The 72,089-nt window shown below is 43.3% G+C and overlaps 1 protein-coding gene across 1 annotated transcript; it reads left to right on the top strand.

Moving 5' to 3' along the window:
- Positions 1-42,913: 42,913 nt before the first annotated feature.
- Positions 42,914-44,164, top strand: LOC127338148 (myb-related protein Hv33). The gene is made up of 2 exons (XM_051364386.2): positions 42,914-43,270; positions 43,388-44,164. Exons 1-2 carry the CDS (start codon positions 42,984-42,986, stop codon positions 43,932-43,934), a joined length of 834 nt encoding a protein of 277 aa, XP_051220346.1. The 5' UTR covers positions 42,914-42,983; the 3' UTR covers positions 43,935-44,164.
- Positions 44,165-72,089: the final 27,925 nt, after the last annotated feature.

Here is a 72,089-nt window from a genome sequence, read left to right as displayed (position 1 = left end):
GATGATTAGTTTCATAATCATGAACATTGGATGTTATTAATAACAAGGTTATGTCATTGTATGAATGATATAATGGACACACCCAATTAAGCGTAGCATAAGATCTCGTCATTAAGTTATTTGCTATAAGCTTTCGATACATAGTTACCTAGTCCTTATGACCATGAGATCATGTAAATCACTTATACCGGAAAGGTACTTTGATTACACCAAACACCACTGCGTAAATGGGTGGCTATAAAGGTGGGATTAAGTATCCGGAAAGTATGAGTTGAGGCATATGGATCAACAGTGGGATTTGTCCATCCCGATGACGGATAGATATACTCTGGGCCCTCTCGGTGGAATGTCGTCTAATGTCTTGCAAGCATATGAATGAGTTCATAAGAGACCACATACCACGGTACGAGTAAAGAGTACTTGTCTGGAGACGAGGTTGAACAAGGTATAGAGTGATACCGAAGATCAAACCTCGGACAAGTAAAATATCGCGTGACAAAGGGAATTGGTATCGTATGTGAATGGTTCATTCGATCACTAAAGTCATCGTTGAATATGTGGGAGCCATTATGGATCTCCAGATCCCGCTATTGGTTATTGGTCGGAGTGAGTACTCAACCATGTCCGCATAGTTCACGAACCGTAGGGTGACACACTTAAAGTTGGATGTTGAAATGGTAGAACTTGAATATGGAATGGAGTTGGAATATTTGTTCGGAGTCCGGATGAGATCCCGGACATCACGAGGAGTTAGGAATGGTCCGGAGAATAAGATTCATATATAGGATGTCATTTTATGTGAATTAAAATGTCGCGGAAGGTTCTATGGAAGGTTCTAGAAGGTTCTAGAAAAGTCCGGAAGAAACCACCAAGGAAGGTGGAGTCCACATGGGACTCCACCTCCATGGCCGGCCAACCCTAGTGGGGGAGGAGTCCCAAGTGGACTCCCCCTTAGGGGGCCGGCCAACCCCCCATATGGGAGGTGGAAACCCCACTTTTGGTGGGAGTCCTAGATGGGCTAGGTTTCCCCCTCTTATGGAAGGTTTTTGGTTCGGGTCTTATTCGAAGACTTGGACACCAACCCTTGGGGATCCACCTATATAATGAGGGGCCAAGGGAGGGGGCCGGCCACCCCAAGACCACAAGCTGGCCGCCCCATTGAAGTGGCCGGCCACCCCCTCCCAAACCCTAGCCGCCCCCCTCTCCTCCATATCTCCCGCGTAGCTTAGCGAAGCTCCGCCGGACTTCTTCACCGCCACCGACACCACGCCGTCGTGCTGTCGGATTCAAGAGGAGCTACTACTTCCGCTGCCCGCTGGAACGGGGAGGTGGACGTCGTCTTCATCAACAACCGAACGTGTGACCGAGTACGGAGGTGCTGCCCGTTCGTGGCACCGGAACCGATCGTGATCAAGATCTTCTACGCGCTTTTGCAAGCGGCAAGTGATCATCTACCGCAGCAATAAGAGCCTACTCTTATAGGCTTTGGAATCTCTTCAAGGGTTAGTCTTGATCATCCCCTCGTTGCTCCCATCTTCTAGATTGCATCTTGGCTTGGATTGCGTGTTCGCGGTAGGAAATTTTTTTTATTTTCTATGCAACGTTATCCTACAACTCCGGGGGCAATTCCCCGTCCCGGCAGGGTGCCGGAACAGAGACTTCTGTCCCCCGAATTGGAGTTTCGCGATGGCAGCGGCTCTGGAAGGTTTTCTGGAGTTTCGTCAATCGGTGTCGAAGATTTAGGTCACGACGACTTATATAGGCGAAGAAACAGAGTCGGAAGGGGTCTGGGGGCTCCACACACCAGGGGGGCGCCCCCCCTCTGGCCGCGCCGCCACCACGTGTGGGGGCCCTGGGCCTCCCCTCTGGTCCCTCTTCGGTGTTCTGGAAGCTTCGTGGAAATATCAGATCGTGGGCCTTGATTTCGTCCAATTCCGAGAATATTTCCTTACTAAGATTTCTGAAACCAAAAATAGCAGAAAACAGGAACTGGCACTTCGGCATCTTGTCAATAGGTTAGTTCCAAAAAATGCATAATAATGACATAAAGTGTGTATAAAACATGTGTATATCATCATAAAAGTAGCATGGAACATAAGAAATTATAGATACGTTGGAGACGTATCAGCATCCCCAAGCTTAGTTCCTACTCGTCCTCGAGTAGGTAAACGATAACAAAGATAATTTCTTAAGTGACATGCTATCATAATCTTGATCATACTATTGTAAAGCATATGAGATGAATGAAGTGATTCAAAGCTATGGTAAAGACAATGAGTAAACAACTGAACCATATAGCAAAGACTTTTCATGAATAGTACTTTCAAGACAAGCATCAATAAGACTTGCATAAGAGTTAACTCATAAAGCAATAGATTCTTAGTAGAAAGCTTTGAAGCAACACAAAGGAAGATATAAGTTTCAGCGGTTGCTTTCAACTTCAACATGTTTATCTCATGGATAATTGTCAACACAAAGTAATATGTTGAATGGAAATAAGCAAGTATGTAAGAATCAATGCACAGTTGACACAAGTGTTTGCTTCTAAGATGGAAGGAAATAGGTGAACTGACTCAACATAAAAGTAAAAGAATGGCCCTTTGCAAAGGGAAGCATGGATTGCTATTTTTGTGCTAGAGCTTTTATTTTGAAAACATAGAAACAATTTTGTCAATGATAGTAATAAAGCATATGTGTTATGTATAAGATATCCTATAAGTTGCAAGCCTCATGCATAGATTACCAATAGTGCCCACACCTTGTCCTAATTAGCTTGGATTTACATGGATTATCATTGCATAACATATAACCAAGTATCACAAAGGGGTACCTCTATGCCGCCTGTACAAAGGTCTAAGGAGAAAGCTCGCATTGGATTTCTCGCTTTTGATTATTCTCAACTTAGACATCCATACCGGGACAACATAGACAACAGATAATGGACTCCTCTTTAATGCATAAGTATTCAACAACAGATAATATTCTCATAAGAGATTGAGGATTGTTGTCCAAACTGAAACTTCCACCATGGATCATGGCTTTAGTTAGCGGCCCAATGTTCTTCTCTAACAATATGCATGCTCAAACTATTCAACTCATGATAAATCACCCTTACTTCAGACAAGACGAACATGCATAGCAACTCACATGATATTCAACATAGTGTAATAGTTGATGGCGTCCCCAGAAACATGGTTACCGCTCAACAAGCAACTTATAAGAAATAAGATACATAAGTACATATTCGATACCACAATAGTTTTTAAGCTATTTTTCCCATGAGCTATATATTGCAAAGACAAAGAATGGAACTTTAAAGGTAGCACTCAAGCAATTTACTTTGGAATGGCAAAGAAATACCATGTAGTAGGTAGGTATGGTGGACACAAATGGCATAGTTTTTGTCTCAAGGATTTTGGATGCACGAGAAGTAATCCCTCTCAATACAAGGCTTAGGCTAGCAAGGTTATTTGAAGCAAACTAAAGTATGAACCGGTACAACAAAACTTATATAAAAACATATTGCAAGCATTATAAGACTCTACATTGTCTTCCTTGTTGTTCAAACCCTCACCAGAAAATATCTAGACTCTAGAGAGACCAATCATGCAAACCAAATTTTAACCAGCTCTATGTAGTTCTTCATTAATAGGTGCAAAGTACATGATGCAAGAGCTTAAACATGATCTATATGAGCACAACAATTGCCAAGTATCAAATTATTCAAGACATTATACCAATTACCACATGCAGCATTTTCTGTTTCCAACCATATAACAATGAACGAAGCAGTTTCAACCTTCGCCATGAACATTAAAAGTAAAGCTAAGAACACCAGTGTTCATATGAACGAGCGGAGCGTGTCTCTCTCCCACATAAGCATGAATTTATTCAGAGAATGAAAATAACAAAACGAAAATAAAACACACAGACGCTCCAAGTAAAGTGCATAAGATGTGACGGAATAAAAATATAGTTTCAATAGAAGAAACCTGATAAATTGTTGATGAAGAAAGGGATGCCTTGGGCATCCCCAAGCTTAGACGCTTGAGTCTTCTTGAAATATGCAGGGATGAACCACAGGGGCATCCCCAAGCTTAGACTTTTCACTCTTCTTAATCTTATATCATCCTCCTCTCTTGACCCTTGAAAACTCCCTCCACACCGAACTCAAAACAAACTCATTAGAGGGTTAGTGCATAATCAAAAATTCACATGTTCAGAGGTGACACAATCATTCTTAACACTTCTGGACATTGCCCAAGGCTACTGAAAGTTAATGGAACAAACAAATCCATCCAACAAAGCAAAAGAGGCAATGCGAAATAAAAGGCGGAATCTATCAAAACAGAACAGTCCGTAAAGACGAATTTTTCTGGGGCACTAAACTTGCTCAGATGAGAAAACTCAAAACTAATGAAAGTTGCGTACATATCTGAGGATCACTCACGTAAATTGGCAGATTTTTCTGAGTTACCTACAGAGAACCCTGCCCAAATTCATGACAGCAATAAATCTGTTTCTGCGCAGAAATCTAAATCTAGTATCAACCTTTTATTAGAGACTTCACTTGGCACAACAATGCAATAAAATAAAGATAAGGAGAGGTTGCTACAGTAGTAACAACTTCCAAGACACTACAAAACAGTAGCAAAATAAAAACATGGGTTATCTTCCAAGAAGTGTTTTCTTTATAGCCATTAAGATGGGCTCAGTAATTTTAATGATGCACTCGCAAGAAATAAGAGTTGAAGCAAAAGAGAGCATCAAAAAGCAAATTCAAAACAAAGTTAAGCCTAACCCACTTCCTATGAAAAGGAATCTTGTACACAAATGAATTCATGAAGAACAAAGTGACAAGCATGAGAAGATAAGACACGAGTAACTTCAAGACTCTCAACATAAAGAGGGGAAACTTAATATTATTAAGATGCATATAACCATGTTTCCCTCTCTCATAATAACTTTCAGTAGCATCATTGATGAAATCCACAATAGACCCATCACTTAAAACATTCTTATCATGGTTCATATGCATAAAAGTATCATTAATTTTGGCATAAGAAGAGTTCTTCTCATTAATAGTAATTGGAGCAAGATTATTATCAAGAATTTGAACATGGTAAATAAGTTGCATACTAAGGGAATTGTTTTTGGCAATCCAATCATAACTATGCCAAGTTTCATAATGATAGTTATAACCTATATCATAGCATTCTTTATAATAATCATCAAAGGTCGGAGGCATAGTGTCATCATAAGAAATAGAATAGTTATCTTTCACAGTATGTTCATCTGTGACCATACCATCATTGTTACTAGAAGGAGATGTATCAAACATATAATGACCAGTAGCAAATGGATTTTCAAACACGTCATCCCCAAGCTTAGAGCTTTCTATAACATTATGGGAGGAAGCATGGATAGTACTGATACTATGGCAATTATTAACATCATCATTTTCAGAATTAGTTTCCCAGAGATTTTCAATATGAAAAGTAGTGTGCTCTTTCAAATCATGATCACTAATGTAGGTAAAGGGCATAGGAAGATCATTGTACTCAGATTCATTATCATAATAATCATTAGGAGCAACATATTTACGGTTACCTATCGTTATCTCATACACGCGGGGATATGCCGTTACCTCTTTCTCTTTATTCCCCTTCTTCTTCTTCTTCTTCGTTCCCTTCTTCTTCTTCTTCTTCTCTTCCTTCTCCTCGTTCCCTCCTTTAGGAGGAAGAGGCTTGAAGAGAGGCTTCTCCACATAACCTGATTTATTTCCAGAAACAATAGAAGAAACTTGGGAGGATTCCTCCTTTTCATTAATAAGTTCAAAACACACAGCGGTCCTATCATATTTTGGCAAAGTGTCATCTTCTAAATATTTTGTATGTAAGCATTTGTATGGCAATTATTAATGCAATAAGAAAGACACCCATGCAGGACATAATCAATATCAAGATCACTCATATGTAAAAAAGAGATTTTTCTTGATAACTCTTCACACCACAAAAATAAAGTAAGTTCATCATGCTGATTAGGAGTAATTTCATCATCAAAATACAAATTTGCAGCACTCATGGGGTTCGAATTATCATTGGAGGAGCATTGAAAATTAAAATGACCCACTCTATGGCAAAGTTCACAAATAAAAGGATAGAGGGCACAAACTTTTTTACCAAGATCATCTAGAGCCCTAGACCACTTTCTAGTTTTTTCATTCATATGATGGATACAATATTCGTCTTCGATTTGATTAATTCCACAGGGTCTATGCATTCCACAAAAATTAACATGCTTATAAGAAATAGCATTTTCAGAAGTTTGGGCATGTTTATTGCAATCATTAATAACAATTTCATTTTTCATGCAAGCATCTTTAAAGGGTTCATGATACTTATCAAAATTCTTCCTAGGCAATTCAAAATGAGAGGCAAAAGCTTTATAAAGATTTGCAACAACTTGAGAGTCAAGACCATAAGTAGCACTCATATTTCGAATTTTATCAGTATCCATAAAAGTTTCAATGCATTCATAATCATAATTTATACCTGACTCTTTACCTTTGTCGTTCTCCCAATCTTCAGTATTCTCCTGAATTCTTTCAAGAAGATCTCATCTAGCTTCAACCTCCTTGCTTGTGAAAGATCCCTCCAAACAGGCATCTAGATAGTCCTTGTAATGTCCTGAAAGTCTTGCATAAAAATTATTAATAATAACATTACGGGGGAGCTCATGAATGGGACATTTGAGCATTAGTGACTTCAATCTCCCCCATGCTTGGGAAATAGTCTCTCCATCACGAGGATAAAAGTTATAAATGTAATTCCTATCAATATGCACTTTATGAGGAGGATAAAATTTAGAATAAAAGAGAGATACAATTTCCTCCCAACCAAGAGAATGCCTATTCTTCAGCAATTTATACCAATGCGCCGCTTTACCAGATAGCGAAATAGAGAATAATTTCTTCCTCACTTCATCCATAGAGATACCTGCACACTTGAATAACCCGCATAATTCATGCAAAAACAGTAAATGATTTCCAGGATGGACAGTTCCATCCCTTCATAACGGTTATCCATAACACGTTCAATAATTTTCATGGGTATCTTGAAAGCAGTACTTGCAGTAGGTGGATTTAAAATATCACAAGCATCATTAGAGTTATCGCATATGGGAGATAAAGCATTATTAGAGCAAATTTTCTCCCCTAAAGATGGGAAGCTAAAAAGATCATAAAAACTAGCTTCCCCAAGCTTAGACTTCTCCATAGCATTAGCAGTAATTGCGTTCATACTAATAACATTTCTACTAGCATGCAAATAAGGTTCCATAGGTTTTTTAAATTTTCGTATCAAACAATTCATGTCTTAACTCAGGAAATAGATTAAAAAGCTCACTAAATTTTTTGTTGTTTTCCATTATGCCTAACTAGTGAAAAATAAAAACAAGAAACAAAAAGATGCAATTACAGGATCTAAAGGAAATAGCTTCGAGCACTCACACACCGGCAACAGTGCTAGGAAATGGCTTAGTAGTCGGAGGATGTGAATACCTTTTACCTTACCTCCCCGGCAACGGCGCCAAAAAATAGCTTGATGTCTACGCACGCTTCTTTTCCTGTAGACAGTGTTGGGCCTCCAAGAGCAGAGGTTTGTAGAACAGCAGCAAGTTTTCCTTAAGTGAATCACCCAAGGTTTATCGAACTCAGGGAGGAAGAGGTCAAAGATATCCCTCTCAAGCAACCCTGCAATCATGACACAAGAAGTCTCTTGTGTCCCCAACACACCTAATACACTTGTCAGATGTATAGGTGCACTAGTTCGGCGAAGAGATAGTAAAATACAAGTAATATGGATGGTTATGAGTGGTAATAGCAATCTGAAATAAATATGGCAGCGAGTAAACATGCAACAGAACAGTAAATAAACGGAGATTCGATGTTTAGAAACAAGGCCTAGGGATCCTACTTTCACTAGTGGACACTCTCAACATTGATCACATAACTGAAACTACTCTACACTCTCTTGTTGGATAACAAACACCATTCATTGTGTAGGGCTACAAGAGTACCTCAACGCCGGAGTTAACAAGCTCCACAACATTCGATGTTCATATTTAAGTAACCTTAGAGTGCATGACAGACCATTGCAATTATACCGAGTACTAACATAGCATGCACACCGTCACCGTCAGGCTATGAAAGGGGGAATAGATCGCATCAATACTATCATAGTAATAGTTAACTTCATAATCTACAAGAGATCACAATCATAGCTTATACCAAGTACTACATGATGCACACACTGTCAACATTACATCATGGAGGAGGAATAGACTACTTTAATAACATCACTAGAGTAGCACATACATGATATTCAACTAGATCCCAAAGAGAGAGATGAACCACATAGCTACGGTAGAGCCCTCAGCCTCGGGGGAGAACTAATACTTCCTCATCATGGGAGACAGCGATGGCGGTGGTGAAGATGGCGGTGGTGTCGATGGAGATGACTCCGGGGGCAATTCCCCGTCCCGGCAGGGTGCCGGAACAGAGACTTCTGTCCCCCCCGAATTGGAGTTTCGCGATGGCGGCGGCTCTGGAAGGTTTTCTGGAGTTTCGTCAATCGGTGTCGAAGATTTAGGTCACAGCTTTATAAAGATTTGCAACAACTTGAGAGTCAAGACCATAAGTAGCACTCATATTTCGAATTTTATCAGTATCCATAAAAGTTTCAATGCATTCATAATCATAATTTATACCTGACTCTTTACCTTTGTCGTTCTCCCAATCTTCAGTATTCTCCTGAATTCTTTCAAGAAGATCTCATCTAGCTTCAACCTCCTTGCTTGTGAAAGATCCCTCCAAACAGGCATCTTGATAGTCCTTGTGATGTCCTGAAAGTCTTGCATAAAAATTATTAATAATAACATTACGGGGGAGCTCATGAATGGGACATTTGAGCATTAGTGACTTCAATCTCCCCCATTCTTGGGAAATAGTCTCTCCATCACGAGGATAAAAGTTATAAATGTAATTCCTATCAATATGCACTTTATGAGGAGGATAAAATTTAGAATAAAAGAGAGATACAATGTCCTCCCAACCAAGAGAATGCCTATTCTTCAGCAATTTATACCAATGCGCCGCTTTACCAGATAGCGAAATAGAGAATAATTTCTTCCTCACTTCATCCATAGAGATACCTGCACACTTGAATAACCCGCATAATTCATGCAAAAACAGTAAATGATTTCCAGGATGGACAGTTCCATCCCTTCATAACGGTTATCCATAACACGTTCAATAATTTTCATGGGTATCTTGAAAGCAGTACTTGCAGTAGGTGGATTTAAAATATCACAAGCATCATTAGAGTTATCGCATATGGGAGATAAAGCATTATCAGAGCAAATTTTCTCCCCTAAAGATGGGAAGCTAAAAAGATCATAAAAACTAGCTTCCCCAAGCTTAGACTTCTCCATAGCATTAGCAGTAATTGCGTTCATACTAATAACATTTCTACTAGCATGCAAATAAGGTTGCATAGGTTTTTAAATTTTCGCATCAAACAATTCATGTCTTAACTCAGGAAATAGATTAAAAAGCTCACTAAATTTTTTGTTGTTTTCCATTATGCCTAACTAGTGAAAAATAAAAACAAGAAACAAAAAGATGCAATTACAGGATCTAAAGGAAATAGCTTCGAGCACTCACACACCGGCAACAGTGCTAGGAAATAGCTTAGTAGTCGGAGGATGTGAATACCTTTTACCTTACCTCCCCGGCAACGGCGCCAAAAAATAGCTTGATGTCTACGCACGCTTCTTTTCCTGTAGACAGTGTTGGGCCTCCAAGAGCAGAGGTTTGTAGAACAGCAGCAAGTTTTCCTTAAGTGAATCACCCAAGGTTTATCGAACTCAGGGAGGAAGAGGTCAAAGATATCCCTCTCAAGCAACCCTGCAATCATGACACAAGAAGTCTCTTGTGTCCCCAACACACCTAATACACTTGTCAGATGTATAGGTGCACTAGTTCGGCGAAGAGATAGTAAAATACAAGTAATATGGATGGTTATGAGTGGTAATAGCAATCTGAAATAAATATGGCAGCGAGTAAACATGCAACAGAACAGTTAATAAACGGAGATTCGATGTTTAGAAACAAGGCCTAGGGATCCTACTTTCACTAGTGGACACTCTCAACATTGATCACATAACTGAAACTACTCTACACTCTCTTGTTGGATAACAAACACCATTCATTGTGTAGGGCTACAAGAGTACCTCAACGCCGGAGTTAACAAGCTCCACAACATTCGATGTTCATATTTAAGTAACCTTAGAGTGCATGACAGACCATTGCAATTATACCGAGTACTAACATAGCATGCACACCGTCACCGTCGAGGGCTATGAAAGGGGAATAGATCGCATCAATACTATCATAGTAATAGTTAACTTCATAATCTACAAGAGATCACAATCATAGCTTATACCAAGTACTACATGATGCACACACTGTCAACATTACATCATGGAGGAGGAATAGACTACTTTAATAACATCACTAAAGTAGCACATACATGATATTCAACTAGATCCCAAAGAGAGAGATGAACCACATAGCTACGGTAGAGCCCTCAGCCTCGGGGGAGAACTACTACTTCCTCATCATGGGAGACAGCGATGGCGGTGGTGAAGATGGCGGTGGTGTCGATGGAGATGACTCCGGGGGCAATTCCCCGTCCCGGCAGGGTGCCGGAACAGAGACTTCTGTCCCCCCCCGAATTGGAGTTTCGCGATGGCGGCGGCTCTGGAAGGTTTTCTGGAGTTTCGTCAATCGGTGTCGAAGATTTAGGTCACAGCTTTATAAAGATTTGCAACAACTTGAGAGTCAAGACCATAAGTAGCACTCATATTTCGAATTTTATCAGTATCCATAAAAGTTTCAATGCATTCATAATCATAATTTATACCTGACTCTTTACCTTTGTCGTTCTCCCAATCTTCAGTATTCTCCTGAATTCTTTCAAGAAGATCTCATCTAGCTTCAACCTCCTTGCTTGTGAAAGATCCCTCCAAACAGGCATCTTGATAGTCCTTGTGATGTCCTGAAAGTCTTGCATAAAAATTATTAATAATAAAATTACGGGGGAGCTCATGAATGGGACATTTGAGCATTAGTGACTTCAATCTCCCCCATGCTTGGGAAATAGTCTCTCCATCACGAGGATAAAAGTTATAAATGTAATTCCTATCAATATGCACTTTATGAGGAGGATAAAATTTAGAATAAAAGAGAGATACAATTTCCTCCCAACCAAGAGAATGCCTATTCTTCAGCAATTTATACCAATGCGCCGTTTTACCAGATAGCGAAATAGAGAATAATTTCTTCCTCACTTCATCCATAGAGATACCTGCACACTTGAATAACCCGCATAATTCATGCAAAAACAGTAAATGATTTCCAGGATGGACAGTTCCATCCCTTCATAACGGTTATCCATAACACGTTCAATAATTTTCATGGGTATCTTGAAAGCAGTACTTGCAGTAGGTGGATTTAAAATATCACAAGCATCATTAGAGTTATCGCATATGGGAGATAAAGCATTATCAGAGCAAATTTTCTCCCCTAAAGATGGGAAGCTAAAAAGATCATAAAAACTAGCTTCCCCAAGCTTAGACTTCTCCATAGCATTAGCAGTAATTGCGTTCATACTAATAACATTTCTACTAGCATGCAAATAAGGTTCCATAGGTTTTTAAATTTTTGCATCAAACAATTCATGTCTTAACTCAGGAAATAGATTAAAAAGCTCACTAAATTTTTTGTTGTTTTCCATTATGCCTAACTAGTGAAAAATAAAAACAAGAAACAAAAAGATGCAATTACAGGATCTAAAGGAAATAGCTTCGAGCACTCACACACCGGCAACAGTGCTAGGAAATGGCTTAGTAGTCGGAGGATGTGAATACCTTTTACCTTACCTCCCCGGCAACGGCGCCAAAAAATAGCTTTATGTCTACGCACGCTTCTTTTCCTGTAGACAGTGTTGGGCCTCCAAGAGCAGAGGTTTGTAGAACAGCAGCAAGTTTTCCTTAAGTGAATCACCCAAGGTTTATCGAACTCAGGGAGGAAGAGGTCAAAGATATCCCTCTCAAGCAACCCTGCAATCATGACACAAGAAGTCTCTTGTGTCCCCAACACACCTAATACACTTGTCAGATGTATAGGTGCACTAGTTCGGCGAAGAGATAGTAAAATACAAGTAATATGGATGGTTATGAGTGGTAATAGCAATCTGAAATAAATATGGCAGCGAGTAAACATGCAACAGAACAGTAAATAAACGGAGATTCGATGTTTAGAAACAAGGCCTAGGGATCCTACTTTCACTAGTGGACACTCTCAACATTGATCACATAACTGAAACTACTCTACACTCTCTTGTTGGATAACAAACACCATTCATTGTGTAGGGCTACAAGAGCACCTCAATGCCGGAGTTAACAAGCTCCACAACATTCGATGTTCATATTTAAGTAACCTTAGAGTGCATGACAGACCATTGCAATTATACCGAGTACTAACATAGCATGCACACCGTCACCGTCAAGCTATGAAAGGGGGAATAGATCGCATCAATACTATCATAGTAATAGTTAACTTCATAATCTACAAGAGATCACAATCATAGCTTATACCAAGTACTACATGATGCACACACTGTCAACATTACATCATGGAGGAGGAATAGACTACTTTAATAACATCACTAGAGTAGCACATACATGATATTCAACTAGATCCCAAAGAGAGATATGAACCACATAGCTACGGTAGAGCCCTCAGCCTCGGGGGAGAACTACTCCCTCCTCATCATGGGAGACAGCGATGGCGGTGGTGAAGATGGCGGTGGTGTCGATGGAGATGACTCCGGGGGCAATTCCCCGTCCCGGCAGGGTGCCGGAACAGAGACTTCTGTCCCCCCCGAATTGGAGTTTCGCGATGTCGGCGGCTCTGGAAGGTTTTCTGGAGTTTCGTCAATCGGTGTCGAAGATTTAGGTCACGACGACTTATATAGGCGAAGAAACGGAGTCGGAAGGGGTCTGGGGGCTCCACACACCAGGGGGCGCCCCCCCTCTGGCCGCACCGCCACCACGTGTGGGGGCCCTGGGCCTCCCCTCTGGTCCCTCTTCGGTGTTCTGGAAGCTTCGTGGAAATATAAGATCGTGGGCCTTGATTTCGTCCAATTCCGAGAATATTTCCTTACTAAGATTTCTGAAACCAAAAACAGCAGAAAACAGGAACTGGCACTTCGGCATCTTGTCAATAGGTTAGTTCCGGAAAATGCATAATAATGACATAAAGTGTGTATAAAACATGTGTATATCATCATAAAAGTAGCATGGAACATAAGAAATTATAGATACGTTGGAGACGTATCAAGCCCCATCGGCCTCGACGCACGGGGCTTGTTTGGTCAATTGTGTGGTACGATACCGACAGAATGTTCGACAAAAAGTGCATAGATAAAACATCATGATATATGAATTGCTATAGCTTTCAAAACGCAGTAATATTATTTGGCAATACAGAAGAAAATCTTAATTTCTATAAGAACGGATTTGTCTCTTGGACGATAAAGCTCGTCGAACAACTCAATAATCTCCTTGGAGGTGACCTTCGTAGCAATTTCTTTTCAAGTCTAGCCTTACAAGTTACAAGCATGTTTGGACAATCCAGAATTGGTTAATGGATTTAGATTTTTGTGGTTTCTTCCATTCCGGTGTCATAATTTATCAGAAATCAATCTAATGTTAGGAGATAACTAGATATAAGCTAACGATTACTAAGAACAATCTGAATTACAAAGGCATAAAAATACCTATGCATCAATCGGCGTAAAAATACCTATGCATCAATCGATGTCTCCATTCGAACAAAGAGGAGTAAAAATACCTTTGTTCCTCGTCATCGCATCTTATAATGACCCCAAGGCTGGTCTCTCGATCTCAGCTCGCCCGCTCCTTTCTCAATTTCTAATCAGATCGATTTGAAACTTAAATCAAACTGCCCTGGTATACAGGTCGATGTCTCTCTCTAAGGCCTTCGTCTTCCATGCTTGACTACCTATTAGTAGATTTTCGTCTGTTATTATTACTTCAGATGGGCTGATGGGCTTCGTGCTTCACGTTCTGTTAGACGGTTACAGCCTACAGGGGCGTACTACGGTAGGAACGTCTGAAATTTATCGATTGCTAATTGCTATCACACAAAAACTAGATTGTCAGGGGGCTCTCGCCCCCGCTCGTACCCCATCCCTTTTTCGATAAATGGAATATACTAATATCAGAAAGATACCAACTCAATTTCGTCTCTGCAACAACGCACCGCTCTAATGATAATACGGATGCACACAGCTAAAAAAGAAAAAAGAACTAAGAAAAATGAGTCCCGCCACATCATTCTGGCCCTAGCAACAACAATACAACCACCACCATGACAACACATAAATTTTAGGCTCTTCAAAAGCAATGGCTCCAAGAAGGGAACGGTGCACCAGCGCTGTCATATCCCATCCCTGGACGTCAGAGCTCATGGTTGCAGTGGCCCCCCTAATCCACGAGCACAATGCGAAGCGGATGATTGTGTATAGGGGCTCGATGAAGGACCGCTCGATCAACGTGAACCGCAACTGAGTGTGTGGCCACAATCAGCTATATAAAGGCTACTTTCAACTCACTGATCCACAAGGAAGTCATGTTCCGGCGCCACTTTCAGATGTCAAGGGACATGTTCTTCTTAATTTTACGGGGCGTCAGAGACTACGACCCCTACTTCCAAAGTGGGTCCGATGCCACTGGTAAGCTAGGCTTCACCTCTTACCATAAGTGTTCCACAACTATTCGCATACTTTCGTACGGAGTGTCTGGTGATATCTTTGACGAGTACCTGCGAATGAGTGAGAGCACCTGCCTTAAATCCATGTACATGTTTTTTCAAGCCATGATTGCGTTGTTCGGCAAACTGTACTTTAGAGAGCCAATAGTTGAGGATACAACATGGCTGTTGTCGATCAACAAGTCAAGAAGGTTCCCGATGATCGGTACCATAGACTGCATGCACTAGGAGTGGAAGAACTGTCTATTTGCATGGCAGTGTTAGTATCACCATGACGAGGGATGCACTTACATTCTTGAGGGAGTGGCATCGCATGATTTGTGGATTTGTCACTTTTTTCGCATGGACGGTTCCCACAATGACAATAATGTGCTTCACCACTCTCCAATATTCAATCGGCTTCTAAAAGGCACTGGTCCTGTGGTGAACTATGAGATCAACGGAAATGCATATGATAAGCCATACTATCTTGTTGATGGTATCGATCCTAACTAGGCCACACTTGTGAAGATAGTCCGCAAACCGATACAGAGAAAACAAAGAGATTGCCCAGAGGCAAGAGGCTTGCAAGAAAGATGTGGAGCAGGCATTTGGTGTGCTTCTAGCTTGGTGGGCTATTGTTCGTCACCCAGCTAGAACATGGTCTTTGAAGACCATGCATGATGTGATGACCTGTTGTGTGATCATGCACAACATAATCGTTAAAACATAGCATCCTGATGGCCTCAATGATCAAAAGTGGAATTTCAGGGCGACTTGGTTCATCCACAGCCTAGGGTAGTTACATGGGAGGAGTTTCTGCATATGAACACTGTTTATGCAGAGGGATTTGATTAACCACATATGGCCATTGACAGCCCATGAAGAGAATGAGGAGTATTCAATCTCATCTAATTGTATTTGTTAATTATGAACTGTGCTATTTCATTTTTTTATTTGTTTGGATGTAATGAAGTTTTAAACATCACATTGAAACAAAAAAAATTACATATCTATTTGCCAATTTAGAAAGAGTAGGGTGAGCAAAAAGTTAAAATGCCCAGGCTGGGGGCAAATACGTCGGGCCGATGGGGCTATCCCAGATGCAAATAAAAATCGTTGCCAAGCCGCCAGTTTAGTGTCCATCGCCCGACCCAAACTGACGCATATAGACACTTTTGGTGTTCTTTTGCATGGGGCCGCTGGAGATGCCCTCATATATTGTTCTATTTGGTGGAATTGAGAAAAAAATCAAACCGGCCTGGGCCAACCGAATGCGTCGGGCCACTGGGGCTACCCTCGATCCAAATGGACAAAGGCCAAACAATCGATTTAGTGTTTGTGACCTGACCAAAAACGGACCAAAACGAACATATTTGATGTTTGAAATGGGTCGAGCCGTTGGAGATGCGCTAATGCTGAAATCAGCTCATTAATTTTTTTTCCATTGCTTCCATGATCAAAGGGACATGCAAATGTGTGCATAACAGTAGACTCGTGTGGAACTATATACAAGTTGAAATATACAAGTTGACATAGACAACAAAATGCCGGCGGCAACCCCATGCATGCAATATTTGTGAAGACATTTCTATTCACATGGAGACATGTTAGTCATCATCCTTTCTTTGTGGTGGACATATATTTTCCTTGTTTTACCATTTATTCCCTACATGAATGATTTTGATCATTTATTAAGCTATATGAATATCCATAACTATTTGTTTTACACCAGCATTCCTTTTATTTCTTTCCATGGTAGTATTTAAGTTTTTTCTTTTCATAGTCATTATGGTGAAAATTTTAATGGTTTGATCTTTTGATCATTCACTGTGTACTGCACTACTGCCAAACTTAGCTCTTTAGTTTGACCATTGATTACCTGATCGATCAAACGGCCAGGCACATGTGTATAGAACTATAGGATAGTGGTGGAACTATACACAAGTTGAAATAGACAAGTTAAGTAAGTACCTCATGATCTAGACAACAAGATGGCGGCGACGGCCATGCATGCATGCGTGCATGCATGACCAAAGCGAGCTGGAAATTTGTACACAAGCCAGGGCCGGTCGGCCGATCGGGTCGTCATCGACTGCGAGGGTGTCGCCCGTATGCGTTTGATGGCAACGCGCGCTCTGCCGTGTTTGCACGTGACAATAATGTGCCATGTAGGATTTACCATATACCCCCTCTATTTTTTATTTAACTAGTAAAAGTGCCCTTGCGGGTTGCTACGGTCGATCAAATTTAAACCAATGTAGATAATATATTAGTGTTTTCCAATTTTCACAAAACAAATCAGTTTGTAGAATCCAATATCACCTGAACAGGTAAAATGACGAGGATAAATTCAGCCTTTAGCTTGCTGCAATTTTGAAAGACATAGCAATTTGCCCTAAAAGAAGACACTAAAAAAAAAACTCAAACGTGATTTCAGCCTAGCTGGCCATGTTGCGATCTCGTGATGGATGCACGCCAGGCTCGGGAACTCGAGGACATGGGAGTGCTCGAGGGCGTGTGCAGCAGAGCAACGACACAGCACAAGAGGTGCTCATAGGTACCTCATGTATGTCTATAATATCACCACTTCACAGTCGTATCATTTTGGCCTCTTCGCTGACAGCTGCCAACACCGAGCTGCTCACCGCTCTCGGCATGGCTTGCAACCTCCGCGGCGTCAGCGGCACCGGAAAAGCCGGCCAGCCGTGGCTGATTCTACCTCACTTAAGCCAAATATGAATTTATTTAAGCAACACATGGATTTATCAGTTGGATGCTAATTATGGACGTAATTAAATAATCCATTTTTGAGAATTTTCAGATGATCACGTGAATACAAACTTCTTTGCCTCAATAACATTTATGAACTTATTGCATAATAAATTTAAATCTCACAACGGCAAATAATCTTGTATATATCTCATTTTATTTTCTGTTTTCCTCGTGATTTATCAGATGGCGTATTGAATATAATTAAGGGCATTAAGGTTTAAATGATATTTATAAAGTCTCGTTTCTCCCAATGCAATTGTGTCATCTAACTGATTCAGCTACTCTTGTTAAAGCTGATAGTGAGCGTATTAGTGGTGACCAATATGAATTAGTTGAAGCAACATTCAATCTCTTGCCCTCATGTTGAAGCTGTTCCGATATTTAGTTTTTTCATGCACATAATTTCCTAAGCAGAGATAGAGAGATTTACTTGACGTAGTCCGTACAGACTTGAAGCTGCCAAGGAGCTAAGAGAAAACTGAATATGAAGCTCTGCGTTGGTCCTGGCCAGATTGGACCCTTCAACGGGCATCATTGTCTCATGACCTCCAAGATCACTGAATCCTTAAGTTGAGATGCATTAGCCTTTCAAATAAACCATGACGCCGTGACAACTTCTGCTGTCTGAAAACATCCATAAGACCATAAACTATTCGTTCCTGATGAAGGAGTCTTGCAATGCGGAGGGGCGCCGTGAGCGTGTCTACAGCGACGCCAAGGTCTCATCCCTTGTTGTTTTCATCTCGCTTTACAGGTTCGGGATAGAATTTTTTAAAATGACGGAACGCCTAGCCCGCCGGCGACCTTGCCCTTGCCGCGCCTAGCCCGCCGGCGATGGACGAGCCCTGGCGGACTCCGGCGCGCCTAGCCCGCCGGCGGTCAGGCTCTTCTATCCCTCCGACGGTGTTCCCTGCTCCCTCTCAAGGCCGATTCGATCCGCTCGACGATCTGGATGTGGAGGATGGATGTTCGGTGGCTGAGGAGGTGGCGTGGGCTGGCCTTGAAGATGATCCGGAGGTGCTGCCGATCGACAAGGATCTAGATCGTGAAGCACTCTTGGAGGACTTTTGGGCGAAGATCGGTTTCCCGGCGGCGGCATCCAGGTCCTGGGGGAGGAATGCTTCCACGGTGGCGAAGGCTGTGCCGCGGGCACGCTCGTCGTCTCCTCCGCGTGTTGCTGCAATGCCTCGTCGGGCTATCTCTAGCTCGCCGTCGGGGAGGCGGCTTCCGCGGCAGCCGGTGCGCCTTAAAGGATGGAAAGGCCCACTACCGCCCAAGAGGTTCACGCCGCCGGCGGTTTTCGGCGATTTCCTCGACGCTGCCGCCAAGGGAGCAAGGCGGACGTCCGGCGACGAGCTCCGGCCGGCGAGCGAGGCGGCTTCTCCGCCTTCGGTTCAAACGGAGGCGGCGGGATCTTCGCGCCTTGGGCCGCGGCCGTGTTGGGCCAAGCTGGGCCGCGCGCTGGTGGGCCTGCAGCGTGGGGTTAGACGGGTGGGTGTGACGACGAGCGATCATGCAATCATACGATCGTCCTCATGCCGAAACCACGTCGCCTCCGCCTCGTATCCATCAACGCCGCCGCCCCTTCCACCTGAGCCTCGCCTAAACCTCTCGCCGTCGTCCGCCTCCGTTGGGTGCACTCCGTTTCATCGATCTTTCGCCGACGTCGTGGCATCGGCCGCCTCGGGTCCCATGGCCGGGCCGCCCCGCTCCGTTCCTCCGGGGACGGCGCCCGCTCCTTCGGCGCCGGCTCGTCCGCAGGCGGCGGCAGCTGCGTCGGTCGCCGGAGGGTACCAAGGCCCTCCGGGGTTCCAGGGTTGGCCGCAGGGGGCCCTCATGCCGCCGGCCCCTGTACCGCCGCCCCGGCCTCAGGCGGGTTTTCGCCCGCCGCAGCCGCGCATGCCGGCCGCTCCGTTCGTACCCCCTCAACAGCCGCCGTATCATCCTCAGCAGCAGCCATACCCCCAGTACCCGCCGCAGCAGCAGTATGCTCAGTTTCAAGGTCATTTTTTCCCCGCTGCTAATCCATTGCAGCAGCCGGTGGTGTCACAGGTACCACAGCAGGTTATTCCGCCGGCGCAGCCTGGGCAGCAGAAGAAGAGGAGGAAGAAGAAACCCGTCGCAGCGGTGGGGACAGCGGGAGGTGGTACTGTTGCGCCGCCAGCTATTATGCAGGGTCACATGCAGGATCCGCACCCGGCTTTTAGTCCTACGCCAGTGTTGGAGACGGTTCCTGCACCGCTGATGCCGGTTGTTCCACCGGTGGTTGCTGCGCCTGCGGCGACTGCACCTGTGGTGAAGCCGAAGAAAGCGGGTCGCTGTTGGAAGTGTGCGGTCAACACTCATGCTTCTAAGGACTGTAAGGTTCCTCATTACTGCTTGGTTTGTGACTCAGGGGCTCACCCGACTATTCGTGCCCTGTGCTGAAGACCCCGAGACCTATGAGTTTTTTTGTGGGTTGCGGTAATGACGCCACGCTAGATCTCCAGGTTCCTGACTCAGTTTATAAGCCACAGTTGTTATCCAGCGGAGCACCTACAGCTTTGGTACAGGTGTCAGGGGAGGGGACTGTTGCAGCGGCAGATGTTCAGAATCTCATGGCGCGCATGTGTCCGGGGAATCCCACTTGGAAGTGGGAGGCGCAGCCTCATGGTGATAACGCTTTTCTGATTGGGATCCCCACCGCTGAGGACTTGTCGAGGATTGACGGCATGCAGATGAGCGTGCCGAAGATTAATGCACAGGCCATGGTTTCTTCTTGGACTCAGCAGGATGTTATGCCAGAGTTTGTGATGGAGCCTGTTTGGGTGCATGTCGAGGGTGTTCCGAATGCTCTACGTCACTTCCTCGGTCTTTGGGCTGTTGGTACGTTTATTGGTACTACTGTTGATGTGGATTTGTACACCTTGAGGAGTCAAGGGTTAGTTCGTATTCAGGTGGCCATGAGAGATACTTCTGTTCTGGAGAAAGATAAGGCCAAGCACGGACCACCATGCTTAGAGGTGCTGGCTCGCTTGCAGCTTAATGGATACAGATTCAGATTTCGCCGTGAGCCTTCTGAGTACACGCCGGACCCTAGGTTTCGCCCTTTCTTTTGGAAGGGTGAAGATGAGGATGATGCGGCTCATGGTGACGATGATGGTTCGGATGATGCCGCGGCAGAGGGGGCACCAGGGGCCTCTCTTATGGACGTTGATGGTCATGCATCTTTGCCTACTTCTGGCTCAGCTTCGGTGCCGGTTACTCAGGTCGCCATGACCCCGTTTAACCACTCGCCGACGACTGACAGGGGCAAGGCGATTGTGGCTAGAGCTTTGTCGGTGTCGCCACACTTGGTGGCAACTCCGCCTCCGTCGCGTGTTCGGACTTTCATGCAGGGGAGGACTCGTCCGGTGTCTTCGTCTCCTACTCCTCTCGGTGGTCCTCTAGCTGCTCCCACTCCGTCTTCTACCTCGCCACAGACGGAGAGGGGGCTGCTGCAGGCTTCTTCTTCGACGGTTGGCTCGTCGGACTTGGGGGCGCAGCGACACGCCGCGGTGGTGGTGGAGCAGCAGCAGCCGGCCTTGAGCTCGGCGCCGCTGCAGCTTCCTGCCGCTATTGTGGCGACGCAGCAGCACCCCCCTGGTCCGGCGGGGGTTCAGCAGCTGGCGCAGCACCAGGTCGTTGGAACGGTGGGGCAGCAGCCACCGCCCCCTGCCTCGGTGACACTGCAGCAGCCGGCCATGGGCAGTGAGGGACTGCATGCAGTCCCGGCCACGCCTGGGCAGTAGCCGGCCTCGGGCCAGCGCGCCCCGTCGCCTGGCGGAGGGCCTGGGGTGGCGCCGTACTCGCCCCGTGCGCCTCAGGAGGAGGAGCAGGACTGGTTGGGGAGGCGCCCCGGCCAGTCCCCTATGAGGCGACGCAGCAGATCCCCGGCGCCCTCGCCGCCTATGGGGGTTTCGGCGTCGCGGTCGGGTTCGGTGCAGGGGGCTTCATCGCCATCTACCCCTGCATCGAGATCTTCTTCACCAGCGTCAGGACGGTCTTCTTCACCACGCTCGTCTCCGCCTCCGCCAGCTGCCCCCGTTTTGCATCCTCCCCCCACTATTCCTCCACCAGTGGCGCAGCCGCCGGTGAGGAGGAGTGGGAGGTTTGCTACGACGGAGGGTGGCGTGGAGGCTACGGATGAAGACGTGATGCAGAGGGCTATGCGGCGTAAGGCGGAAAAGAACCTCGACACGGCAGGTACCAGATTTTCATCCAAGTCCTTCACTTCTTTTTCTGATACTAGAATTTCTTCGAATTTGAGTAGTGTAGGTATTTCTTTGGGTAGAGGTTCGGATGAGATTTTAGCTTCAGCTCATGTGTTGAGACAGACGGAGCTTGACCGTTTAACGGTTGCTCCAAATGGATCCACTGAGCTGGCTACTTCCACTGTTGACGAGGATGAAGATGATGGCATCCTAGATGGTCATCTTCTCTCGGCTTTAGTTGGGGGTGTGACAGAAGTTGATTTAGACCACTCAGAGCTTAGTTCAGTTTATGACCTCTCCGCCTCTGAACGTGGTTCTAGATCATCGGCTGGAAAGAAATCTCGTAGATATGGCAAAAAATCTAAATCTAAAATAGTTTCTGAAGGAGATATGCCCTAGAGGCAATAATAAAGTGGTTATTATTTATATCTTTATGTTTATGATAAATGTTTATATATCATGCTAGAATTGTATTAACCGAAACATTAGTACATGTGTGATATGTAGACAAACAAGAAGTCCCTAGTATGCCTCTTAAACTAGCTTGTTGATTAATGGATGATTAGTTTCATAATCATGAACATTGGATGTTATTAATAACAAGGTTATGTCATTGTGTGAATGATATAATGGACACACCCAATTAAGCGTAGCATAAGATCTCGTCATTAAGTTATTTGCTATAAGCTTTCGATACATAGTTACCTAGTCCTTATGACCATGAGATCATGTAAATCACTTATACCGGAAAGGTACTTTGATTACACCAAACACCACTGCGTAAATGGGTGGCTATAAAGGTGGGATTAAGTATCCGGAAAGTATGAGTTGAGGCATATGGATCAACAGTGGGATTTGTCCATCCCGATGACGGATAGATATACTCTGGGCCCTCTCGGTGGAATGTCGTCTAATGTCTTGCAAGCATATGAATGAGTTCATAAGAGACCACATACCACGGTACGAGTAAAGAGTACTTGTCAGGAGACGAGGTTGAACAAGGTATAGAGTGATACCGAAGATCAAACCTCGGACAAGTAAAATATCGCGAGACAAAGGGAATTGGTAATATATGTGTATGGTTCATTCGATCACTAAAGTCATCGTTGAATATGTGGGAGCCATTATGGATCTCCAGATCCCGCTATTGGTTATTGGTCGGAGTGAGTACTCAACCATGTCCGCATAGTTCTCGAACCGTAGGGTGACACACTTAAAGTTGGATGTTGAAATGGTAGCACTTGAATTATGGAATGGAGTTCGAATATTTGTTCGGAGTCCCGGATGAGATCCGGACATCACGAGGAGTTCCGGAAGTGTCCGGAGAATAAGATTCATATATAGGATGTCATTTTATGTGAAATATAATGTCGTGGAAGGTTATAGAAGTTTCTAGAAAAGTCAGGAAGAAACCACCAAGGAAGGTGGAGTCCACAAGGGACTCCACCTCCATGGCAGGCCAGCCCTAGTGGGGGTGGAGTCCCAAGTGGACTCCACCATGGGGGCCGGCCACCCCCACAGGGGAGGTGGGAATCCCAGCTTTGGGTGGGAGTGCTAGTTGGGATAGGTTTGACCTCTCATATGGTAGTTTTTTGTTTCTGGTCTTATTCTAAGACTTGGACAGGATCACTTGGGATGCACCTATATAATGAGGGGCCAAGGAGGGGGCCGGCCACCCCAAGACCATAAGCTGGCCGCCCCCTTGAGTGGCCGGCCACGCCCTCCCAAACCCTAGCTTTGCTCCTCCACTCCATATTGCCCGCGTAGCTTAGCGAAGCTCCGCCGGACTTCTACACCGCCACCGACACCACGCCGTCGTGCTGTCGGATTCAAGAGGAGCTACTACTTCCGCTGCCCGCTGGAACGGGAGGTGGACGTCGTCTTCATCAACAACCGAACGTGTGACCGAGTACGGAGGTGCTGCCCGTTCGTGGCGCCGGAACCGATCGTGATCAAGATCTTCTACGCGCTTTTGCAAGCGGCAAGTGATCGTCTACCGCAGCAACAAGAGCCTCATCTTGTAGGCTTTGGAATCTCTTCAAGGGTGAGACTCGATACCCCCTCGTTGCTACCGTCTTCTAGATTGCATCTTGGCTTGGATTGCGTGTTCGCCGTAGGAAAATTTTTGTTTTCTATGCAACGTTATCCTACAGTGGTATCAGAGCCGTGTCTATGCATAGATGGTTGCACGAGTAGAACACAATGGTTTGTGGGCGTTGATGCTCTTGTTATCTTTAGTTTGAGTACTTTGCATCTTTATGGCATAGTGGGATGAAGCGGCTCGGACTAACTTTACATGACCGCGTTCATGAGACTTGTTCCTCGTTCGACATGCAACTTGTATTGCATAAGAGGCTTTGCGGGTGTCTGTCTCTCCTACTATAGTAAAGATTCAATTTACTCTTCTATTGAAAACATTAGTATCAACGTTGTGGTTCATGTTCGTAGGTAGATTAGATCTCTCTCGAAAACCCTAAACCACGTAAAATATGCAAACCAAATTAGAGACGTCTAACTTGTTTTTGCAGGGTTTGGTGATGTGATATGGCCATAATGTGATGATGAATATGTATGAGATGATCATTATTGTATTGTGGCAACCGGCAGGAGCCTTATGGTTGTCTTTAAATTTCATGTTGAGTAGTATTTCAAAGTAGTTGTAATAGTTGCTACATGGAGGACAATCATGAAGACGGCGCCATTGACCTTGACGCTACGCCGACGATGATGGAGATCATGCCCGAAGATGATGGAGATCATATCCGTGCTTTGGAGATGAAGATCAAAGGCGCAAGAACAAAAGGGCCATATCATATCACATATGAACTGCATGTGATGTTAATCCTTTTTATGCATCCTATTTTGCTTAGATCGTGACGGTAGCATTATAAGATGATCCCTCACTAAAATCTCAAGATAATAAAGTGTTCATCCTTAGTAGCACCGTTGCCAAGTCTTGTCGTTTCGAAGCACCTCGTGATGATCGGGTGTGATAGATTCAATAAGTACATATGACGGGTGCAAGACAGTTTTGCACATGCGGATACTAAGGTGGCCTTGACGAGCCTAGCATGTACAGACATGGTCTCGGAACACGTGATACCGAAAGGTAGAGCATGAATCATATGGTTGATATGATGAACACTTTGAGTGTTCGCCATTGAAATCACACCTTTTCTCGTGATGATCGGGTTTAGGTGCGGTGGATTTGGTTCGTGTGATCACTAAGACAATGCGAGGGATATTGTTTTGAGTGGGAGTTCACTTAGGTTTTTAATTATGTTGAATTAAAATTTGAACTCAATTTGTCATAAACTTAGTCTAAACTATTGCAAATATATGTTGTAGAGATGGCGTCCCCAATCAATTTTAATCAGTTCCTAGAGAAAGAGAAACTTAAGAGCAACGGTAGCAACTTCACCGACTGGTTCCGTCATGTGAGGATCTTCCTCTCTGGCGGAAATCTGCAATTTGTGCTTGATGCACCGCTAGGTGACCCTCCTGCAGAAGATGAATCCGATGAAGTAAAAGCTGTTTACGCGACTCGGAAAACTCGGTACTCTCAAGTTCAGTGTGCCATCCTGTGCAGTCTGGAATCCGATCTTCAAAAACGTTTTGAGCACCATGATCCTCATGAGTTGATGAATGAGCTGAAAGCTATATTCGAGACTCATGCGGCCGTGGAATGCTATGAAGCATCGAAACATTTCTTCAGCTGTATGATGGAAGAAGGCAGCTCCGTTAGTGAGCACATGCTCGCCATGACCGGGCATGCGAAGAAACTCGATGACTTGGGAATAGTGATTCCTAACAATTTTGGGGATTAATCGTGTCCTTCAATCACTTCCACCAAGTTACAAGAACTTTGTGATTAACTACAATATGCAGAACATTAACAAGTAGTTACATGAACTCTTTGGCATGCTAAAAGCTGCTGAGATTGAGATCAAGAAAGAGCACCAAGTGTTGATGGTCAACAAGACCACCAGTTTCAAGAAACAGGGCAAGTCTAAGGGAAAATTCAAGAAGGGTGGCAAGAAAGCTGCCACGCCTCCTATGAAACCTAAGAACGGCCCTAAGCACGATCTTGAGTGCTATTACTGCAAGGAGACGGGACACTGGAAGCGTAATGGCTCCAAGTATATGGCTGATCTGAACAGCGGCCTTGACAAGAAGAAGAAAGAAGGTATATTTGATATACATGTTATAGATGTTCATTTCATCGGTTCTCGTTCTAGTACACGGGTATTTGATCTTTGGTTCGGTTGCTCATATTTGTAACTCGAAACAGGAACTAAAGAATAAACGACAAGCTTGCTGAAAGATGAAGTGACGATGCGCGTTGGAAACGGATCCAAGGTCAATGTGATCATGATCAGCACACTTCCTCTACATATACCTTCGGGATTAGTTTTAAGACTATATAATTGCTATTATGTACCTTCGTTGAGCATGAACATTATATCTGGATCTTGTTTAATGCAAGACGGTTATTCATTCAAGTCTGAGAATAATGGTTGTTCTATTTTTATGAATAATATCTTTTATGGTCGAGCACCACAAAAGAATGGCTTATTTCTGTTAGATCTCGATAGTAGTGATACACATATACATAACATTGATGCTAAGCGAATTAAACTTAATGATAATTCTACTTATATGTGGCACTGTCGTCTTGGTCATATTGGAGTGAAACGCATGAAGAAACTCCATACAGATGGATTACTTGAATCACTTGACTTTGAGTCACTTGATAGATGCGAAGCATGTCTAATGGGAAAAATGACAAAGACTCCATTTTCTGGTATGATGGAGCGAGCTACTGACTTATTGGAAATCATACATACCGATGTGTGTGGACCAATGAGCGTAGCATCGCGCGGTGGTTATCGTTATGTTCTAACCTTCACAGATGATCTGAGTAGATATGGGTATATCTATTTCATGAAACATAAATCCGAAACTTTCGAGAAGTTTAAGGAATTTCAAAGTGAAGTAGAAAATCAACGTAACAAGAAGATCAAATTTCTACGATCTGATCGTGGAGGTGAATATCTGAGTTATGAGTTTGGCATGCATTTAAAGAAATGCGGAATACTTTCACAATTGACACCGCCGGGAACACCTCAACGAAACGGTGTGTCCGAACGTCGTAATCGAACTCTCTTAGATATGGTTCGTAGTATGATGTCTCTTACTGATTTGCCGTTATCATTTTGGAGTTATGCATTAGAGACAGCCGCATTCACTTTAAATAGAGCACCATCAAAATCCGTAGAAACGACACCGTATGAATTATGGTTTAATAAGAAACCTAAGCTGTCGGTCCTGAAAGTTTGGGGTTGCGAAGCCTATGTAAAGAAGTTACAACCGGACAAGCTAGAACCCAAAGCGGAGAAATGCGTCTTCATAGGATACCCTAAGGAAACTATAGGGTACACTTTCTATCACAGATCCGAAGGCAAAATATTTGTTGCTAAGAACAGAACCTTTCTTGAGAAAGAATTTCTCACTAAAGAAGTGACTGGAAGAAAAGTAGAACTCGATGAGATTGATGAATCTATACTCGTTGATCAGAGTAGCGCGATGCGGAAGTTGTACACTGTACCGCCTACACCGGCAACAGAGGAAGCTAATGATAATGATCATGAAACTTCGAACGAGGAAACTACTGAACCTCGCAGATCGACAAGGGAACGTGCCACTCCTGATTGGTATGATCCTTGTCTAAATGTCATGATTGTAGATAACAATGATGATGACACTGAGACGTATGAAGAAGCGATGATGAGCCCAGATTCCATCAAATGGCAAGAAGCCATGTTATCCGAAATGGGATCCATGTATGATAACAAAGTATGGACTTTGGTAGACTTACGATAGCCGAAAGGCTGTCGAGAATAAATGGATCTTCAAGAGAAAAACAGATGCTGATGGTAATATTCTGTCTATAAAGCTCGACTTGTCGCAAAGGGTTTCCGACAAATTCAAGGAGTTGACTACGATGAGACTTTCTCACTGTAGCGAAGCTAAAATCTGTGAGGATTTTGTTAGCAATAGCTGCATTTTTCGATTATGAGATTTGGCAGATGGATGTCAAAACGGCGTTCCTTAATGGAGACATTGAGGAAGAGTTGTATATGGTACAACCCAAAGGTTTTGTCGATCCTAAAAATGCGACAAAGTATGCAAACTTCAGCGTTCAATCTATGGACTGAAGCAAGCATCAAGAAGTTGGAACCGACGCTTTGATAAGGTGATCAAAGACTTCGGGTTTATACGAGTGTCATGGAGAGGCATGTATTTACAAGAAAGTGAGTGGGAGCTACTGTAGCATTCCTGATATTATATGTAGATGACATATTATTGATCGGGAATGATATAGAACTATTAAGCAGTGTTAAGGGTTATTTGAATAATAGTTTTTCAATGAAAGACCTTGGTGAAGCATCGTATATATTAGGCATCAAGATTTATAGAGATAGATCAAGACGCCTAATAGGGCTATCTGAGTACATATCTGGACAAGATTCTAAAGAAGTTTAGAATGGGCAAAGAAAGTAAGAAAGGGTTCTTACCTATGTTACCAGGCAAGGTATTGAGTAAAACTCAAGGACCGGCTACGGCGAGAAGAAAGAGAAAGGATGTGTAACATCCCTATGCTTCAGCGATGGGCTCTATTATGTATGCCATGCTATGTACAAGACCGGATATAGCACATGTGTTAGTTTGACTAGCAGATATCAAAGTGATCCAGGAATGGAACACTGGACAGCGGTCAAGAATATCCTGAAGTACTTGAAAAGAACTAAGGATATGTTTCTTTGTTATGGAGGTGACCAAGAGCTCGTTGTAACAAGTTACACCGATGCAAGTTGGAACACTGATCCTGATGACTCTAAGTCACAATGCAGGTACGTGTTTATATTGAATGGTGCTGCGATGGTGGGCAAGCTCGAAGCGGTGCACGGTGGCGAAGTCTTCAACGAGAATCAGAGTACATAGCGGCTTCAGAGGCTTCATCGGAAGCGGTATGGATGAAGAGGTTCATTGTAGAGCTCGGTGTGGTTCCTAGTGCATTGGACCCATTAATCATTTTACTTGTGATAACATGGGTGCCATCGCCAATGCACAAGAGCCAAGGTCACACAAGAGGCTGAAGCATATCAAGCTGCGTTACCACTCGATTCGCGAGTACATCGAAGATGGAGAAGTAAAGATTTGCAAAGTACACACTGATCTGAATGTAGCAGATCCGTTGACTAAAGCTCTCCCTAGGGCAAAGCATGACCAACACCAGAATGCTATGGGTGTTAGGTATATTACAATGTAATCTAGATTATTGACTCTAGTGCAAGTGGGAGACTGAAGGAGATATGCCCTAGAGGCAATAATAAAGTGGTTATTATTTATATCTTTATGTTTATGATAAATGTTTATATATCATGCTAGAATTGTATTAACCGAAACATTAGTACATGTGTGATATGTAGACAAACAAGAAGTCCCTAGTATGCCTCTTAAACTAGCTTGTTGATTAATGGATGATTAGTTTCATAATCATGAACATTGGATGTTATTAATAACAAGGTTATGTCATTGTGTGAATGATATAATGGACACACCCAATTAAGCGTAGCATAAGATCTCGTCATTAAGTTATTTGCTATAAGCTTTCGATACATAGTTACCTAGTCCTTATGACCATGAGATCATATAAATCACTTATACCGGAAAGGTACTTTGATTACACCAAACACCACTGCGTAAATGGGTGGCTATAAAGGTGGGATTAAGTATCCGGAAAGTATGAGTTGAGGCATATGGATCAACAGTGGGATTTGTCCATCCCGATGACGGATAGATATACTCTGGGCCCTCTCGGTGGAATGTCGTCTAATGTCTTGCAAGCATATGAATGAGTTCATAAGAGACCACATACCACGGTACGAGTAAAGAGTACTTGTCAGGAGACGAGGTTGAACAAGGTATAGAGTGATACCGAAGATCAAACCTCGGACAAGTAAAATATCGCGAGACAAAGGGAATTGGTAATATATGTGTATGGTTCATTCGATCACTAAAGTCATCGTTGAATATGTGGGAGCCATTATGGATCTCCAGATCCCGCTATTGGTTATTGGTCGGAGTGAGTACTCAACCATGTCCGCATAGTTCTCGAACCGTAGGGTGACACACTTAAAGTTGGATGTTGAAATGGTAGCACTTGAATTATGGAATGGAGTTCGAATATTTGTTCGGAGTCCCGGATGAGATCCCGGACATCACGAGGAGTTCCGGAATGGTCCGGAGAATAAGATTCATATATAGGATGTCATTTTATGTGAAATAAAATGTCGTGGAAGGTTCTATGGAAGGTTCTAGAAGGTTCTAGAAAAGTCCGGAAGAAACCACCAAGGAAGGTGGAGTCCACAAGGGACTCCACCTCCATGGCCGGCCAGCCCTAGTGGGGGTGGAGTCCCAAGTGGACTCCACCATAGGGGCCGACCACCCCCACATGGGAGGTGGGAATCCCACCTTTGGGTGGGAGTCCTAGTTGGGCTAGGTTTCCCCCTCCTATGGAAGGTTTTGGTTTCGGGTCTTATTCGAAGACTTGGACACCAACACTTGGGATCCACCTATATAATGAGGGGCCAAGGGAGGGGGCCGGCCACCCCAAGACCATAAGCTGGCCGCCCCCCTTGAGTGGCCGGCCACCCCCTCCCAAACCCTAGCTTTGCTCCTCCACTCCATATTGCCCGCGTAGCTTAGCGAAGCTCCGCCGGACTTCTACACCGCCACCGACACCACGCCGTCGTGCTGTCGGATTCAAGAGGAGCTACTACTTCCGCTGCCCGCTGGAACGGGGAGGTGGACGTCGTCTTCATCAACAACCGAACGTGTGACCGAGTACGGAGGTGCTGCCCGTTCGTGGCGCCGGAACCGATCGTGATCAAGATCTTCTACGCGCTTTTGCAAGCGGCAAGTGATCGTCTACCGCAGCAACAAGAGCCTCATCTTGTAGGCTTTGGAATCTCTTCAAGGGTGAGACTCGATACCCCCTCGTTGCTACCGTCTTCTAGATTGCATCTTGGCTTGGATTGCGTGTTCGCCGTAGGAAAATTTTTGTTTTCTATGCAACGTTATCCTACAGTTTCTCGATGAACGGCATGTTTCGGAATAGCAGAGGTCTTGGTGACTTGGCTAAGCATTCTCACATTGCCGATGGTTGTAGAGATTATGATTTAGATTTCATTGCTATATCGGAGACGGGTAGGCGGAATTTCACACAAAGTTTTCTTGACCGATTGTCAGGCGGAATTAACTTTCAGTGGTTTTCTCGCCCACCCCGTGGTAGATCCGGTGGCATTTTACTTGGCGTCCGTATTGATACCATGACTGTCTTAGCTAGTTCTGATGGCGAGTACCACATTAAACTCGACATTCAGAATAAAGCAGACGGGTTCAAGTGGACTTTGGTCGCTGTGTATGGTGCCGCTCAGGATGCTTTTAAGGCTGACTTTTTACGTGAGTTGGTTAATCTTACAAAAGATAATCCCTACCTGATTTTAATCGGAGGCGATTTTAATTTGTTGAGATTCCCTCACGAGAAAAGCAAAGGCCGCTTTGATGGACATTGGCCTTTTCTATTCAATGCTGTCATTGACAGTCTTGATTTAAGGGAGGTGTTCATGTCTGGTCGACAGTTTACTTGGGCCAACAGCTTGCCTGAACCCACCTACGAGAAACTAGATCGCGTGTTGATGGACACCGAATGGGAAAATAAATACCCTATGGTGTCTGTCCGTGCACTAGAACGTATTGTAAATCTGTCTGACCATGCCCCATCCTTCTAACCACTGGGGAACCCCGCCCTGTGTGTAAGCGGCCGTTCAAATTTGAACTTGGTTGGTTACATAGGGATGGTTTTCATGATATGGTTAAGAAGGTTTGGGAGAGACCGGTCGGTGGCAGCTCTCCAATTCTGAGATGGAACAATAAGATGCGATCATTACGCAAACATCTCGGTGGTTGGGCTGCCCATACGGCTGGTATTCTTAAAAAAGAGAAGGCTCGCTTATCAAAGGTCATTGATGAGCTTGAGGCCTTTGCGGAGGTTAGACCGTTGTCGACGCAGGAGATTGAACTCAAAAATCAATCAAATGCGCAGATGGCGAGTCTTCTTCGTGAGGAGGAACTCAAATGGTACCAGCGATCCAAAGCCCAGTTCATTTTAGAGGGAGATTCAAATACGCGATATTTCCATGCTTTAGCCAATGGAAGACATCGGAAAAAACGTATCCATTCTCTTACTCAAGATGAAGGGGTGATTGAAGGCCATGAGCAGCTCAAATCGTACATTACTAATTATTATAAAGGCTTGTTTGGTCCTCCGGAGGAAAGTACTTTCTCTCTTAATGAGGATTTAACGGCCGATATACCCCAAGTCTCCGTTGAGGAAAATGGTCTACTAACCGCACCTTATACTGAGGAAGAGGTTCAGAAGGCAGTTTTCCAAATGGAATGCAATAAAGCACCGGGTCCTGATGGTTTCCCAGCTGAGTTTTATCAAACTTTCTGGGACACGATTAAATCGGACCTTCTAGATTTGTTCAGTGACCTACACTCTGGACAACTAGAATTATTTCGTCTAAATTTTGGTGAAGTAATCTTGTTACCGAAAGTTAATGAGGCAGAAAGGATTCAACAATATAGACCTATCTGCCTATTAAATGTAAGTTTCAAGATTTTCACGAAAGTGGCCACCATTAGACTTAATACGGCCGCGGATCATGTTGTCCAGCCATCACAGACGGCCTTTATGCAAGGAAGAAACATCCTTGATGGAGTGGCGGTCTTGCATGAGACGGTACATGAGATGCATTCTAAGAAATTAAATGGGGTTATTTTGAAACTAGATTTTGAAAAGGCGTATGATAAAGTTAAGTGGTCGTTTCTACAGCAAACACTCAGGATGAAAGGTTTTTCTCCAGAGTGGCGCGCTCTGATAAATGATTTTGTGTATGGTGGTAGTGTCGCAATCCGGGTCAATGATGACACCGGTCACTATTTCCAAACACGAAAGGGGTTACGTCAAGGGGATCCGTTATCACCGATGTTGTTTAACATTGTAGCGGATATTCTGGCTATACTCAGGCTGATGGCCAGATTGAAGGTGTGATTCCACATCTAGTTGATGGTGGCTTATCTATACTTTAATACGCCGATGATACAATTCTATTTATGGATCATGATCTTGAAAAAGCTCAGAACTTGAAATTAATCTTGGCGGCCTTTGAGCAATTGTCAGGATTGAAAATCAATTTCCATAAGAGTGAATTGTTCTGCTTCGGTGATGCCCAAAATGATGCGACTCATGGCAGAGTTGTTTGGTTGTGGGCAAGGCCAATTTCCGATTCGTTATTTGGGTATTCCGATTCATTATCGGAGACTTACAATCGCGGAATGGAAATTAGTGGAAGAAAGACTACAAAAACGCCTTAGTAGCTGAAAAGGCAAGTTGCTGTCCCTAGGTGGAAGATTGATACTCATTAATTCGGTACTCACAAACATGGTGCTGTATATGTTATCATTTTTCATCTTACCAAAAGGAATTCTGCATAAACTCGATTATTATCGATCCAGATTCTTTTGGCAAGGTGACAGTGAGAAAAAGAAATATCGACTGGTTAAGTGGAGTATAGTTTGTAGTCCCAAAGACCAAGGTGGGCTTGGAGTTCATGATTTGGAAGTCAAGAATTCGGCCCTATTGGGAAAATGGCTGTTTAAGCTCCTCACTGAGGATGGGATTTGGCAGACTATCCTTCGGCGAAAGTATAAAGGTTCGAAGACATTATCCCAAATGGTTTGGAAACCAGGGGATTCTCACTTCTGGGCCGGGCTAATGGCGACTAAAAATGAATTTTTTCGCCATGGCACTTTCTCAATCAGGAATGGAGCACAAATACGTTTCTGGGAAGATGCTTGGCTTGACAACGCACCCCTAAGTGAACAGTATCCAGCTCTTTATAGGATTGTTCGTCGTCAAGGTGATACCATTGCTACTGTAATGGCTACCTCACCCCCGAATGTGACGTTCAGACGGGTTTTACTTGGACAAAGACTTGCGGCATGGAATACCTTAATTCAACGGCTTGGGGATATTCAATTATCGGACGAACCGGACGAATTTAGATGGAACCTTCATGCCAACGGTGCTTTCTCTGTGAAATCTTTCTACAACGCGATCCTTCTTTCTGATCTACCAGTTGATAATAATAAAAAGATTTGGAAGATGAAGATACCATTAAAAATTAAAATTTTTGGATGGTATCTTCGTCGAGGGGTAATCCTCACCAAAGATAATCTTGTTAAGCGTAATTGGCATGGAAGTACTCGATGTGTTTTCTGTCAACAGGACGAAACAATCAAGCATTTGTTCTTCCAGTGCCAATTTGCGAGATCTATATGGTCAGTCATCCAAGTAGCGTCTACCCTGTATCCTCCGACTAGTGTTGCCAATGTTTTTGGTAATTGGCTCCATGGGGTTGATTCAAGGTTTAAGTTGCTTCTTAGGGTGGGGGCGCTAGCAGTTATCTGGGCGCTTTGGCTATGTAGAAATGACAAGATTTTTAATGATAAAAATTGCTCTTTGTTGCAGGTCATCTACAGATGTACAGGTATTCTCCGTTCGTGGTTACCTCTTCAGCGAGTGGAGAACCGAGACCTGTTTACGGAGGTCTGTACACGGTTGGAGGCTACGGCGAGGGATACTTTTTCCCAACATGGGTGGCAGCATAGTCTACGGATAGATGCCCCACCTATTTCTTAGGCGTTATATGTTTCATCTTGATGTGTATCTCGCCTAGTTTTTTGTTTTTATCACTTTCGAACCTGAGACAACATAAACGGCTGTGTGCATCCTGGTTATGCAGAGGCTGGATGTAATTGCTTATAAAAGTAATGAAAGCATCCTTTATCGAAAAAAATCTCGCTTTACATCCAACTCCGCGGGATCGAGCTCGAAGCCGCTGGGCATCGTCAACCAGTTCTATTTTCCGCACTATCGGGGGCGGCTGTATCATAGTTCAGAGGATTGAGGGCGAGACATGGAGACGGCGAGGAGGTTGCGAAGTCGTCTTCGCCGAGGCCGAAAGCTCCTCGCGCTCGTAGTCCTCCTCCTCCTCCCGGTAAGCCACCACCTCACCGACCTCTTGGACGAACCCGGCCGCTGCCGCCTGCCGCTGCTATGTGCCTCTGAGGACGCCGCCGGGATGGTCAGACCCTCCCACTCGTATCCTTCTTTCTCCTTGTTAGGCGGCCGCCTTGTCGCCCTGTGGGACGGATCCTGCCGCAGGCGTGCCGTCCGCCTTGTCGCCCTGTGGGACGGATCCTGCCTCAGGTGCGCCGTCATACGGGGGTGGACTAACGAGCTGCTCGGATCATTAAGACTCGGCTCGTTAAGCTCGTGATCGTTAAGGCTCGAATCGTTAAGCTCGTTAAGAATAACGAGCTGAAATTATTGTTCGGCTCGACTCGTTATGTTCTTACGAGCGCTCGCGAGCAGCTCGTTAAGAATCGTTAAGGATGCAATGCAAAGAAAACATGTGTGTATTGCCTGGTGCGGAAGAGCGAAAGCATATGTTTTTAGATCCTACTATAGGAGTTTCAAGCATGGTTAAAGAGCACTATTTTGCTTGGCCCTTCCTGCCAAATATTTGAGATAACTAAAGTGACTCGCAGTCAAAACTGGTGAAGCCTAACTTGTTACCGATCTTAACGAGTAGCTCACGAACATAACCGGCTCAATTGTTTAGCTCGTTAACCTTAACGAGCAAAAACTGCTGCTCAGCTCGGCTCGTTAACAAAACGAGCCGAGTTCAAACGAGTCGAGCAAACGAGCACTCATTTAACTCGCCGAGTTTCGAGCTTTTTATCCAGCCCATATTATATACTATATCGAATCCAATCGATTACCTCAGAATTTAAGGACGCTGAATCGTGCTAGGTCCGGTTCGATTACGACTACGTAGTGAGGAACGATTGAACCTCTCGGCACCATTGATGCGGTTCAACGGTCGTATGCGATCATCATTCTTAAGTGGGCCGGCCTGCGATGTATCATGGAAATTGGAAACGTGAAACGCACGAAGCAATCAACGTGGAAACAAAACAAACCATCGATAAATAAAACCTTGTGTTCGGCCGAAACGTTTTGTCATAAGCGGTGGCATTGACCTGTAATTTTGATTAAAATATAGGGGTAGAGAAAAACGGACCAACAAGAAACCTTATTTTCTTTATTATTAGGTATAGATTAGCGTTTTGGGTTTAATCGAAGTAAAACTTTGTAACGTTTAATCAAATATTTTAAATAAAATATTAGTATCTAAAATATATATGAAACATATGGTGGTGTAAAATCATCATAAAGTACGTATTGTTTTAATATTACATGTGATGAATGTTAATATTTGTTGTTATATTCTTGGTCAAACTTTAAAATGTTTGTCTTTACACTGGTAGAAAAAAGGGCTTTAGTCCCGGTTCGCAACTGCCATTAGTCGCGGTTGCGCAACCGGGACTAAATGGTCGCGACTAAAGCCCCCCCGTTTAGTCGCGGTTGCTTACGAACCGCGACTAAAGGTCCGTCCACGTGGGCGGCTAGCGTGCGCCTGGGCGAAGGACCTTTAGTCCCGGTTGGGGGTTTGTGTCCCCAACCGGGACTAAAGGCTATTTCGTTAATTTTTTTTAATTCATTTGGGTTTCTAATTTTTTTTCACTCCGTTTTTTTTCTATTTTTTTCAGAATTTCTATTAGTTCAGTTATTTGCATAGCTTAGTCTCTATCTCTAACTACACTTATCTCTAGTCAAATTACTTACTCGTGGTCAAACTTCCCGCTCGGTCACCCATCCTCCCACTACTCCACCTCTAGCACGCTTAACTTCTGAGTTTCATTCCGTCCCGCATCCAAGTGCTACGCGCATATGTATGTGATACTAGTATCATATCAATTCTATTAACATGTTGGTCAATGTCACATTTTTTTATTGTTTGAATTTCAAATATTTTTTTTCATAAACAAAAATAATGATGTAATAATAATCGTGAATAAATAAATAAACATTAACTTTTTAATTTTTTTATTTTTTAAATTTTTTTTTGCCAAAACCTAAAAATTTGAAAATCTAAAATTTGGGTAAAAGTAATAGCAATCTTTATGCTGGATGCAATTATTAATTTTATCTTTTAAAAAAATATAAAATCCATAATTTATAGCAAAAACTAAAATCTTCCTACTTTCGTATTTTCATTTGGAATTTTGAGAATCTAAAAATTTGCTAACCGGGTAAACCCAGGTAAATTCGGATGTATCTTTTTGCCAGGATTTTTTTGATATATTATACGTTTTTTTCCGACGTCGTATGTAAAAGTTATTGTGGTTTTACCATTTTTTTCACTTTTTTTGTAAAAAAAAGTGAAAATTCGAATTTCTTAATTTCTCCGAATAGTAGGTTGCATAACATACAAGAATCTGAAAACAATTTTTTTTTAATTTTCTATCATTTTCTTTTGTATTTTACAAACAAAAAAGGCTATCCCCGGGGGGGGGGGGGGGGGGGCAGGGTGCGTGGGAGTAAAAAAACTCGGGAAAACCTTTAGTCGCGGTTGGGGACACCAACCGGGACTAAAGGGTACCCCCCAACCGGGACTAAAGGGTACACCCTTTAGTCCCGGTCAAGGTATTCAAAATCCCGATCCTACTACCGGAATCCTACGATTTGACAATCTTACATCACCATATCACCATATCGATCTAAATCCCACTATGAATCCCAATCGGGTAGAATCCATGTTGAGTCCCGATCCAAATCATAGAATCCTTTACAATAATGTAGAATCTCGATACTTTTTATGAATTTTTCGATTCTACTAACTCTTGATTTTTCCCATCCACTAAGCCAAGGCTTACTACTTAAACACCCCAAGCCCTTTTCACTTGCTTCGGTACCCTTTATTTACCTACCAAACATCAAATGATCTATCACTAGAACATTATTGCTAGAAACTTTCTGGATTATTATTTTTACCTCCATTATACTTGATAAAAATATCTTCTCTGAGTACGTATAGTAGGATCCCAGATTCTACGATTCGATACTACGACTCGATTCTGCCCAACAAAAATCGACTCAACTCTGAATCCCGACTCTGACTACCTTGGTCCCGGTTGGTGTCCCCAACCGCGACTAAAGGTTTTTCCACCGGCTGCATCCTTCCATAGCCCTTTGGTCCCGGTTGGTGTTACCAACCGCGACTAAAGGGGTACCCTTTCGTCTCGGATGGAGCATTAGTCACGGGTCGCCTCCCGAACCGCGACTAAAGCCCCCTTTAGTTGCGGTTCGAATATTTCCGGGACTAATGGGGGTGGACGGAAGCCTCTTTTTCTACTAGTGTTAAGACACGAAATAAATAAAAATAAAGGGAGTATATACCACACATACTGGCAGTGTTTATATCGCCACTAGAATTAAATTTTGTAATGTATCACACCTTGTCGATTCAAAATAAATCATTAATTAAGTCCACACTTCAAAGGAGTGTGTGTATACTGTACCATGTGGTATTTGTGGTGAGCAACTAAACAATTGTTATACAAAAAAAGGAGTGTGTATACTGTATAGTCGCATGTTTGTTAATTGAACCACTAATCAAGCAGCTGAGGTGAGATCAATCACTTATACGTCATTAATTTGATTCTTCTCCATGACAGCAATGTTTCTGACCAGCTAATAGCTGATGAGATACGTTAACTCATGTTTACCTACTACGTATGCATCATTAGATTCCGATAAATAATCCTATTCTATCAAGATCAGCAACTTGCCCCTTAATTAGTCCAATAATTAACCCTCCCCGAAAAGCGATGCAACACTTATTCAGATCGAAGGAAAAGTTGGCATGGATCATTGCGGGGAATCTTCAGCTCTCGCTACACATATTGATGCTACAATTAGGGATATTAGAGCGTTCCTGCAGAATCCATGATCAATTATCGAGATGCATGGTCATGCATGAGACTAAACTTATAACATGTCTGTACTACGCGCAACGGTAGAGAACGCAGAATGAGACAAAGTAAGGGCTACAGATGCCAGTCGTTAGCCGTCTCACTACTATTATAATGGCCATGTTGAGCATATAGCTAGCAACGCGTAAGTATACCTTTTCTGATCACATATAAACCATCTTTTGGACATCAACGCGGTCCGTAAAGCGAAAGCATGAGTGATGATTTAAATGAAAATATATTAATTCAAACAAAATATTTAATACATTTCAATATAGTTTTCCATCATGAATCTTGTAATAACTAGGAAAAACTCATGTTATATATTGTGACTGACAAACTTGAGAATGGCTTACTAGCCCAAAACTTAAAAACGACCTACATTGGCTATCGGATGAGGGGTATCGGATTAGCTGGGTCAGACCTTGAAAAAAAAAGGCATTCATCATACTCTTCATATCCTAACTCCCATCAGGTAACCTACAGTTAGTCAAGACTCAAGACTAATCAACGACAGATCCAGCATGCTGCAACAGGGCAGGCAACCAGGCACAGTGCATGCATACGTATGTCAAGTTGCATCATACTAGATTCTTTTAGTTCTGATCAGGTGGCTAATATAAGCAACTAGCATTGAAGATATACTAGTGTAATGTTTCTCCTCATGCATGCACTTAAACATTGGAATGGTCCAGCCATCGAAAGTTTAAATTAGTGTATATACAAACAGATGGCCGCCACAAGTTTGTCCTATGCACTCTCTCTCAACACATGCATAATGCAAACTTATATACCAAGTATCTTATTAGTAATTGGAGTTGGAATAAAAGCAACATTTCTGAAAGTAATTACTTAACCCATCTCAATTGATGTTTGTGGACAAGGTCTCCAAAGATTTGTTTGGAGCATGTACTAGTTTCACTCTCGCGAATAATAAACCTAGCTGTCCCGGCATCGTCCACAATGCAACATGAGTGGTTACTTCTTTGCCTGCCCGGACTTCGTTCCAACGTTATTTTATCCCCCTCCACAATTCTAGAACTATCCTAAGGAAGACCCATCGGACATGGGCCCTATATTGGAAAGGTGGGGAAAAAAGCATGCGGGCGATAAGGCATGAAGAAAATGGGTTGATGCGGGGATATCTGCATCGACATCATATATTTATAGAGGGGCCCAAGTTCAACGTGCAAAAGCAACCCAAAAGATAAAACCCTATATTTACTGACACAGAAACACCAGTTCCTCTCTTAGGCTACTCATAGTGGGGAGTAACTTAGACTAGTAACATGACATATGTTACTAGTCTAAGTTACTACCTCCATAGTGGGTAGTAACTTATATGTGGTGTCATGCATTGTGTCATTTACTATGATGTAGACTCAACTTTTCTTGGTGTGTGTGATGTTATGGTAACATAACTAGTTACCACCTCACTCTCTTTCTTCATTCATTGCCATGCCATGTCATCAAAATGCTTTGGGTTGTGTGATGTTACTAGCTAAGTTACTCCCACTATGAGCAGTCTTACAATCCCTAGCCATCAGTCCTACTACCTGGTCCCTCTAACCTTAGCCACCATTAATTCCACTCCATATCGATACCAATGGCTAATTGTTGTTCCCGACATCAGCGCCACGCCCCATTCATGACATCCCTCTAGCAGCGGACATAACATCCTCTTTCGCCGCACCTAGTCATCACATCCACCCCTTCGCTATATGAGTTGGTCCAGTCAGCATAATTTCCCACTCCCTCCCTTCGAATGATGCCACCTCTACATTCCCTAGCCTCAAAATATGAGGATTGGAAATGAGAGCAATGCTGGTAGCCATTGGCCTGTCCATGGCATCTGCCAAAACCCAGGCCTCTGTGGGTCGGGTGTTAGAGCTGGAAGAGAGACAACCATTGCCCTATACTTGGCCGAAACCGAAGATGACATTGTCACGTAAGAGGCACCTTGAAGGAAGATGGAGACACCATGGCCCTTTCCTTGGCCCATTCCTGGGGCAAAGGGCAAGCGGTGTCCTTTGACTGCAATTTAGACTTCTCCTATAGTTGATGTTTCAAGCAAGACCTCTTTGTCTAAGGCAACTACTTTAGAATTTAGGGTTTTATTTATTATTTTCTTATTTTCATACTAGATGTAGAGTCGAACATATGGTTCGTTTTAGCTTATGTTCACACTAGATGCCAGGTTAAATATATTGTTGGTCATACTATATCTAGGTTTAAATAGATCCAAATTAATGATTTCGGAACCAAAAAATCATAAAACAAATCAATTAGCAAAAAAAGGAAAAAAAAGTTCAAAGTTTACTAAAAAAAATCCTCATGAAAAACTAACTTGAAAGTTCACTTGATATTAGCTTATGTTTACTTTGCATTTTTAGTATTTGTAGAAAGTTTAAGCTTGTGTTGAAAATAATAATCAATGTGAACTAGGTTTAAATCTTGGGATAAAGACAACAAATTAGCACTGGTATATACATTGGATTATTGCAGATGTTCAAATTTGTTCAATGCTTGTACAAAATTTGAGCTTATGTTTCACATTTTCTGCCTTCTGCAAAGTTTAAAGACTTTGGAGCTCGACCTAGTTCTTTTACTTCATTTAGGCAAAGGGGGAAGACGGAGGATCCAAGGATGGTGCAAAATCGGAAGATGGAGGAGCCTAGGTTGGTCTCCACATCGATGCACTGAAGCCAGTAACCCTGCCATTTTCTTATTTATCATAGTTTCACATCGGAAACGGCTGTTTCCGATTTATCCTTTAGTTATATATGTCATATTACCATTGGATATCTGAACAAGTGCAACGGTTTACAAAATGTTTGCTTTTAAATCACCACATCAGTGACATGAATGTGGTGACGGACTGACGGACACCAAAACCATGGCCATGCCAACTTTTCAACTATTGTTACAGAGTCAAAAGTCTGTTATTTATTTGAAATTTCCGGAGCTACTCATATTAGGAAAAGATCAAATTCAGCTTATGTTATAGCATATGTATCTCAATCTTAACAGATAAACATTAGTAATTCCCCCAGAATGCATAAAACAAAATTTATTACCTCCGTTCTGAAATATAAGTTTTTTAGCTTTCTAATAAAAAGGCATATATTTTGGTCTCTCTCCACGGTTGCTTCGTAGAAAGGTAGCTATCCCTCTCAACCTCAACTTTTCGTACCAGAACCATGCAAAGTCGCACGTGTAAATCAATTCACTTCTGATTATTCATTACGTACTCTAGTAGAAATTTAGGTCATGGCTTGACTAAAAATCTTTGCCCTTTAGTTAGTACGGCAAGATTAGCAGGATGGTGACATGATGGTCTATATGCATGTATGCATGGCCCAGCCCATCCTTAATTTGATAGTGCCGAAGATATTTGGATTTCATGGGTGATTAACATTTGTCTCTTTCTGAAGGAATACTAAGATGGAATAGTTGGCACTGCACCGGTGCACTGTGGACTATAAACTGGTCAAGACTTCATGAAAAGGAGTAGCTGACAAAAGCTACAGCCTGTGAATTCCTTTAGCTTGGCAGGCTATCATTTTCAAGATTTTGTTTTGACAAGGTAAACTAGAAACTTTCCACCAACACAAATCAACATGTTTTATTGCATGATGTTAGTCGCTTGCACATGCATAGATAATGATGCATGATGGAGGTACACATGAGTAAGCACATGCATGCTCATGCATGGCACTGTAACTTTTAGGGTGGATAGAATAAGACTAAAGACAATGCGATCGCAGACGTACAGGATTGTTAATCAATTTGTGTAATCTTACAGATGTATCTCCACATTTGGTATTAGCAGTGTGCAGAAAGAGCATATACCCCTCCTATAAATGAACTGCAGATCCAATCAGAACATACTTAAGCACCAGCTGGCTAGTACTCCGTAGAGAAGTAGCCTAGTACTCGATCGACCTGGCCTCCAATCACAGCAGGAGTAGCTAACGAGCTAAGCCTCCATTAACTAACCGAGAATGGTGGAGAAGCGAGCGGCGAGGAATGGCGACGCTAGCAGCGGGGAGGCGAATAAGGAGAGGAAGGGATTGTGGTCGCCGGAGGAGGACGAGCGGCTCTACACCCGGATCACGCGGCACGGCGTGTCAACCTGGAGCTCCGTGGCCCAGCTCGCCGGGCTGCGGCGGAGCGGCAAGAGCTGCCGGCTGCGGTGGATGAACTACCTCCGGCCGGACCTGAAGAAGGAGCCCATCTCCAAGCGCGAGGAGGAGACCATCATCTCCCTCCAGAAATCCCTTGGCAACAGGTACATTATTAGCTCCTCTTTCTTAATTGCTCGTAGTTGTTCATATAATCTTCCAAACGGCTGTCGACGCTGAAATGAATTTCTGTGTACTAATTTGCTGTTTCGATCGATTGTCAGGTGGTCAGTGATCGCCGCGAGGATGCCTGGGAGGACGGACAACGAGATCAAGAACTACTGGAACTCCCGCATTAGGAAGCGCCAGCAAAAGACCAGCGCCGGCGGCGACGACGGCGGCAGCTGCGTGAAGCGGGGTGACCTCCCGGCTGCCGATGCCAAGTCATTCGAGCTAGCACCGGCGGAAGAGAAAAAACCGTTTATCAGCGGGGGCACCACGGCGGTGGCGCCTCCTGTCCCTGCACGGTTCCCGTTATTCGCGTGCCAGCTACTCGGCGGCGGAGGGGGCGACGCCATTGCTGCCGCAGGCACCAACCAGTCGACAACGACCCACGAGAACGGCGCCAGCTCAGAGAGCGAGGTGAGCGTTGGCGGCAAAGATGCAGCAGAGGACCAATATTACTACAGCGCCGGCGACGGCGCCGACATGGACATGGTCCATCTCCTGGCGTTCGATGATCTTCTCGAGTACCAGGCCGGCGACCTGCTCATGGATACGTGGGACCAGAGCGAGTTCTACTGCACGAATTCCGGGAGCTCCGCCGATTGACTTGCTTGTTGATTAGCCCAGCTTGCAAGAGGAGTAGTTCTGGGTAAATTTGTTCAATTACATTGTGTATGTTCATGCATCCTAGGCAGCTCCCTCTTGTGCACAACCAAATCGTTGTCGAGTTAATTGATTGAGTGATAAATCCGTGTTTATTTTTATCTCACGAGGAGGACTTCGTTTCTCTTTTAAATCTCGTGGAATTGTAATTATTATATATGTCAGATTATTTTGCCATAGTTTCTGATTAATTAAATCTCTCAAACAAATTTGAGAATGAATGGAATTTAGAGTTTCCCAAGCAAATTTGAGAATGAATGCCATTTAGCCCACAGCCTTGTATGATAAAAAAATATGCGTCATTATTTCACATTTGATTGTCAAAATTTTCTTAAACATATATATAATACATGTTAATTATTAGCATCATAGGGATTTTTATAGTGCAAATAATGATAACCGGTAGTCAAAAAAAAATGACAACTTGACCTTTCAAACATTAGACCTTCATGTCATATATTTGATTCGTACAAGATTTCTTTTCGTTTACAAAAAGCTCCACCAATATATTAATAATCATCAACAACATCACAACAAAGCTAAAAGTAACATAAATGCAAATATATCATTGGACCACCTAGCGGGGATTACACACACAACAACACACCGAAAGCGCGTCGCCATCCTCGCCCTGGCCAGGGCCGGACATAACTTGTCATACTAGATCTTGTAGCAGCAGACATGCAAGAGGACACTATGTTAAGGCGCCTAAGAACCAGCGCACCAAAGCGGCAACCATTGTCAAAGATGAGAACCCATAGATTGGAAGGGCCACACTTGCAACCACACCGACTGGCATGAACACCGAGTAGATCCCACTATATATGTGGTGAAGAAAATTCCACACGCCTTCCATCGGTGCAAGCAACACTACCAACACGAGGACAGTGCGAAGGGTTATTATGACTTAAGGATGTCGTCGCCACTTCACCATCCTGAAGAATACACCGCAAACATTGTTTCTTTTAAGAACGAGAACCCTTCCGCCATCAAGGGGTCGTGGTCTGCCGCGCTTCCAAGGCCATAGGAGGCGACAAAGACCGCCAGCTTCGCGAACGAGGGGGAAAAACATAGATTTTTTTCTAGCTAGATCATCTCCTCTCATTCCTTGGGGTTGTACTAGTTCGATTCCTACATACTTTCGGTACAAATGAATTTTCCTTTGCCCTTTACCATAAAACGGCTATTATTAGGCCATGATCATGATCATGATAAATTCATTTTTCTTCATATTATTTCCACATCGTACCACTGTTCCATGCATGAGGATCAGTTACACTTCACATGTACACGTTAGGAGTTGCTAAAACGCAACCTTTTGAATTCGTGCAATAACCTTAAATTTGGGGTACAAAGGAGTGATATTTCAAAAATTTCAGTTGCAAACACCCTAGATTGTTCCATACTTGTTTCTGAGATATCTTAAATGCTCACGTATGCATTTGTAACTTTCATGTTGTATGTTTGAAAAAAAAAACATTTTTTTTGTGAAACCCAGACTTGGAGAAAACTCAACTCATGTTTAACGTACTAGGTGGCATTGGTTGTCCTCACAAGGGAAGTCTGATGGAATTCTAAGGGGTATCAGTATGGGTAGGTTTGATGTGATCTCCTTTTCAAGTGGTATATTTCACCTAAAAGTTGTTTTTTTATAAAAAAAAACATTAACCAAATGTGGACTTTGGCGATAGTTTATGGAGCTTCTCATGAATCTGTTAAGGATAGGTTCCTAACAAAAATAGCTGAAATAAGCTCTGATCAGAGGTTGCCTCTGATGCTAGGAGGTGATTTTAATATCAGATTTTCTTTTGAGAAAAATAAAGATTTTAATAGCAATAGACACAATGATTTATTTAATTTAGTGATCAACTTGTATGAGCTCAGAGAGTTGGTTATGACAGGTGGGTTGTACAAGTGGTCAAACAAGCATAAGATTCCTATAGTGGTGAAACTAGATAGGGTTTTGGTTTCAAGAGGCTCGAGAAGGATCTTTTCCCTTTGGCAATTTTACAAAAGGTGGTGAGAGAATGTTCTAATCATAACCCTCTAATTCATAGTGAGAAAGTTAAACCTTAAACCTCTTTTAGATATGAGCTGAATTGGGAAAAAAGAGGTGGATTTCATCATAGATTCAAAAAAGCTTGGTGCATACCAGTTAGGGGAAAAGATGCTAATAGTATTTTCATTTTAAGGCTCAAAATGTTAAAAAGACTCTGGAGGGTTGGGGAACAAATTTAAGAGGTAATCATTTGAAAATAAAGAAGCAATTTTTTTTGGAACTTAGGATTTCGAGATGTTGGAGGAACTAAAACCTTTATCTGATGTGGAATGGTTTTATTGAGCTAACTTTCCAAAATAATTGATGAATATCTATGAAGCCGATGAACTTTTCTGGTAGAGTAGATCCAGTGAAAATTTGTTGTTGAAATGTGACAACTATACTAAATACTTTCGTATAGGGGCAGATGGTAAGAAAGAAAAAAACAATATTTAGGTTACATCCTAATGATAAGGAGATTATAGGGAATGAGGAGATTTTAGAACATGCAACAACTTTTTATAAAAAGCTCTTTGGGCGGGATAATATTTCATATTTAAATTTAGATATAAATTTGCGGTTTGATGGTGAAAGACTCTCTTATATGGATAAAGTGAGTTGTGTAGAATTTTTGATGAAGAAGAAATTAGAGTTCCCATTTTTCAGATGGAGAGAATAAAGCAGCAGGGCATGATGGCCGTCCTGCTCATTTTTACCACAACTGGCATATATATTTATCAAGGATGATCTAGTTCATCTTTTTGAGGTTTTTCATGCAGGTGGGATAGATCTTTTTATGGTTAATTTTTATATTATTAATCTAATTCCAAAGAAGAAGGGGGCTGACATGATACATTTGTTTCGACCTATATGCCTACTGAATGCCTTTTTAATTTTTTTTACTCAAGTTATATCCATTCGTTTTGATCCTGCAATAGATAAAGTTATTCTACCTTGTCAAAATGCTTTCATGAAAGGAAGAAATATTATGGATGGGGTGATTTCCTTGCATGAAATTTTGCAGGAGTCTAGAAGTAAAAAACAACTCGAGGTGGTTTTCAAAATTGACTTTGAAAAAACTTATGATAAATTAAACTGAAAGTTTCTTTTTAAGACCTTGGAGCTTAGTGGGTTCAATGCCATTTGTTGTGGTTGGATGGAAAAAGTGATAGTTGGTGGTACTCTATCTTTCAAAGTAAATAACTTCATAGGATTTTTTGGCACTTTTAAAGGGGTGAGACAAGGAGACCCAATATCTCCTTTGTTTTTTAATTCAACTGGAGATGTGATACGTCCAAAACGTATCTACTTTCCCGAACACTTTTGCTATTGTTTTGCCTCTAATTTGTGTATTTTGGATGCAACTAACACGGACTAACGCTGTTTTCAGCAGAACTGCTCTGGTGTCTCGTTTTTGTGCAGAAATCCAACTTTCAGGAAAATCCTCGGAATTTATGCAGAAGGCCCTATTTTCACAGAATATTGGCGGAGCCAGAAGGGCAAGCCAGGTGGAGGCCCGAGGGCCCCACACCATAGGCCGGCGCGGCCCAGGAGGGGCCCGCGCGGCCCTATGGCGTGGCGGCCTCGGTTGGCCTCCGACGCCCTCCTTCGGACTACTTATTGCCTTCGACCTAAAAACGCACGGAGAGAAGTCGAAGTCGCCAGAAAGCCTCCAGAACGCCGCCGCATCGCGAAACTCTGTCTCGGGAGCCAGAAGTCTCCGTTCTGGCACTCCGCCGGGACGGGGAATTGGAGGAGATCATCGCCATCATCAATACCGACGCCTCTCCATCAACCAGCCATGTTTCCCCCATCCATGTGTGAGTAATTCCCCCGCTGTAGGCCGAAGGGGATGGTAGGGATTGGATGAGATTGGTCATGTAATAGCATAAGATTGTTAGGGCATAGTGCCTAGTGTCCGTAATTGGTACTTTGATGATATTGTTGCAACTTGTTATGCTTAATGCTTGACACTAGGGCCCGAGTGCCATGATCTCAGATCTGAACATGTTATTGTTTCATCATGTTATTCATTGTTTATGGTCTTACCTGCAAGTTATATACACATGTCGCTGTCCGGAACCAATGGCCCCGAAGTGACAGAAATCGGGACAACCGGAGGGGATGGTAGTGATGTCAGGATCACATGTGTTCACGAAGTGTTAATGCTTTGCTCCGGTACTCTATTAAAAGGAGTACCTTAATATCCAGTAGATTCCCTTGAGGCCCGGCTACCACCGGCTGGTAGGTCAAAAGATGTTGTGCAAGTTTCTCATTGCGAGCACGTACGACTATAATTGGAACACATGCCTATTGATTGCTTTGTACTTGGACACCGTTTTATTATTATCTGCAAATGCCCTGCTATGATTGTTACATGAGTTTCTCTCATCCATGCAACGCCCGTCATCCGTCCCCGTGCCTACAGTATTTTAATCCTGCTATTTACTATAATCACTACTGCTGTCTTTGTTACTCTGCTGCTGTTATTTCACTACTGCTACTGCTATAAAACTGTTACTACTGATAAACTCTTGCGAGCAAGTCTGTTTCCAGGTGCAGCTGAATTGACAACTCCGTTGTTAAGGCTTTCAAGTATTCTTTGTCTCCCCTTGTGTCGAATCAATAAATTGGGTTATACTACCCGCGAAGACTGCTGCGATCCCCTATACTTGTGGGTCATCAAGACTGTTTTCTGGCGCCGTTGCCGGGGAGCATAGCTTTATTTGGAAGTTCACTTGGATTGATATTGTTCGCTGCAAATTCTCCATCATGGTTAAACCTCGTGATTCTAAAGTCGCCATATTACCATCCACTACAAGAAAAGGTACAACTCTGAGTACCTCTGCTACTCTTGATTCACCATCTGTGATAAGTTAACTTGTTTCACCGCCACAAGTTTCACTTGCTGGTACTACTGCTGAATCTGAAAACTCTCATAATATTGATAATGTTTCTGCTGTGCTTGATGATAGTGGTTCATTGGGATCCTTTCTAGATGCTACAATTGCTAGGTCTAGACAAATTGAAAATGCTGAAACTCCTAATGAAAATGCCACTACACCTGTTAGTTCACCTGAACTTGATTATTCTAGTGATGATCCTGATGAAGATTATGTGGAGCTTAATGATGATTTTATTAATAGATGCAATGCTACTGCTGATTCATGGCGTGTAACTCACACGTTCGTTGGGAACCCCAAGAGGAAGGTGTGATGCGTACAGCGGCAAGTTTCCCTCAGTATGAAACCAAGGTTATCGAACCAGTAGGAGCCAAGAAGCACGTTGAAGGTTGATGGCGGCGGGATGTAGTGCGGCGCAACACCAGGGATTCCGGTGCCAACGTGGAACCTGCACAACACAACCAAAATACTTTGCCCCAACGAAACAGTGAGGTTGTCAATCTCACCGGCTTGCTGTAACAAAGAATTAACCGTATTGTGTGGAAGATGATTGTTTGCAGAAAACAGTAGAACAAGTATTGCAGTAGATTGTATTTCAGTAAAGAGAATTGGACCGGGGTCCACAGTTCACTAGAGGTGTCTCTCCCATAAGATAAACAGCATGTTGGGTGAACAAATTACAGTTGGCCAATTGACAAATAAAGAGGGCATGACCATGCACATACATATCATGATGAGTATAGTGAGATTTAATTGGGCATTACGACAAAGTACATAGACCGCCATCCAACTGCATCTATGCCTAAAAAGTCCACCTTCAGGTTATCATCCGAACCCCCTCCAGTATTAAGTTGCAAAGCAACAGACAATTGCAGGAAGAATGGTGCGTAATGTAATCAACACCTACAGCCTTAGACATAGCATCAATGTTTTATCCCTAGTGGCAACAGCACAACACAACCTTAGAACTTTCTGTCACTGTCCCAGGTGTCAATGCAGGCATGAACCCACTATCGAGCATAAATACTCCCTCTTGGAGTTACAAGCATCTACTTGGCCAGAGCATCTACTAGTAACGGAGAGCATGCAAGATCATAAACAACACATAGATATAACTTTTATAATCAACATAACAAGTATTCTCTATTCATCGGATCCCAACAAACGCAACATATAGAATTACAGATAGATGATCTTGATCATGTTAGGCAGCTCACAAGATCCGACAATGATAGCACAATGGGGAGAAGACAACCATCTAGCTACTGCTATGGACCCATAGTCCAGGGGTAGACTACTCACACATCACTCCGGAGGCGACCATGGTGGCGTAGAGTCCTCCGGAGATGATTCCCCTCTCCGGCGGGGTGCCGGAGGCGATCTCTGGATCCCCCGAGATGGGATCGGCGGCGGCGGCGTCTCTGGAAGGTTTTCCGTATCGTGGCTCTCGGTGCGGGGTTTCGCAACGGAGGCTATTTGTAGGCGGAAGGGCAGGTCAAGAGGCGGCACGGGGCCCCACACCACAGGGCCGCGCGGCCAAGGGGGGCCGCGCCGCCTAGGGTGTGGCCCCTCGTGGCCCCTCTTCGTCTCTCCTTCGGACTTCCGGAAGCTTCGTGGAAAAATAGGACCCTGGGCGTTGATTTCGTCCAATTCCGAGAATATTTCGTTACTAGGATTTCTGAAACCAAAAACAGCAGAAAACAAAGAATCGGCACTTCGGCATCTTGTTAATAGGTTAGTTCCAGAAAATGCACGAATATGACATAAAGTGTGCATAAAACATGTAGATAACATCAATAATGTGGCATGGAACATAAGAAATTATCGATACGTCGGAGACGTATCAGCATCCCCAAGCTTAGTTCTGCTCGTCCCGAGCAGGTAAAACGATAACACGGATAATTTCTGGAGTGACATGCCATCATAATCTTGATCATACTATTTGTAAAGCATATGTAGTGAATGCAGCGATCAAAACAATGTATATGACATGAGTAAACAAGTGAATCATAAAGCAAAGACTTTTCATGAATAGCACTTCAAGACAAGCATCAATATGTCTTGCATAAGAGTTAACTCATAAAGCAATAATTCAAAGTAAAAGCATTGAAGCAACACAAAAGAAGATTAAGTTTTAGCGGTTGCTTTCAACTTATAACATGTATATCTCATGGATATTGTCAACATAGAGTAATATAATAAGTGCAATAAGCAAATATGTAGGAATCAATGCACAGTTCACACAAGTGTTTGCTTCTTGAGGTGGAGAGAAATAGGTGAACTGACTCAACATTGAAAGTAAAAGAATGGTCCTCCATAGAGGAAAAGCATCGATTGCTATATTTGTGCTAGAGCTTTGATTTTGAAAACATGAAACAATTTTGTCAACGGTAGTAATAAAGCATATGTATCATGTAAATTATATCTTATAAGTTGCAAGCCTCATGCATAGTATACTAATAGTGCCCGCACCTTGTCCTAATTAGCTTGGACTACCGGATCATCACAATGCACATGTTTTTACCAAGTGTCACAAAGGGGTACCTCTATGCCGCCTGTACAAAGGTCTAAGGAGAAAGCTCGCATTGGATTTCTCGCTATTGATTATTCTCAACTTAGACATCCATACCGGGACAACATAGACAACAGATAATGGACTCCTCTTTTATGCATAAGCATGTAACAACAATTAATAATTTTCTCATTTGAGATTGAGGATATATGTCCAAAACTGAAACTTCCACCATGGATCATGGCTTTAGTTAGCGGCCCAATGTTCTTCTCTAACAATATGCATGCTTAACCATAAGGTGGTAGATCTCTCTTACTTCAGACAAGACGGACATGCATAGCAACTCACATGAAATTCAACAAAGAGTAGTTGATGGCGTCCCCAGTGAACATGGTTATCGCACAACAAGCAACTTAATAAGAGATAAAGTGCATAATTACATATTCAATACCACAATAGTTTTTAAGCTATTTGTCCCATGAGCTATATATTGCAAAGGTGAATGATGGAATTTTAAAGGTAGCACTCAAGCAATTTACTTTGGAATGGCGGAAAATACCATGTAGTAGGTAGGTATGGTGGACACAAATGGCATAGTGGTTGGCTCAAGTATTTTGGATGCATGAGAAGTATTCCCTCTCGATACAAGGTTTAGGCTAGCAAGGCTTATTTGAAACAAACACAAGGATGAACCGGTGCAGCAAAACTCACATAAAAGACATATTGAAAACATTATAAGACTCTACACCATCTTCCTTGTTGTTCAAACTCAATACTAGAAATTATCTAGACCTTAGAGAAACCAAATATGCAAACCAAATTTTAGCATGCTCTATGTATTTCTTCATTAATGGGTGCAAAGCATATGATGCAAGAGCTTAATCATGAGCACAACAACTGCCAAGTATCACATTACCCAAGACATTTATAGCAATTACTACATGTATCATTTTCCAATTCCAACCATATAACAATTTAACGAAGGAGAAACTTCGCCATGAATACTATGAGTAGAAACTAAGGACATACTTGTCCATATGCTACAGCGGAGCGTGTCTCTCTCCCATAAAGTGAATGCTAGGATCCATTTTATTCAAACAAAACAAAAAACAAAAACAAACCGACGCTCCAAGCAAAGCACATAAGATGTGATGGAATAAAAATATAGTTTCAGGGGAGGAACCTGATAATGTTGTCGATGAAGAAGGGGATGCCTTGGGCATCCCCAAGCTTAGACGCTTGAGTCTTCTTGATATATGCAGGGGTGAACCACCGGGGCATCCCCAAGCTTAGAGCTTTCACTCTCCTTGATCATGTTGCATCATACTCCTCTCTTGATCCTTGAAAACTTCCTCCACACCAAACTCGAAACAACTCATTAGAGGGTTAGTGCACAATAAAAATTAACATATTCAGAGGTGACACAATCATTCTTAACACTTCTGGACATTGCATAAAGCTACTGGACATTAATGGATCAAAGAAATTCATCCAACATAGCAAAAGAGGCAATGCGAAATAAAAGGCAGAATCTGTCAAAACAGAACAGTTTGTATTAACGAATTTTAAAATGGCACCAGACTTGCTCAAATGAAAATGCCCAAATTGAATGAAAGTTGCGTACATATCTGAGGATCATGCACGTAAATTGGCTTAATTTTCTGAGCTACCTACAGGGAGGTAGACCCAGATTCGTGACAGCAAAGAAATCTGGAACTGCGCAGTAATCCAAATCTAGTACTTACTTTTCTATCAACGGCTTAACTTGGCACAACAAAACACAAAACTAAGATAAGGAGAGGTTGCTACAGTAGTAAACAACTTCCAAGACACAAAATAAAAAAAAGTACTGTAGGTAAAAACATGGGTTGTCTCCCACAAGCGCTTTTCTTTAACGCCTTTCAGCTAGGCGCAGAAAGTGTGTATCAAGTATTATCAAGAGATGGTGTGTCAACCTTACCTTGGGCTTTACCCTTACCTTTCTTATTGTTTTTCTTTCCCTTTGGTTTAGGAAATATATGATTTCCCCCCGGTATAGAGGTGAATTTCAGAGTGCCTTCTCCCACATCAATGACTGCTCCCAATAGTTTCAGCAGGGATCTTCCGAGTGTGATTTTTCCTGTCCCTACACATTCAACAACAAGATAATCAATGGATATTGTTCTTCCAAGAATGGTTGTATGCACACCTGCGGCTATTCCCTTAGGAATTATAATAGAGTTATCAATGAGAGTTATTTCTTCTCCTCCTTCATCGACTCCCCAAAGTTTCAAAGATTTATAAATGCTTTCAGGCATAAGGCAAAATTCATACATAATATCACAGTAGGCATGGAGAGTTCAATCACCGATAACAATTTTAACAGTAGGATCCCACAATGAAAGTTTAGAGTTCACTAAAACTTGTTCAAGACGATTACGAACGTGGCAATAGTTATCATCCAAGCGAGATGTACTTATCTCGAGATTGTTTAATCTACTATATATGCTAGTGAGGGCTGAATCAAAGTTATTAGCTGAATCATGTGATGCAACCAACTTCTTTATGGCATTAAAAGCTTGATCCCCATTGCAATGAAGGAAATCTCCTCCCACTAAAGTATCCAAAGCATATCTATAGCGAACCATAAGACCAAAATAAAAATTACTAAGGAGCAAACTTAGAGTCATTTGAGGTTCAGTTTTACGATAAGAAGTAAAAATTCTAGACCAAGCATCCTTAAAACTCTCCTCATCCCCTTGTTTGAAAGTGAAGACTAATTCTTCAGGCGAAGAAGTAACAGGTTCAGAGCTAGACATGGTAACAAAAGTGTCAACACCCGGATTTTTAAGTCCAGATGCCTATTATGCCGTACATCGCAATCCCAGGAATAATGTTTTTGCGAGACATAATAGTAAGTAGCATAGAGTCATCATTTATTACAACACATATTGTCTTACAACCATAGATCACATGATCCAATATTACACGAATATATTGTTCAACATCACAAATAGTAGCGGAAGCGAAGTAGTAGTGGACTATCTATTCCACAGGCAACGCTTGACGTTAGAAGACGATCCTAGTTATCGTAGACGTCCTGTTGTCCGTCATCCTGATACTGTTGCTCTCCTTCATAGTCTGGCATTTGAATAGCCAGGGCGAAGCCATGAGTACTTTTAAAGTACTCGCAAACTAACTCTATGATAAATACTCATTAAGTGCAATAAAGGGGGTGCTAAGCTCTAGGTTTATTTGCATAAAGCCAAGTTTTAGTTTCATAAATCTTTGGTAAAGCCTTATCATGTGCTAGACTAACTCAAGGGGGAACATTAGTGTCATTCCCACAACTCATTATGGTTCACCATAATGTCACCTTTCAATCCACCATTCATTTCTAGAATCAAAACATTTTAATGATAACGGAGATAGTATGGCCTTTCCAATCATCCGTAACCGTGGACACGGCTATTCGAATAGGTTTAACACTCTGCAGAGGTTGTACTCATGTGCCACAACTTTTGATTTCATCCGTCGAGGATAACCCCGAATCATCGTAACACAGTACGCGGATCATCAATCGAAACCTTTCACTTATATATGCTAGTATGAGCACCTCTCCCCATGAGCTTGGCCTCCCGGTGGAAATCGCAGTCAACCCGGGAACTGCACAGGGCTTGGGCCGTACATTCACCTCATTTCAACATCAATCCACACTTAACGGAGGCAGCCACCGCGTAACCCCTATGATGTTTGTTCAGAGGGAACCCATACTAAAATACACAAGTTTCTAGTTAAGCCCTACCCATAATCAGGTATTGTGGGGGTACTTGTATAATTGGAAGGGTATCGCATTCAGACTCAATCATCAATTTTATCAAAAATCACCATCTTCTCTTGTTCAAATCCACCTCCACTTTACTTTCTTTCAAAGTCATTTCACTTCACCATGTTCCCATCTAGAGTAGTCAATTTTAATTGATTAGCACTAGCAACTACATGAGGGGTGCTATCTAGCTTTGAGTGGTGCTAATCTATTCCAAGTATTTTTCTACTCTAGACCAAGTGAATCATAAATCAAAAAGTTCTTTGAAATAAATAAGCAAAGGTAAATGTATGTAAAAACATGGGATAGGTAATACATAAAAGTAAAGGGTGATGGTGCCTTTGCTCTTGTAGAGCTAAGCACTTGTGTTTAGCAAGGGTTAGCTTGCCTTGAGCTGGGTAGTTATCGAAGTTCTCTTCTTCTTCCTGAGAGTAGCCCTCCTCCTCTTGGTATTCCTCGTTACTAGCGTCTATATACGAATACGAGGTATAAATACTAAACCAAGCTCACATACTAAACTAGAAACACTCAAAGAGTTCACACACAATTCCTATCATCAATCAAACATGGCATGGTGGATTATTTGCTTAGTCTTTATTTGAAAGAAAATACTTTCCTCTCATTACTCCTATTTCTTAAATTTGGTATGTAGATCCTTAGAGGAATTCATTTCTTCTCAATACCTCTTATTAAGATTTAATCTCTTCATATAATAATAAGGTATGAAATATAGGTTGACCCAAAGTCAACATTTCATATCTATTATATGTGAGTACAATTTAATTGAAGTGCTACACTTCACATAGTTTTAAAACTTAACATTTAAATGAATCAAAATCTCTAAGTAATAATTCTCAAGGGTTCATTAGCCTAAGTCATTCCCCCTGGTTATTAGTACTTAGGATCAAAATTTAAATGAGAGGTAGCTCTCATATTAGGGTTGAGTTTGAATTCCACTTTAAAATGCTCTAGAAATGACTACATAGCCATTTTATTTGATCTAGTCCATGATCATACAAACAACAGGGCTATGTTATTGCATAATCAATTAGAGGACATCATTGGTGATTTATTAGAATTGGAATTACTTCAAAATCTATTCTGGTTGAATTTTAAATAAAGTTTGAAAGTTCAAAAGTCCCTGTCTTGTCTTTTTTGTCTAATTAAATCTACTCTGAAATTGGAAGTGGGGCCAGTGGCATTGGGTAGATAAATTCATGGGCTTTCCAACAGTATAAAGTTTGCTAAATTTGGTTTGGCAGAATTTAAACTATTCAAAATTTGCTAAATCTTCAGCAGGGCAAATTTGAATAAAGATTAAATCCAGATTTGAATTCATGGGCTAGGCGGGAAAGCTAAACGGGCCGAAACTAGTTTAAATCCCACTTCGCAGCCCAACACGCATCTGGTGCGCTCGGGCCGCACTGACGAGGTGGGGGCCACCTGTCGGCGACTCTTTAAACAGCGAAACGTTATTTTCCATCTCGACCGTAGGATTAGAAAGAAGATTGACGGCGTGTGAGCGTCGTCATCACCGACGAGCGGCAAGCTCCCTGGCGGCGAGCCTAGGGGGTGGGAGGGAGTACCAGGCCGTTGCAGGGGTCTGGCAGTAGGCGCGGAGAAGGTGTAGTAGATGAGGAAGCCCTGGGAGCAGCGGCGGCGCTCGGGGAGGCGCCAATCGAAGCAGAGCTTCCGCGGGCTCCGGCGGACTTGAGCTTGCGATTCGAGCAGCTCCGGCGAGGTGGTGCTAAATTGATGTGGGGAGATTGTTCAGAGAAGGGAGGGGAGCAGATGGTGTGAAGGAGTTGTGGGCTGAGGAGCTCTATTTATAGCAGGCGATGGAGGCCATGAGGTGCTGCGGAGGAGCGTCGTCGGCGTGGCCTCTCCGTCGGTCGAAAGGGCAAGGCGAGGACGGCATCTTGTAGGCGTCGTCCTGGCGATGCTCAACGGCTAGCTGGCGCAGAGAAAAGGCGACGGGATGGCTCGGGAGCTTGCAGGGTTTGTCACGGGGCGTGCGGCATCATTTGGTCGAGGATGACGGCGATGGTGCAGGGCAGGCACGGGCGCTCGTCTAGCGTGTAGAGGGCGGGGAGTAGCTGCTCAACGTCGCGGTAGGGATGCAGGGCGAGGACGGTTGCGATCGAGTGGGCGACGTACTGGCGCGGCCAGTGTGCGCTCACCGCGTTGGCTGGCATGCCCTGGCATGCTTTTGGGCACGCGCGTTCTGGGCAATGCCGAGCGTTGGCATTGCAGGGGCTTGTACCATTCGATTCCTTGAGTGACAGAGAGGCTCCAGGACAAGGGCATGGGTTGAAAGGAGGGCTGGAGAGATGGTGGCCAAAGTGGCCGGCATGGCCACGGTATGCATTAGTCCAGGGTTTCTTTCCCCTCTCCTCTCACTTTAATCGACCAGGGCATGTAGTAGGGTGAAGCAGGGGTTGTAAGAGAGTGCAATGATCAAGGATTAAAGGGGTTTAGTGAAGAAACCGGTGGACAAAAGGGTGTAGCTCAAAACTGAATTCTTGCCTATCACCTGTTCGACACAATGGCCGCATGAAGTTTTTCTTTGAATTTTGAAATCCTTTTTGGTGAATCTCATTTATATAATTAATGTGAAGTATTGGTGGTGGTGGCACTCAATTTGGAGTTGTTTTGCAAAATGTCAAAAGTGACATAATCTTCACTTTATTTCAGCATCCCCTCTTGTCACTTTTATTCTGGTCAACCTAGTCAACTCTAGCCATGATGGTCAACATCAAAGTTGCTCACCTTGACATGGTCTTGGATGACATGGCTTTGGTTGACCAAGTTTAGTTCAAGAATTGAGAAAACCAGGGGGGTAAAGAGGTGAAGAAAATATTTTGGGGAGAAGTGACCATTATCATATGTATGTGAGATTTTTGATTTCCTTGTGTTTGATTCTTGATTCAAGGATGCAATTGTGTTAGTTTATCACATTGAAGTATTTTAGAAGCAAGGGAGCAAGCAATTATGGCCTTGGTTGAGGATTTGCTATTTTGCATAATGTGTATGTAAGTGGAAAGTGGGTTTTTCCCATTTTCTCCAATTCCCCTCAAATTAGGGTTTAGTGATCTTGATTAGGGTTCACATAGCAAGGGTTAAGCATACCAACACTCATCATGGCAATTGCACAAAAGAAATTCACTCAAATGCATGAATCTATATGTGGCACTTATATGCATAGAAAAAAGTTTTTGTTAATTGCAAATTTTGGGTTTGGGGAAATTCTCTCTCTTGTTTATTATTGTGGAAACTTGGGATGTTACAAACCCTTCCCCCTTACAAAAGATCTCGTCCCGAGATCTGAGAAAACTAGGTACTAAAGAGATCTGGGTACTCAGTCCTCATAAAGTCTTCTCTCTCCCAAGTGGCTTCTTCTTCGGTGTGGTTACTCCATTGGATCTTCAGAAACTTGATACTTCGGGTACGGGTGGTTCTGAAAGCTTCTTCCAGGATGCGAATAGGTACTTCGCGGTATGTCAGATCTGAGTTGATATCCACAGCTCGATGGTCGATGTTCTTGAAAACCTCGGTCTTCTCAGGTACTTCTAAACACTTCCGGAGTAGCGAGATGTGAAACACATTGTGCACCACAGACATTTCTTCCGGTAACTCCAGCTGATAGGATACTTCTCCTCTACGACTCAGGACCTTGAAAGGTCCGACATATCGGGGTGCGAGCTTTCCTCTAAGCTGGAATCTCTGCATTCCTTTAAGAGGGGACACTTTGAGATATACGAAATCTCCGATCTCGAAGGTCATCTCTCGGCGTCTCTTGTCGGCGTAGCTCTTCTGTCTTGATTGGGCTGTCCTGAGGTACTCGCGGATCTTGTGAACCTTCTCTTCGGCTTCTCGGAGAATATCTGGTCCAAAGATTTGACTCTCTCCTACTTCCGACCAATTCAGAGGGGTACGGCACTTCCTTCCGTACAGTGCTTCGAAGGGGGCCATCTGCAAGCTGGCTTGGTAGCTGTTGTTGTACGAGAATTCTGCATACGGCAAGCAATCTTCCCACTTAGATCCATACTCTAGCACACATGCTCTCAACATATCTTCTAGTATCTGGTTGACTCTTTCAGTCTGTCCGTCTGTCTGCGGGTGATAGGCGGTGCTGAAATTCAGACGAGTTCCGAGTCCTTCATGTACTTTCTGCCAGAATCGGGAGGTGAATTGGGATCCTCTGTCGGATACTATTGACTTCGGGGTTCCGTGCAGGCTGACTATCCTTGAGATATATAGCTCTGGGAGTCTCGGTCCTTGATAGGTGGTCTTGACGGGGATGAAGTGGGCGACTTTGGTTAGTCTGTCGACCACTACCCAGATGGAATCATTTCCTTTACTAGATTTGGGCAGTCCGGTGATGAAGTCCATTCCTACGGAATCCCACTTCCATTCGGGAATCTGTAGGGGTTGCAACAGTCCTGCGGGGCTTTGGTGTTCTGCTTTGACTCTTTGACAGATGTCACACTTGGCGATGTAGCTTCCAATTTCTCTCTTCATTCCATGCCACCAGAATTGTTCCTTCAAATCCTGGTACATCTTGGTTCCTCCGGGGTGAATGGAGTACAGGGTGTCGTGGGCTTCTTTTAGAATAACTTGCTTCAATTCTTAGTCGGACGGCACGCAAAGGCGCTTGTTATACCATAGCACTCCTTCTTCATCTACGGTGAATCCCGGTGCCTTTCCGGCGGCTATTTGGTTCTTGATTCCGTCAATGCTAGCATTTCCTTTCTGAGCTTCTTTGATCTGACTAATCAGGGTGGGTTGGAGTTCAATGCTGGCAAGGTATCCTTCGCTAACCAGTTCAAGCCTAAACTATTCAAACTCTTCAAACAGGCTGGGTTGCTCAATTGCTAACATGGAGTTCAACTGACACGGCAGTCTACTCAGAGCATCTGCTACCACATTGGCCTTGCCGGGGTGATAGTGGATTTCCATGTCGTAATCCTTGATTAACTCTATCCATCTGCGCTGTCTCATATTCAGCTCCTTCTGCGTGAAGATATACTTCAGGCTCTTGTGATCCGAGTAAACCTCGCATCGATTACCCATGAGGTAATGACGCCATACTTTCAGTGCTAACACCACCGTTGCTAGCTCTAAGTCATGGTTGGATAGTTCTGTTCATGCTGCTTCAGCTGTCTTGATAGGTAAGATATCACTTTGCCTTCTTGCATCAGCACACATCCAAGACCAATCTTGGAGGCGTCGCAGTACACATCGAAGGGCTTGGTAATGTCCGGCATAACCAGTATTGGGGCTGTTGTCAGTCTTAACTTGAGCTATTGAAAGCTCTCTTCACACTTGTCGGTCCATTCGAACTTCCGGTCCTTCTTCAACAATTGGGTCATCGGTCTTGCTATGCTCGAGAATCCTTCAACGAATCGGCGGTAATATCCCGCCAATCCGAGAAATGCACGGACTTGATGCAGGTGGTTGGGGCTTTCCATTCTTCAACAGTCTTGATCTTTGCGGGGTCAACGGCAATTCCTCCGGCTGACAAGATATGACCCAAGAATCCTACTTCTTTCAACCAGAACTCACACTTGCTGAACTTGGCATACAACTGATGTTCCCGAAGGGTATCTAGGACCACTTCCAAATGTTGCTCATGTTCTTCCTCGGACTTGGAGTATATGAGGATGTCGTCGATGAAGACAACGACAAACTTGTCCAGGAAGTTCATAAAGATGTTATTCATGAGATTCATGAAGTAAGCGGGGGCATTGGTCAATCCAAATGACATGACATTGTACTCATACAATCCATATCTGGTGGTAAAGGCAGTTTTGGGGATATCGGTGGCACGAATCTTCAACTGATGGTATCCTGTCCGCAGATCAATCTTCGAGAATACTTGGGCTCCGGTCAGCTGGTCAAACAGATCTTCTATCTTGGGCAACGGATACTTGTTCTTAATGGTGACATCGTTAAGCTTACGATAGTCCGTAACCAAACGAGTGGCACCGTCCTTTTTATCCACAAACAAAACTGGCGATCTCCAGGGTGACGCACTTGGTTGAATCAGACCTTTGAATAGCATATCATCCAGTTGCTTCTTCAGTTCCACTAACTCTGCCGGGTTCATGCTGTAGGCTCTCTGGGCTATAGGTCCGGTTCCGGGGATTAGCTCGATGATAAACTCGATATCCCGATCTGGGGGCATACCGGGTAGATCATCTGGAAACACATCAGGATATCGACAAACGACCCTGATCTGATCCAAGGTGGGATTGGCTAGGCTTTGGTTACAAGTGAACTTTCGGGGCATCTTTTCAGATATGTGTTCGACTATTATTCCGGTGCTACTAGTCATGGTGATGGCCTTCTTGGCACAATCAATCAGTCCATGATGTTTCGCCATCCAGTCCATTCCCAGGACTACTTCCAAACCTTTGGCTCCCAGAACAATCAAATTTGCATGGAATTCTATTTCATGTATTCTGATTGGCACATCTTTGCATATTTTTCTAGCTTTAGTTGTTGATCCAGGTATTTGGACTATCATGACATGCTTCAAACTGATGGGTTGAATCTTACTAGTGCATGCAAAATCTTCGGTAATGAATGAATGTGATGCTCCAGAATCAAACAGCACTCTTGCGGGTATTGAGTTAACAGAGAACATACCCAGCACAACGTGCAGGGCTTCTTGAGCTTCTTCTGCATTCATGTGGTAGAGGCGGCCGTTGCGGTTGTTCGGGTTGTTGGGGGCGAACTTCTTGTTGGTGGTGACACGACGCTGCTGCTGCGCAGGGCCCGAGGTGTTGGCGGCAGTCTTGGCGAGCTTCTTGGGGCACTCATAGGAGAAGTGCCCAGCTACTCCGCACTCGTAGCAGTTGTAGGTGGACTTGTCCTTGGGGGTGATGGGAACAGCGTTGCTCCCAGTCCTTGGAGCAGTGTTGGAGTTGTTGTTGGGGGCGCGAGGTGGAGCGCGGTTGAAGTTGTTGTTGTTGTTGTAGTTGTTGTGTCCTCCTGACCTGGGGTTTCCTCCACTCCGGTTCTGATAACTCGAACGTGGATTCTGCATCGGGGGCTTGTTGTTTCTTGGGGCGAACCCTCCACCTGAGTTGGGGCGATACTTGTGGTTGTTGCTGGGCCCACTCTGGTTCATCATACGGCGCTTGCGGTTCTCATTGGCTTGGTGTATCTTCCCCTCCATCTGAATGGCGGAGTCAACAAGGGCTTCTAAATCAGCAAAGGGGATGTTGATCAGCACAGTCTGCATCTCATCGTGCAGTCCATTCAGAAACCTCTCCTTCCTTTTCTCGACGGTGTCCGTCTCATCCGGGGCGTACCTTGACAAGGTGAGGAACTTGTCGCGGTATTCCACCACGGTCATTCTGCCTTGCTTCAGTTCCCTGAACTCATCCCTCATCTTCTTAATCAAACCCAGGGGCACGTGATACTTGCTAAACTTGAGTTTGAAGTCTTCCCAAGTCATCATTTGCCCCGCATGTAAGGCGCGGGTACTTGTCCACCAGGCACGTGCAGGTCCAGCCAGATAGTGGGTGGCGAACAACACCTTCTCGTTGTCCTCCACTCCGGCAACCTCGAGATTGTTCTCCATAGTTTGGAGCCAATCATCAGCATCGAGGGGTTCCTCTGTCTTGCTGAACACCGGTGGGTTAGTGTTCTGGAAGTTTTTCAGCTTTGACCCTGGGTGGTCGTGGTTTCCGTGGCCTTGATTGCCCTGAGCAAGCTGTTGAAGTGCAGCTAAGTTGGCTTGACGGTCAACTCTCTCAGCTTCTCTTTCTGTCATCATCTGTTGCAACATCTGCATCATTGCGGTTTCGTTGCGAGTTGGGGGTGCCATCTGAACAGTGATAGGGATCATGAGATAAGAGGGAAATGTCTATGGCTCATTTTGGGATAAAATATCACACAACTTAAGACTTGATTCTTAATAATAATAATAATAATATTACACACACACAAACATAGTCATGGAGGTAGCACATATTACAAGCCAAATGTTCAGGAGGGTTTTAAGAACCCTTTCAACAAACTACGATACATGGGGCGGGTACAAAGGACCGATACATAACACGGGACACAAGTGCTCAGACGGGACTACTCGCCATCGACGTTGATAGGGTAGACATTGTCTACCCCGGCATCGAGGTGCTCGTGGCCATCCTCGTAAGGGTGGAACTCCAGGTCGTCGTCTTCCTCCTCCTCGTAGTCGTCGTCGTTGCTGACGTAGGAGTAGCCGTCCCCCTGGATGTTCTCCCCTTCACCTTCGCCTTCCAGCTCCTGGATCTGCTCAGCTTGGGCAGCGATGGTCGCCTTCAGAGTGGCGATCCTGGCCTTCAGGCGGTTGATGGCGTGATCCTTCTTCTGGTTGGCACGGCGGAGTGCCCTGCGTTCTCCGGCGATCACCCTGATGGTGTCCGCCTGCTGCGCCAACTGGATGTGAGTGTGGTTGGCGTATTCGCGGGAGTTGTCGAGGTCGATGCGGGTCTCACTCAGCATGAAGTCAAGATGATCAACATGGTGGCGAAGTTGCGGGTGCGACGGCAGGTTCATTGGCACTCCGAGGGAGTTGTGCCTTGCATAGTGCACAAAGCGACTATCCGTGAAGTCCATGAAGTTTTGCCCGCACAGACGTGCGAGTCCTTCCTGAAGTCCCCTTGCGAGACCATCCGCCCAGTTGTTCTCCCTGAAGGAGAACTGGATCCTTGCGCTCATTGGGAGCGTGAACCTTCCACGAAGGTCCACCATGATCACCCACTGAAGTTGACCACCGGGTTGGTCATTCAGCATTCCGCCAAAGACTTCCGGTGGTGGGCGCCCGAGGAACTCTGAGAGGGAGAAGAGGTCCCTCTCAAAGATGATCTCTCCACCGTTCCCCAAGCGATAGAACTCGATGCTGGAGAAAGGGCTGCGCATCCACGATGTGATCCATCTGTAGAGAGATTAGATGATTAAGTTAGAGAAGTGCAAGTGTTCCAAATTTTAATTTGCTTATAAGAAGGGCATGAATTTAAAGTTTGTAATAGACTCTTCAAGGTAAGAAGGTGAATAAGGTTTTCATAACTAGTCAAATCATGGAATTTGAAACTAAGTTTTTGAGCGTCCATTCTAACTAGGGTCTCCTAAGGTCAAACAATGGCTCTGATACCAACTTGTTAACACCCGGATTTTTAAGTCCAGATGCCTATTATGACGTACATCGCAATCCCAGGAATAATGTTTTTGCGAGACATAATAGTAAGTAGCATAGAGTCATCATTTATTACAACACATATTGTCTTACAACCATAGATCACATGATCCAATATTACACGAATATATTGTTCAACATCACAAATAGTAGCGGAAGCGAAGTAGTAGTGGACTATCTATTCCACAGGCAACGCTTGACGTTAGAAGACGATCCTAGTTATCGTAGACGTCCTGTTGTCCGTCATCCTGATACTGTTGCTCTCCTTCATAGTCTGGCATTTGAATAGCCAGGGCGAAGCCATGAGTACTTTTAAAGTACTCGCAAACTAACTCTATGATAAATACTCATTAAGTGCAATAAAGGGGGTGCTAAGCTCTAGGTTTATTTGCATAAAGCCAAGTTTTAGTTTCATAAATCTTTGGTAAAGCCTTATCATGTGCTAGACTAACTCAAGGGGGAACATTAGTGTCATTCCCACAACTCATTATGGTTCACCATAATGTCACCTTTCAATCCACCATTCATTTCTAGAATCAAAACATTTTAATGATAACGGAGATAGTATGGCCTTTCCAATCGTCCGTAACCGTGGACACGGCTATTCGAATAGGTTTAACACTCTGCAGAGGTTGTACTCTTGTGCCACAACTTTTGATTTCATCCGTCGAGGATAACCCCGAATCATCGTAACACAGTACGCGGATCATCAATCGAAACCTTTCACTTATATATGCTAGTATGAGCACCTCTCCCCATGAGCTTGGCCTCCCGGTGGAAACCGCAGTCAACCCGGGAACTGCACAGGGCTTGGGCCGTACATTCACCTCATTTCAACATCATTCCACACTTAACGGAGGCAGCCGCCGCGTAACCCCTATGATGTTTGTTCAGAGGGAACCCATACTAAAATACACAAGTTTCTAGTTAAGCCCTACCCAGAATCAGGTATTGTGGGGGTACTTGTATAATTGGAAGGGTATCGCATTCAGACTCAATCATCAATTTTATCAAAAATCACCATCTTCTCTTGTTCAAATCCACCTCCACTTTACTTTCTTTCAAAGTCATTTCACTTCACCATGTTCCCATCTAGAGTAGTCAATTTTAATTGATTAGCACTAGCAACTACATGAGGGGTGCTATCTAGCTTTGAGTGGTGCTAATCTATTCCAAGTATTTTTCCACTCTAGACCAAGTGAATCATAAATCAAAAAGTTCTTTGAAATAAATAAGCAAAGGTAAATGTAAGTAAAAACATGGGATAGGTAATACATAAAAGTAAAGGGTGATGGTGCCTTTGCTCTTGTAGAGCTAAGCACTTGTGTTTAGCAAGGGTTAGCTTGCCTTGAGCTGGGTAGTTATCGAAGTTCTCTTCTTCTTCCTGAGAGTAGCCCTCCTCCTCTTGGTATTCCTCGTTACTAGCGTCTATATACGAATACGAGGTATAAATACTAAACCAATCTCACATACTAAACTAGAAACACTCAAAGAGTTCACACACAATTCCTATCATCAATCAAACATGGCATGGTGGATTATTTGCTTAGTCTTTATTTGAAAGAAAATACTTTCCTCTCATTACTCCTATTTCTTAAATTTGGTATGTAGATCCTTAGAGGAATTCATTTCTTCTCAATACCTGTTATTAAGATTTAATCTCTTCATATAATAATAAGGTATGAAATATAGGTTGACCCAAAGTCAACATTTCATATCTATTATATGTGAGTACAATTTAATTGAAGTGCTACACTTCACATAGTTTTAAAACTTAACATTTAAATGAATCAAAATCTCTAAGTAATAATTCTCAAGGGTTCATTAGCCTAAGTCATTCCCCCTGGTTATTAGTACTTAGGATCAAAATTTAAATGAGAGGTAGCTCTCATATTAGGGTTGAGTTTGAATTCCACTTTAAAATGCTCTAGAAATGACTACATAGCCATTTTATTTGATCTAGTCCATGATCATACAAACAACAGGGCTATGTTATTGCATAATCAATTAGAGGACATCATTGGTGATTTATTAGAATTGGAATTACTTCAAAATCTATTCTGGTTGAATTTTAAATAAAGTTTGAAAGTTCAAAAGTCCCTGTCTTGTCTTTTTTGTCTAATTAAATCTACTCTGAAATTGGAAGTGGGGCCAGTGGCATTGGGTAGATAAATTCATGGGCTTTCCAACGGTATAAAGTTTGCTAAATTTGGTTTGGCAGAATTTAAACTATTCAAAATTTGCTAAATCTTCAGCAGGGCAAATTTGAATAAAGATTAAATCCAGATTTGAATTCATGGGCTAGGCGGGAAAGCTAAACGGGCCGAAACTAGTTTAAATCCCACTTCGCAGCCCAACACGCATCTGGTGCGCTCGGGCCGCACTGACGAGGTGGGGGCCACCTGTTGGCGACTCTTTAAACAGCGAAACGTTATTTTCCATCTCGACCGTAGGATTAGAAAGAAGATCGACGGCGTGTGAGCGTCGTCATCACCGACGAGCGGTGAGCTCCCTGGCGGTGAGCCTAGGGGGTGGGAGGGAGTACCAGGCCGTTGCAGGGGTCTGGCAGTAGGCGCGGAGAAGGTGTAGTAGATGAGGAAGCCCTGGGAGCAGCGGCGGCGCTCGGGGAGGCGCCAATCGAAGCAGAGCTTCCGCGGGCTCCGGCGGACTTGAGCTTGCGATTCGAGCAGCTCCGGCGAGGTGGTGCTAAATTGATGTGGGGAGATTGTTCAGAGAAGGGAGGGGAGCAGATGGTGTGAAGGAGTTGTGGGCTGAGGAGCTCTATTTATAGCAGGCGATGGAGGCCGTGAGGTGCTGCGGAGGAGCGTCGTCGGCGTGGCCTCTCCGTTAGTCGAAAGGGCAAGGCGAGGACGGCATCTTGTAGGCGTCGTCCTGGCGATGCTCAACGGCTAGCTGGCGCAGAGAAAAGGCGACGGGATGGCTCGGGAGCTTGCAGGGTTTGTCACGGGGCGTGCGGCATCATTTGGTCGAGGACGACGGCGATGGTGCAGGGCAGGCACGGGCGCTCGTCTAGCGTGTAGAGGGCGGGGAGTAGCTGCTCAACGTCGCGGTAGGGATGCAGGGCGAGGACGGTTGCGATCGAGTGGGCGACGTACTGGCGCGGCCAGTGCGCGCTCACCGCGTTGGCTGGCATGCCCTGGCATGCTTTTGGGCGCGCGCGTTCTGGCCAATGCCGAGCGTTGGCGTTGCAGGGGCTTGTACCATTCGATTCCTTGAGTGACAGAGAGGCTCCAGGACAAGGGCATGGGTTGAAAGGAGGGCTGGAGAGATGGTGGCCAAAGTGGCCGGCATGGCCATGGTATGCATTAGTCTAGGGTTTCTTTCCCCTCTCCTCTCACTTTAATCGACCAGGGCATGTACTAGGGTGAAGCAGGGGTTGTAAGAGAGTGCAATGATCAAGGATTAAAGGGGTTTAGTGAAGAAACCGGTGGACAAAAGGGTGTAGCTCAAAACTGAATTCTTGCCTGTCACCTGTTCGACACAATGGCCGCATGAAGTTTTTCTTTGAATTTTGAAATCCTTTTTGGTGAATCTCATTTATATAATTAATGTGAAGTATTGGTGGTGGTGGCACTCAATTTGGAGTTGTTTTGCAAAATGTCAAAAGTGACATAATCTTCACTTTATTTCACCATCCCTTCTTGTCACTTTTATTCTGGTCAACCTAGTCAACTCTAGCCATGATGGTCAACATCAAAGTTGCTCACCTTGACATGGTCTTGGATGACATGGCTTTGGTTGACCAAGTTTAGTTCAAGAATTGAGAAAACCAGGGGGGTAAAGAGGTGAAGAAAATATTTTGGGGAGAAGTGACCATTATCATATGTATGTGAGATTTTTGATTTCCTTGTGTTTGATTCTTGATTCAATGATGCAATTGTGTTAGTTTATCACATTGAAGTATTTTAGAAGCAAGGGAGCAAGCAATTATGGCCTTGGTTGAGGATTTGCTATTTTGCATAATGTGTATGTAAGTGGAAAGTGGGTTTTTCCCATTTTCTCCAATTCCCCTCAAATTAGGGTTTAGTGATCTTGATTAGGGTTCACATAGCAAGGGTTAAGCATACCAACACTCATCATGGCAATTGCACAAAATAAATTCACTCAAATGCATGAATCTATATGTGGCACTTATATGCATAGAAAAAAGTTTTTGTTAATTGCAAATTTTGGGTTTGGGGAAATTCTCTCTCTTGTTTATTATTGTGGAAACTTGGGATGTTACAAAAAGTAACTAATTTTTTTGTATTTTTAATATAGAGTGCAAGACAGTAAATAAAGCAAACTAGATAAAGTAAATGCAAGTAAACTAATTTTTTTGTGTTTTTGATATAGCAAACAAGATAGCAAATAAAGTAAAACTAGCAACTAATTTTTTTGTATTTTGATTTAGTGCAGCAAACAAAGTAGTAAATAAAACTAAGCAAGACAAAAACAAAGTAAAGAGATTGAGAAGTGGAGACTCCCCTTGCAGCGTGTCTTGATCTCCCCGGCAATGGCGCCAGAAAAAGAGCTTGATGGCGTGTAACTCACACGTTCGTTGGGAACCCCAAGAGGAAGGTGTGATGCGTACAGCGGCAAGTTTCCCTCGGTATGAAACCAAGGTTATCGAACCAGTAGGAGCCAAGAAGCACGTTGAAGGTTGATGGCGGCGGGATGTAGTGCGGCGCAACACCAGGGATTCCGGCGCCAACGTGGAACCTGCACAACACAACCAAAGTACTTTGCCGCAACGAAACAGTGAGGTTGTCAATCTCACCGGCTTGCTGTAACAAAGGATTAACCGTATTGTGTGGAAGATGATTGTTTGCAGAAAACAGTAGAACAAGTATTGCAGTAGATTGTATTTCAGTAAAGAGAATTGGACCGGGGTCCACAGTTCACTAGAGGTGTCTCTCCCATAAGATAAACAGCATGTTGGGTGAATAAATTATAGTTGGGCAATTGACAAATAAAGAGGGCATGACCATGCACATACATATCATGATGAGTATAGTGAGATTTAATTGGGCATTACGACAAAGTACATAGACCGCCATCCAACTGCATCTATGCCTAAAAATTCCACCTTCAGGTTATCATCCGAACCCCCTCCAGTATTAAGTTGCAAAGCAACAGACAATTGCATTAAGTATGGTGCGTAATGTAATCAACAACTACATCCTTAGACATAGCATCAATGTTTTATCCCTAGTGGCAACAGCACAACACAACCTTAGAACTTTCTGTCCTTTGTCCCGGTGTCAATGCAGGCATGAACCCACTATCGAGCATAAATACTCCCTCTTGGAGTTACAAGCATCTATTTGGCCAGAGCATCTACTAGTAACGGAGGGCATGCAAGATCATAAACAACACATAGATATAACTTTTATAATCAACATAACAAGTATTCTCTATTCATCGGATCCCAACAAACGCAACATATAGAATTACAGATAGATGATCTTGATCATGTTAGGCAGCTCACAAGATCCGACAATGATAGCACAATGGGGAGAAGATAACCATCTAGCTACTGCTATGGACCCATAGTCCAGGGGTAGACTACTCACACATCACTCCGGAGGCGACCATGGCGGCGTAGAGTCCTCCGGGAGATGATTCCCCTCTCCGGCAGGGTGCCGGAGGCGATCTCCTGGATCCCCCGAGATGGGATCGGCGGCGGCGGCGTCTCTGGAAGGTTTTCCGTATCGTGGCTCTCGGTACTGGGGTTTTCGCAACGGAGGCTATTTGTAGGCGGAAGGGCAGGTCAAGAGGCGGCACGGGGGCCCCACACCACAGGGCCGCGCGGCCAAGGGGGGGGCCGCGCCGCCCTAGGGTGTGGCCCCCTCGTGGCCCCTCTTCGTCTCTCCTTCGGATTTTTGGAAGCTTCGTGGCAAAATAGGACCCTGGGCGTTGATTTCGTCCAATTCCGAGAATATTTCGTTACTAGGATTTCTGAAACCAAAAACAGCAGAAAACAGCAACTGGCACTTCGGCATCTTGTTAATAGGTTAGTTCCAGAAAATGCACGAATATGACATAAAGTGTGCATAAAACATGTAGATAACATCAATAATGTGGCATGGAACATAAGAAATTATCGATACGTCGGAGACGTATCACTGATGCAAGTAAAATTAAAAAGTTTCTTACACAATATACTGTTAGACATAAGCTATCTCCTGATCCTAAATTTGCCACATCTCCTATATGCATTAAGGATAAAGATTATGATTTTTCTCTTGATCTATCTCATATAGCTATTGTAGAGGAAGCACCCTTTTGTGGTACTGAAAAAGAAAGTGCTGTAGAACACATGAATGAACTTTCTTCTATGAGTAGCTTGTTTTCTGATGATGACAAGATGCGTACTTACTTTGTCATTAAAAATTTTCCTTTCTCATTAAAGGATGATGCTAAAACTTGGTATAACAATTTGCCTCCTGGTTCTTATAAAAGTCCAACTGATTTGCGTGATGTTTTCTTTCGAAAATATTTTCCTGCTAGTGCTCAACACATTGCTTTACAGAGAATTTATAGGTTTGACCAGGGAGATGAAGAGAAATTGTCTGCGGCATGGGCAAGATTTTGTTCTCTTATCAGAGCTCGACCTGGACATTATTTAGAGGAGAATGATCTACTTGATATATTTTATAGTGGACTAACCATTGAATCTAGAGCATATTTGGATGGTTGTGTTTTCAGGAAAAGAACTCCAGACGAAGCTGAAGAATTATTGGCTAAAATAAGCCGGAATCATGATGATTGGAATACACCTGAACCAACTCCAACGCCAATATTGAAGAAGAGGGGTTTAATTGAATTGAATGATGAAGATATGAGGGAAGCTAAGAAGTCTCTCAAGGAGAAAGGTATTAAATCCGAAGATGTGAAGAATCTACCTCCTATAGAAGATATATGTGAGATAATTCCCCCTTCACCCATGATTGAGGTAACTCCCTTCAACGCTTTACTAGGGAAGATATTCCGTATTCAAAACCTCCTGCTCAATGCTTAGATGAGTTTGATAATTATATTGTTAAGCAAGAAAATTTTAATATGAGAGTAGAGAATCATCTAATGGAAAATTCTCAAGCTATTAGCAATTTGCATGATATTGTGGAGAGAACCTCCAGTGATGTTAAGATGCTTGTTAAACATTTTCAAATGATTCAAACTCAAATTGATCAACTCACTAAAGTGCAAAATGACTTGCTAAATAATAATTCTAAAGAGAAGCATGCTTATGAAGTAACAACTAGAGGTGGTGTCTCTACCCAGGATCCTCTATATCCTGAAGGGCATCCCAAAAGAATTGAACAAGATTCTCAACGCATTGAACCTAGTGCTCCTTCTAAGAAGAAAAAGAAGAAGAAACATAAAAATGTTGTAGAATCCTCTGAACCTGTTAATGATCCTAATAGTATTTCTATTTCTGATGCTGAAACTGAAAGTGGTAATGAACATGATAATGATAATGATAATGATAAGAATGATGCTTCTGATAAAGAAGAAGTTGAAGATGAACCTGAAAAGCATGATAAAAATAAAAAGTATACTAAAGAAGATTTTATTGCTAAGAAACATGGTAATGAAAGAGAACCTTGGGTGCAAAAGCAAATGCCTTTTCCTGCTAAGAAATTAAAA

The sequence above is a fragment of the Lolium perenne genome, chromosome 3 (assembly GCF_019359855.2).
Source record: "Lolium perenne isolate Kyuss_39 chromosome 3, Kyuss_2.0, whole genome shotgun sequence".
Lineage (NCBI taxonomy): Eukaryota > Viridiplantae > Streptophyta > Magnoliopsida > Poales > Poaceae > Lolium > Lolium perenne.
Note: the sequence above shows the minus strand (reverse complement) of the source record. Positions and strands in the feature narration are given on the sequence as shown.

Bases quoted from the DNA above. Each gene is read 5' to 3' on its own strand.
- LOC127338148 (XM_051364386.2), top strand. From the start codon at position 42,984: ATGGTGGAGAAGCGAGCGGCGAGGAATGGCGACGCTAGCAGCGGGGAG. The intron at 43,271-43,387 runs GTACATTATTAG...ATCGATTGTCAG, and splicing joins CAGAAATCCCTTGGCAACAG to GTGGTCAGTGATCGCCGCGA.